Source organism: Macadamia integrifolia, chromosome 14 (genome assembly GCF_013358625.1).
Source record: "Macadamia integrifolia cultivar HAES 741 chromosome 14, SCU_Mint_v3, whole genome shotgun sequence".
Taxonomy (NCBI): domain Eukaryota; kingdom Viridiplantae; phylum Streptophyta; class Magnoliopsida; order Proteales; family Proteaceae; genus Macadamia; species Macadamia integrifolia.
In genome coordinates, this window is record NC_056570.1 from 20,644,464 (window position 1) to 20,716,552 (window position 72,089).

A 72,089-nucleotide genomic window follows, 5' to 3' on the forward strand; every position below is an offset into this window, starting at 1 on the left:
AAATATATTGAACTTCATCTTGTTATCTTCTTGCTTGTTCAAGACAAACAACAAGTGGATCCTATAACAATAATACAATGGTACTGATTTCCTGGATATGGAGTGTGGGACTTGAGGTATAAGAGATCCTAATACAAGTGTTTTTTGTTTTTTGTTTTTTTGTTTTTTTTGTTTTTTTATTTTAAATAAGGCTACATTTTATTTTGAAGAACACTGTAAATTATAATAAATTCTTCAACATAACGGGTTTTTTTTTGGGTAAAACATAACGGATTGAGAGCGATGTTGATATTTTGGCTCTTGGTTTTTAATTTCCCACTTGCCAATAGACTATGGTAGTATCAAAGATTAAAATGAAAATACCACAACTTCTCTTTGCAAACAATTTTTTATTTCTTTTTATAACTCTTTATTGTTTGATTTGTAGTCTATTAATTTGCGATTAAAGATGGGAGGTTTTGAGGATTAAACTCGAATCCAAACCCTCATGGTGACTAGGACACGAAGAATCTAAAGATGGGTCTAGAATATGCTTGTAGATCGCAGGGTGATTTCTTAATCTCGGAATAAGAGTCCCTTTTGTTGGTGGTGGAGTTCACTTTACGATGGAATCTTACCCTTAAGGTTTTTTGCAACCTTTCATCCTTGGAGTTTTTTCACGCACAGTTCTTGTTAGGGGAGTAAATGCATCCAAGTAAAAGTTATGGCTGTAGAGACCATTAGTTTCTATCTATATACAGTCCTTAACCCGAATCTATTCCCACAATGGATTGGACCAAAAATATCTCACTGGAATGGGTCAAATAGGAATGGATCCAATAGATCATTTTGAATCAGTTAAGCCCAAAACTCAACACAGAGACCATGCGGTCTTGCTACAAAGTGAAACAGTGATTTGTCTTACATCGCATATTCAATGCACTGCACATAAAATCATCTGTTTGTAAGGCTCATGTTAATTTAATGGAGGGGGTCTCCTAGAGATCCTATTTGGCCATTCACTCCATCCAACACTCTTAACAAACAATGGCCGATCATTTTATCCTAATGGGGAAAAAAAGGGAAAAGAAAATGAACTATCTTCAATGAAAACATTAAAGACACAGGACTGTTGGTTCTTATTCTTTAAGTTTTGAGTTTATGGTATCAAAATGTGTAAATGATCTCTTGAGGTTGAAGAGCGAAATTGATGTCTATAAAAATGGGTGATCTTGGAATTCCACTCTAGGATTATTAATGAAGATAAATATTCTTCACAAGTTGCATTGATCCGGGTTTGGCCCATTGTGCCAGTCAAAATCATAAAAGATTTTTCAGAAATATTAACTTAGTTTTCTTAGGGGCCATTTCTGATCAGCTACAATGACAAAATGTAACTCAAATGTAACTCACCATTATCTCTCATGTAATGATTGTTATTTTTTTCCTCAGAGAAAGTTTCACTCTTGAGAAAACATTTTCATTCAAATTTTGATTTTTTTTTCCAGCATTTTTGGTCCAAAAGTTTTTTTTTTTTCTAAACCCATATTGTTCTTGGCTTGAGAAACAAAAAACTGAAGAAGAAAAAAAAAGAAAAAAAAAAAGGGCAATTCTTGTACATTTGGAGAATCTTAGCTCCTTGAAATCTAACCTAAATTCTTTTAAAGAGTAACTATACTTTTAAGTTAGGGATAAAAAAGGGTTTTTAAGATAATATGAATGTCACTTGTTATTATGTCATCATCAAAAGCTGTCATTGTCTTATACGTTTTTTGAGTATACATGTCAAATAACAGGATTTACACTCTTTAAAAAAAAAAAATTCCAAATTATTTAACAGCTCAAGGGATATAGCATGTTTTTTTCTTGGTTGAGCAATAATACACTATTAAATAAGGTTTTATTGCAGTTTCATTAGGAAGATACACCTTCAATAGTTTTAAGTGTTGATGGTGCCTACTTTAGAGCCTATAAGGACATTGAAGAATTATACTAAGCACTACCAAACAAGTATTCAATTAAATTCCTTAGAGTACCAATCATTGTCCTATCGACGTGCAGTATTTGAGCGATTTTCTTGTAGTGCGTGTGTCATACCATAGAAAAAAAAATCATAATTGAGGTCCTTGCTACGTGGATTTATTAGTATCAGCAACATCACCAGTACTTCTTGTACTGCTACTAATACATACATGTACTGCTATTAATACCACATACCGCTACAGGCACTAGCATCACCTCACCAATAACAGAGCAGGATTTAGATTAGCCTACTTGTAACCCTAAAGATAAAATCACAATATTATAATTTACTACAAGGTATTGAATCATGGAGAGGATCTTAGCTTTTACACAAATCCAACCCATTTTGTGGGGTTAGCACTTTTCTTCCATCATACATGAAATGCATGTTTCCTAGTGATGCGTAACTATAATTTCTCTTAACTTTAATATTCTTTAAAAAAGAAAAAAAAAAATGGAGAGGAAGAAATAAATCTTTTTGCTCGAAACTAAATCTATAATCACTAAAACTCACTGTATTGATAACAATGGCTTTGATTAAGATTATAAGCTAAAACACAATCAAATGAGCTCATAAGCTACGATATTAACTACTGAGTAGTGAATATGTAACATCTCAAATATGGAAAAGCTTCCAATTAAGGATTCCCCTACTGATCTATTGAGGCTATGATCATGACTGAACATAAAATATCACGATTAGATGGTTGGAATCCATTAGGTCAACCAACTAATCACATTATTTGTATACTAAAACACGTAACTTGTACCCTGCAATGAATCCAGCCAACAATTTCTTTAGGTTGCCGATAATTTTCCTTCATGGTTGGAAGTCATCATACGTAATCATACCACTGGATTGGATGGCCGGAACATAATTTTTAATAGCTCAATCTCTAGATCATTTTTTTATAACCCTAACCTAGCTAGTATTTTATTCAAAATATTACTATTATGCTTTTGGAAGTTCTAAGCACCACAGTTTAATATTATTAACAGGAGGTCCCCAAAAGGGGGGGGGGAGGGGGGGGCACGTTCATAAGCGAACCCTAGAATGAATGATTATTGCACTTGAATATTTGTTTAAAAAAAAATAACTAAAATGAGACCTGTTGATTAATTACTAATCATATCAAGTTATCAACTAAAATTTTCAATTTTCAAACCCCCCCCCCCAAAAAAAAATTTATATTTTCTGCAAGTGTTAGAGCACTAATCAGAAGAGGGTACTCATGTAGTGAAGCTCAGAGTTGCTGTGATTACAGTAAAATGCTCAAGCACTGATTTTAAAACGTAGGGGACCAATCTTTGTGCTCCATCCATTAGTAATCTTTCAAATCTATAGAGTACATGAATTAACAGTAAATAATCTGATTATTAATACTATGATGTTTCTGATTGATTCTCTAGTGGTAGGTGTAGGAGTTTATTTGTTTAAATCAAAGGGAATAGAGAACAAAAGAAACACACATAAGCATTGGCTCTCATGGAAATGACAAAAATATTAGTGATTGGGAAACTATGAACAATTTCTTGTCATTATAACCTATTTTCCATTGACACTTTTGCATTGGACACTGTAATGTGATGCACTTTTTCATTTTCTATTGACAATTTCTTGTCATTATAACCTATTCGCTATTGACACTTTTGCATTGGACAGTGTAATGTGATGCACTTTTTAATTTTCTATTGACACTTTTTTGCATTGGACACTGTAAAGTGATGCACTTTTCGATTTTCTTAACATGAAAAAGGTACAAAAGACCACATCTTAATGATCCTTTCCCTCATTCCAGTTTGGATGAGGGGACCAATTAAGGGCACGGCCTATTTAGATGTTGGATGTCAGATCAGCGGGAGCATGAGGGATATTTATCAAATTGTGGTTTTTTTAAGTATGGATGTTAATATTAATTCAAACCTAAAGGTTCACAGCTAGTTTGCACAAAAGAAAAATTATTTCTCGTTTTTAATTTGGTTTCTTTTTAATAATTAACCTTTATCTGGATGGTAGTTTAAGTTGAAATCCTTTCCTATTTAAGCTGAGTGCTTACTATTTTTTTTTTCGTTAGAAATTCATAACTTGTATTAAAAAAGAAGAAAAATATATATCAAGATAAAACAGTACATCAAGATAAAAATTGAGCAAGAAGAAAAGACACCACCTTCGGCATTGCCATTAGCAGGGAACCTTCTCACTTGCAAAAAAGAAATCTGACCCTGATTCACTCCTCTTCACTTTCGGCATTGTCATCAGCAAAAAGGAGAGAATCCACTAACAGAATCTGTATCAAGTCTTGATGCAGCATCATGCTCAAATTCTTTTCCAATTGAGAGAGGAAAAGATATATTGCGTCTAGAGAAACTAGTTTTTGCAGCCTCCGTTGCAAGATAATTTGCAATTGGGTTCGCCTCTCTATAGCAATGAGAGATCTTCTAGGATGTTAAATTGAGAAAATGTTGTAGAGCAACCCAGTCCTCCATTGCATACCATGGAATGTTTATTGATTGAACCAAAATCACCACTGCTAGTGAATCAGTTTCAATCCATAGTGAGTTCATTCCAAAATCACTTCCCATTTTTGTATCTTCAATGAGAGCTTGAAATTCAGCGAAGTAGTTTGTCCAAGTTCCAATAAACAAACTGAACAATCTCGTAACACTTCTTGATTGATCCCTTACTATACCTCCCACACCAGCTCTTCTTGAGTTGCCCAACGAACAACCATCAATGTTTAACTTGGTCGAACCCCTTTGAGGCTTACACCAGAAGATTTCTAGAATTTTTCTCGGCCTTGAGGGAGAGCTCTTCAGCCCCAGGCGATGACTAACAATGAGGTCAGCTTGTGTTTGAATTGTCATGATATGGCTGCCACAGGAATCCTTCGACTCTGATTTTATTCTCTCAACTAGGAGGACCGAAGTCATTGCTTTCCCTTCTTAACTCCTACTGTTACGTTCTCTCCAGATATTATCAGCCACTATAACAAAAGACGACGACCAAACATCCTTCAGCCTCATTATTCACTTCTTTCTAATCCACCATTGCAACAAATGTCAAATTACTAGGTGTAGGCCAAGAAAGACCAAAGCAATTCAACATTTTCTCCCATATTCCCACCGAATAATTACACTACAAAGACATGCTGTAATGTCTACATGTTAGAGCCACATAAACAACATCTAGAAGCAAGGGAAACACCTTTCGCTGCTATTATCTCATCTGTCGGGAGCCTCCTGTGCATAAGCCGCCACCCAAAGGTCTAGGCTGCAAGTTCTGCATCCATATCATAGAGAACAATGGTACTTCCGGGTTTTTCTTTTGCAACTCATTCAAGGCAAAGGAAGTAGTGTAGACCCCAGAAGTGGTACCACCCCAGAAGCAACGATTGTCTACTTCATGTTGAGGAATGATAATCTTCTTTATCAACTCAAACCCACTTCTAAATGCATTAGAGTGAGTCTCAGGAATTTCCCATTGGTTATTCTTGATTAGATCAGCCACTAGCAGAGTTGAGTGATTTACGTCACTTTCTTGCATATTACACAACTCAGCTACAAAGATCCCTCCTACCCACTTGTCCCTCCGCAACTTAATGGATTTTCCATTCCCTACTACCCATATTTTCATGCTAGAGATAAAACTCCACACAATTTTCAGCCCTGGCGAAACAAAGGATGATTTAAAGGTCTTTCTGGGATTACCATTCTTGGTATATCGAGCTCTGAATAAAAGGCTCATCTTTGATTTCCCATGTTTGATGCCCCAAGATTGCTTGCAAAGAAGGGCCATGTTAACATCCCTAAGCGTACGGATGCCTAGACCCCCTTTCTCCTTCGGTCTACACATGATGTCCCATTTAACTGTCACAGCCTTCACAGTCTCCACATTGCCCGTCCAGATGAAATTGCACATCCATTGTTCTACTTTTTGTATCAGCTAGCTAGGCCACCAGTAAACCGAGAAACTGTGAACAAGCATTCCTGCTATTATTGATTTCACAAGTTGAACTCTCCCAGCCATTGAAAGGATTTTCCCTTTCCATCCAGACATCCGATCTTTAACCTTGTTCAGCACATACAACAATGACTGTTTCTTCACTCTACCCTTAAGAATTTCCACACCAATGTACCTTGCTAGAAAATTGCATATTGATATACCCAGAGTCTGAGATTCGCTGCTTACACCCAGCAAGAATACACCCCATAAAAATTTTACTCTTTTCTAAGTTGATACTCTGCCCTAAGAATTCCTGGTACTGAATCAAAAAGTCATTGAATTTTTTGACATAATTCATTGATGCATTCATAAAGAAGAAAATGTCATATGCAAATAGAAGATGAGCAGGCATTTGCACACCTCTGGGGCCTCTCAGTTTTAATTTTCCCTTCCATCACCAATCTGTTCATCCCCCAACAAAACACTTTCTTATCCAGAATAAAGAGAATAGGCGAAATTGGATCCCCTTGGCAAAGTCCCCTCTCTACTCCAAAGAACCCAATCGAACCTCCATTTAGAAGGATGGAAATTTTAGAAGAATAAAGTATTTGATATATCCAATTAACCAAAATCTCCGAGAAACTAAATTTTTGCAACACTTGGAGAATGAAATTCCAAGACAGACTGTCGAAGGCCTTTTTATGTCAATCTTCACCCCCATCCCTTCTCCTTGAGTAGAGTCATGCATAATGTTGGCCAACTCAGAAACTAAGCTGATATTAGTGTGGATGGCCTTACCTCTCTGGAAAGCTCCCTGCTCTTCAAAAATAAGTCTAGGAAAAAAAAAATGGGATAATCTAGTTGTGAGAATTTTCGACAAGATTTTGTAGAAAAAATTACCTATGCATAAAGGCCTATATTTATCAAGGGACTCTGCTCCTTCAATTTTTAGAATTAAAACTTGGAAATTGTTGTTCATACCTTTAGGCATATGTCCTGCTACAAAGAACTCTCTGACTGCTCGAATAAAATCATCAGCCACCACCTCCTAGCAATGCCAAAAAAAAAAAACACCAAGGAACCCGTCTGGACCTAGAGAGTTGTCAGGGTCTAAGTCCCAAACTGTCTTTTTTTTATTTCTACAGCCCTGGAATCAGATTTAAGGAGAGAAGATCCACTTCATCAATCAACTTTGGAATGCAATCCATTAACTCCTCGAGTTCCACCACAGGGGTGCTCTTGTGAAATTCTTCATAAAATTAAGATAGAATCTAGCTTTAATTATCATGTTAGATTTCAACCACTACAACAAATTATCAGGATTCATTAGAGTTGAAATTCTAGAAATTTGTCTGTAATTTCTAACTCATATTGTGATCAATGTAGTTGGTTCTAGGAGATACAAAGATAAAGGGTGCATGGTTCGTAATCTCGGATCAAAATCAGTGAATTCAACTTGATTGGATTAATATTGGTCGAGATCGATCCTAAGTCTTGACCAATTCGATACCAATCCACTAGTATGACCAACCAAGGGTAAAAATGTAATAAAAACCATTTTCTTAACTCCAAAACTTCAGGTGGAGATCTCAATCCCTGTCGTATATGACAATTGAAGTTGTAAGATGGAGGATGCAATTCTCCAAATGGACAAGTAATTCTCTGTTATCCAATGTGAAGTTCTCGTCAATTAAGCCTCATGTTCCAAAATAAAATTACTTCCCTTACAAAATGGAGCAAATTTATATCATTGAAGACTTCACTCTTTTCGCAACTCCACTTGTGTTCCGATCACAGGTTTCAAAAGAGACTTGATAAGGTTAATATAATCTTGGTTCCCTCACCTTGTGAACGGATTCATCCGGGGTTGAGTTCTTTCAAGTTCGTATCAACTTGGTTACCAACACCTTATGAACATTCTAATCCAAGTTAAGAAAACTAATCACCAGTGAAATCAATTTTCCCTCTTAAATCATTACTTAAAAAGCTTGTTTCTACCATATACAATGCAGATACTGCAAATTCTGACATAAGAATGCTGAAATTAATCATATATTAACCCTTGAACTCACTGGCAATCGAGGAAAAAATTGCATGCCAAACTGGCAATTTTGCCATCTTCTTATGTCAAGGTTATCGTGGTACTTGGCAACATTCCCTTCATGCTCTCCCTTAAACCTTCACCCTAGAATTAAACCAGTCGATGATGTACTTGGCAATATCCTCTCGTTCAGGCTCGAAAAGGAGATCATGTAAGAATCCTTCATACAATTTGATCGATTTGTCAGTTGATGAAGCTTCTTCAAACAATTTTAGTGAACCTTCAGGATCAGTAAGAGTATCAGCAGTGCCATGGAGAACTAGAAATGGTACACTTAGTTTTCTTAAGTTCTGCTGCAAATAGGTTGTGATTCGCAGAATCTCTGAGCCAGTCCTGATCCTCATTGAACCAGTGTAAACAAGTGGGTCTGAGTACTTGGCTACTAGTGCCTCGGGGTCACGAGAGACTGGCATTCCCTTCTTATTTGCACCCCTGAATTGATACCTTGGTAATAATAATGAGAAAATAGGAGCCAGCATCTACTACAAAGGAAAAAATTGAATTAGTGGTTGCCAGTCATGAACATGACTAAGAAAAATGTTTTGAGGCAAACCATAAATTGGACTTCTGGCCTAAAGAGGCAGCTGGAGAAAATTCTTACCCCAACGATTGGATGGGATGCCTGAACTCGTAGCGCTGGTGAAGTGAACACCACACCTTCTATGAGGGCTTTAATCTTTGGATCTAACAATGCCTTTCATTTTCCACAAAGAAAAAAAAAAAAAAAAAAAAAAAAAGACCAATAAATATGAGTAAATATATGGTCCTCCCTCCCTCAGTTCTTTTGTTTGTGATAAAGAAGGTTAATTGAAGGGCCATTCATCAGATCGGATCTTACCTTTAAGACAATGGCTGCACCTGTGGAATGTCCAAAGCAAAAACATGGAAGACCGGGATTTTCTGTGGTGACCTTCTTGACAAATGCTTTCTGAAAATATCTAAAAGTATTAAGTTCAGTCATATACACACAGTCCTCTTGTAAATAAATTTCGTGAGAGAGAATATACCATGTCGCTAACAGCATGATCAAGAGAATGTACGTAGCCATGCAGCCCATCACTTCCTCCATGTCCTGAGAAAGAAGAAAAGCAGAACTCTTTATCAAGCAAGGGCAAACAAGTCTTAAGGCATTCTCAAATGGCATGTACCAGGGTTATAAAGCTATAAAGTCTAATAAGTTGGTCTGTGTTATGAAAATACTTCTAGAAGATGGAATTTATTTACACACTAACAGAAGTTCAAAAATATGATCACACACACAAAGCTTAACCAGCTCAACTGAGCAGAATTGATTCAGTTTTGGCTAGCATAAGCTTTGTATTTGCTAACTTCTTTCTGTTCCAAACATATGAAAGTCTCAATGGTATTTCTAACTAATAGATTTGACTTCGGAATTCAACTCGGAACGAACTAGTGAAGTAACAATAATCAAAATAAATAAGCATAAAATTACATAACGAGATGCATGGTCAAGAACTCAAAAGATTTAAATATAACTAGGATAATGAGAATAACAGTTTGTGTCTGGACACAAGCGCGACAGAGAGAAACCAAAATTCATCAAGAAAGCAGAGATCCACAAATCCATTTAAGTTTGATGCAAACTTACCAATCCAATCCATTCCATAAACTTTAAAGCCATTGGCATTAAGCTGCTTTGCAAAGTCGCTGTATCTGCCACTGTTTCAGAAAGTACGTCAAGTTTAGTCATCCAATTCTAATAACAAATTTGGAGCTTGGAGAAGAGAACACCACGCATACCTATGCTCATTCAGGCCATGTAAAATAATAGCAATTCCCCTGCAGAATATAAACATGTACATTAGTAGCTAGAAATAATGGGTTGCAGCTATGAAACATTGAGTCCAATGAATAAGATGAACTTGAAAAATACAGTACATATGAGGAAATGAATATTTGGATTGCAAAGTACTTTTCCTGGGGGCATAGCAACGAGCATAACATTTTTTTTTTTTATTTATTAATTCCCCCCTTCAGGTTAAGCTTAAGCATATTTAAGGAACTCATGAACTGAAAGCTAAAAAGGAAATTAACATACTCTACAAATAAAGATGCATTAACAAATAAACCCCACAGTCGGAAATTTCACACAACTCAACAAAGACACGTGATACTAGGGACCACATACAATTGACCGAGTGTTAAAAGTTTTTGAATCTACTTTGGCGCTTTAACTCTAACTTGTAGAAAAACATCAACTCTGATTTAATCATAGCAGACCAAACATTAAGGTCCCACCTCTCACCTCTTTCTTTTCGCGGAAGAAAACCATTGAGGTTCTGATTAGGTCTCATCTCTGAATCTACTCCATTACTTCTGTTCACTAACTTCCATTATGAAGGAACACATTAACTAATTTCTTTCTCCATCAATAAGGCAAAGTTCTAATTACCAATGTCTTACTCAAATATCTGAATTGGACAAATCAAGAGCATGTAATTCCAGATGTACTCAGGAAAAACAACTATATGGACATAAGATACACTTAAACCTCCACACAACTCAATAACTCAGTAAGCCTTATATCAACCATATGAGGTTGGCTTTTCAAATTCTGTTCTTCCATCCACTCAATTTAAGGTGATATCTCAAGTCAAACTAAAAAGCCCTTGTCACTTTTTACCCACATCAACCTAGGTGATATTCAGCCTTCTTGGGTCATAACACTTCCAAGTTGCATTGTCTCATTCCTTCCCTCTAGCATTCATCAGTCGTCATTGCACATAGCTGAACCAGCTCCATTGACTTCCCTCATCATCCCACAAATAGGTCCACTGAGTTCCACTGAATCAATCCATTTCTAATTCTATCCTTGTTAGCCTTGCTACTCAATGACCTCAGCATCCTCATTGGAACTACACTAATTTCATGCGTATGTTCATTTAGTACACAGCATTCAGATCTATAAAGCTTTCATGCTCTTACACTATTACATATAGTTCCCAACAAGACCATTAGGTTTCATTTGGATATGACAGAAATGAAGCTAACCAGTGCAAAAGTGTCTTTGAGGAAGGAATAAAAATTTATACCACCCAGAAATACGATAATCTGATGAATGACATTGTTAGGTTATATAAGGCCCCTGCTATTCCTAGTGCAGACACCATAGTTCTCATGCAAAAGAAGAACATCTGTAATGTTCTACAACTAAAAAGAGTGATGTGTTATTTAAGAGTTGCAACACATTCTCTGTTGAATCTACCTAAGAAAGAAATCGTCCAAATTCTGAAGGGTCATAGTTAATGAATACCATGATGAGTGCAAAAAAAAGAAGTTATGAAGTTAAATAGCTCTGCAGAATTTCCAGAAATGCTTTAGATCTTGGTAACATAATGTAGTTTTTGGTAGAGGAATATGAAATCAGAGATTGCTTCAGCCTGAAAAAGGATACAGTTATTTGCCTTCAAGTAATATTATCAGAAGGCTTGCAGATGTTTCTGCAGCTTCTAAGCTGTAGCTTCAGATTATGAGATCATATGCCCTAGTTTTATGGCATAGTCAAATAGGTAATGAGGAACACATCTGATTTTTTTCTAGTGAACTGGTCAGACAGCACTGCGTTTACATATGTTGTCATTCGTCCATTGTGCCTTCATGCAGAAAACCTGGTCGTTGTAACAATCTAATTACCATTTCTAACACTAGATCTATATGTTAGCTAGTTAATGGTTTAAGATAAGACTATTTATGTTTTATTTTAGCATTTCTTGGTGGTGCTCTTCTACAGCTTCATCTACATAGGCTCCTCAACTTCTGGAATTGAGAGACACCCTTCCAAGCCCGTGGAAGAACCGATCGCTAAAAACTATAACCAAATAGTTATCTACTAGCCGAGACCCAGAAAACAGAGCAAACGAAGGCTTCCAAGCCGGAGTGCCCTTCCACTTCGCCGGAGTGCGCTCAAAAGCAAACTCCGGAGACTGCGGATTCAGATTTGCCGGATGGGGATTCGGATTCTCTAGTTGAAGCTGCTAACGTGGATTCCTTTGCTTCTACGGGGGATTCAGATGTGGATTCTGAGTCTAATAAGTATCAGTGACAATTTTGAAGATTTTGACGCTTATTCTGTCATTTGTCCCCCGCCCCCTCCCTTCCCTTCCCTTCCCTTCCCTTCCCTTCCCTTCCCTTCCCTTCCCTTCTCACAAAACCAAAAGTTACCTGTAGATTTCCACAAATATTTGGCATGTTCCTTGACGGATGAAAGGAACAGCTAACCTGGGTAAGTAGATTCCAAGGATTTCCTAATCTGTCAACAGATTTCATCCCATAATTCTCAGGACATGCTGGATTCTCTTCACAGATGGGAGAAAGCTCTCTACTTGGGAAATGAATCTGTGGAAAGAAGGCTCCTTCGAGACTATAAAAGTATTGGATGGGCCAACTTCAACATTCTCAAAGGTGGTCTTAGTTTACTTGTTACGAATGGCACAGGTGGATATTCTGCAATGAATGCCAATATTCTGAAGGTGTACCCTGAATGACCTAAACATGAAAATCAGCAATAACAAATGAAGAAAGACTTACCCACATCCCCCCAAAAAAAATTGTTCCATTTATTATTGCTGATTTCAACAGTCTGAAGGTGTACCAGAATGACCTAAACATGAGACAAGCAATAAAATGAAGAAATCCTTACCCACCAACAATAAACAAAGGAGCTGAATATCAGCAATAATTCATCTACAACAGAGAAAGAAATTATACAATGTTAGCTAACATTTTTTGGTTTCATAAATGAATGAAACAGATTTAGATAAACATGGAAATTAAAGATGCAAGAAGATACAGTTCAGGATACAAAACTAAGAGGAGTGAGACAATCATTGAGGGTAACAGAAAATGAGGTATGCAGAAAAATGCTGATGGAGAGAAGGAGAAAAAAAAGAAAAGGGGGATGGGTTGGGAAACAGTAATTTCACCTAGTTGTAGCCAATGCCACTTTGGATTGTAGTATTGTTGCACAAATTAAAAAAGTGGTTAAATCAAGCATGGGAGACCTGGAAATATGCAGTTTTCATTTTTACAATTTTTTTTAAAGACCTCCCCCCCCCCCCCCCCCCCCAAAAAAAAAAAAAAAAAAATTGTTTTGCACTCGAACATAATACCAACAGTTGAACAAGCTCAGTCCGAATATTATCTAAGTTAGGGGGGGTGTTATAATTTCAGCATTTTATCAATTATATAAAAGAAAATTGAGAAATCCTTACATTCATAGAAGATAAGCTGGCCTAAACTCGGCTTGCAAAATGGAAGAAATGATCCAAACCTCTCTAATCGAAGGAAAAAAAAAAGCAGAAGCCTAGAATGTTATTTTCATTTAAAAACTCCATTGTTAAAGCTCCATAAAACCACCAATAGAGTTCGTGGTGCATGGGGAAAGATGCATCTGAATATCAGAAGTTTCTTCGGACATACATAAACCAAAGAATAACACGGCCAACAGCTTTTCCTACTGTCGATGGGGAGTCCCCTAAAACGGCCACATGTCAAATTTAATAGCCTACCACAACTATGTGGCCCAACATGTAAGGACCCTCCCCCCCTTTATGGTCCCTGATCTTCACATATAGTTAAATTCTTGAAACAACTATTAAGAATTGTTCTGACACCTGGCCATGAGGATTGGACTGAAATGAAAATAAACGCCTTTTTCAGAGAATTCATAAAGGATTGTTCTGGCATGTGCAGAAATGTGGATCGGAATGAAAACTAGATTATTCAAATAACATGTCCTTGAAGTTGGAGTCACCCACAGACCTTGCCATCTAGCAGATAGGCTGAGACAGCAGGAAGGTCTTCCAACTATGGTGCAGCTAGGGGATGCTTACTCATTTGACAAAAATTAACAACATTACTAGCTGGTACAAAAACTCATATCCAACAACTTCAATGAAGAAAGATGCCAAAAGAGAGAGAGAGAGAGAGAGAGAGAGAGAGAGAGAGAGAGAGAGGCTATTGTCTCCAACATAGTTTTTAGTGATGACTACAATGAATAAATTGGATTTTTATGACAGTTTTTATTGAACACACTAAACAAGTACTGATTTTCCATGATGTCAATATTTCTTGATAATCCAATTTGTCTACAACTAGCAGATTAAGAGAAAATACCTCACCAGAGCTTTTCTCAGGGTAGGAATTTACCAAGTATATTTTAGTTATACAACTTGCTTCCTAATTTTGTTTATTCAAACAACTTGCTTCCTACCCTCAAATAAATCTGTATCTGGAAAGGGGCTTGAAAAGGGTCAAGAATAAAGTATCCAGTGAACAGTTTCATCATGTTAGACATCTCGACCTCAGGTAAAGAATAGGAGTTAAACAACTCTCAAGAATTTATTCATATTCTTGGATCTATTTGAGTAGCCAAAAATCAGTTATATTATTGTTGAATGGTTCCTGAAATTCAAAGGGGTCAAATTGGTGGCACTGAACCAGCAAAGCTTGGATACTAAGCACTGACATGAAAAAATAGTTACATGACCAAAATTTGGTATATGTAAAGTGCTAAGAAAAAAAATTAGCACTAGTAAAAGGTGGAAAATTTAAAGGAAAATGGAATTAGGTACAGTCCATATTACCCAATCATGGTCCTTGTCAAAACCAAATTAATTTGGTAAGTCAGAAAATTATTTATCAACATACAATTCCATGCTTATGATTTCAATTATTTTGTTATTGCATTACTTGAATAAACTCAGGACCACTGTAACCAAGCAGCTCAGCTTCAATACTTCTAATGGATAACAAAAGTACTGGTAGGTTTTATCATTAAACTTAAAAGCCTGCAAAAAGGAACAGATCAATAGCACTGATGCAGATAGCACAACAGTCATACATCAATATAAATGTACACACAGTAACCAGCCCCACCATGTCAGATTTCATTTGGAACAAAGATAAAACAAAAAACTATTGCCGACAGAAAAATTTCTCCACAATGAAAAATGATGCAATGGTGTTGCTACCTCATCACAATAGAATGATACCAGCAAAGTAGACTCTACAATTCATAGATATTCATCCAACTGCGATGCAAGGGTGCATGCTTCCTCTGACACTATACCGTGACCTTGCCACTATGATAGCAGCACCATCAAAATTCAGAAGAAAACATAGAGGTTTAAGAAAAGGAAAGAGGAAGAAGAAAACTAATAATTAAACATTTTTAATTACAGATTATAAGAGAATAAAGAGGAATTTCTAGCAAAAAAAAAAGAATAAAGAGGAATATTTTTCCATCAACATGTGTGTTCAGACACGTAGGTGAGGACAGGCCCATATGGATGGAAAAATTACCAAGACAAAAGCCAGGATTCATTTGGGTATTGCAATCATAGGGGCATGCAGTGGAAAGAACTGCTGACTGAAAGAGAGATGCACACTATCATTAAACACATTACATGAAGCGTTTCTTATAAATTATATACACTCTAATCCCATAAACAGGAATGTAGGTAGGAAAATATGCTTCAATGGATATTTTGGGATGCAGGCTTGTATCAAAGTTTTAACCGCTCTAGAAAAAGCAACCATAATTAGTTCCCTACAAAACCAGCGACTTTTTTAATTCATCTTCCTCTGAACTGCAATTTTAAAGTTTAAAAACTTTAGAGACAACTGAAGCTGGAGAGTAGAAACAGTTATGAGCCTATAACTGTTCTGTGCTTGCATTAAAATAAGGGAAATGGAATCTCCTAATCAATGTGCTACCAAACCCTTTGTTTTTTTGGTACAGCTACCAAACCCATAAATGAGGTTAGGAGATAAGGCAAACAATCCTAATTTTGCTACATTCCTTAAATCAACAGAGACAAAAGAAAATAACAGAAGTAATAAATACATTAGACGAGGCATAACAATAAAACAACAAAAATAAATCGACCAGACGAATTAAAAATGGCTTACTTGATATTAATCAAAACAGGCGTCCACATCTGCGTGAATAGCGTCTCACCTCTAGAGGTGACGAAGAGGAAAATTTCTTTATCCGAGGTACTGTCCTTGTCCTGGGTAGCGCGCCTGATTGCAAGCGCTCTCCTTGCGGCCACCTCCTGTTCCGCCAAAACCGCCGAATTGCTCCTTCGAGGAACCATCGTCGCAGGGAGACGCACCACCGTAGTCTTCCGGAGACTACTAATTTCCTGCTTCTCATCCTTTGGCCATTTCTCAGCCGATACCATCACGCAGCGTCTCCGCCCTCGGAATGGCACGAGAAGGAGCATCACAAACGCATTAATCAGCATTACTAGACTCTTCAACACCCGCAGCGATAGCAGAGCATTTGCCCGTCCACTCGCTCCAGATGTGAAAAGCAGCGACAAAGAAGCGCCGGTCATCTTCCCCGTCGGTTCCATCGCCATTGAATACCTTCCTCTCAACGAATGAGATAATCTAACCTCAAATTTCTTATCAACAGAGAGCTTTTTCGCTCTCCCCTTGCCATAAAACTGTTTCCACGAAACAATAGTAAGCTCTGATTCTTTCACCGACAACGTGGGCCTCAAGCACAGCATGTGATAAGAAGAATCGCCGCTTGCAGGGCGAATGAAATCAATCAAAAAGCAAAGGAAGCAAATCTTCGGATAAATCTCCGCTAAATATAGAGAATCCAAAAATGGAAAAAAGCAGCGAATAATTTTCGACGATTCAACAAACTTTGTTTAATTCAAACACCAACCGAAGCGTAAGATTAAAAATATGAGAGCTTAAAACTAAGTTTTGCAGAACATTAATGGTGGAATAAGCGAAAGATTACAGAGATTCCGCTAAATAAGGAAACTGAAAACAGATTAAATTAGGGTTCCTATTCAGGAATTTGAAGAACGAATCGCGTCTCTGAGTCAGAGTAGCCTTTATCTCGCTCTTTCTGTACAGAGAGTAGTAGTAGGTTTATATATGGTTGAGCTGCCCTCGCTTTTCTGTTTAGCTAGTTCTCAAACTGAAATTAACTCGATGATTAAGGGAATGACACGTGGTGTCTAAGCCGACATGGCCTATTTTTTATTTTTTTTGGTAAAATATATATAAAAAGTCATGGCTGTCAGGAGACGTCTCGTCTCTACTGGTTTTTTTGGGCTTTCTTTGAATGCTGAGGGCCTTGGGTTTACACGTGTCCTGAGTTAAAGGCTTGTTGGTATAAGAGGTTTAGAAGCAAGCACTAAGCACGTAGAGTGTCGTGGGATTATTGGCTTGGTTGGTGTAAGAGTTTTGGAAGCATTAACACGTAGATAGCGACTTGTAAACAAAAATAAAAAAGATAACTTATTAAGAAACGAAAAGAAAATAAAAGAAATGAAATGAAATGAAATGAAATGGTAAGAAAAAAAAAAAAGGTTTGTAATTTGGTTATCATTAGATGATAAGAAAATGAAGGAAAAGAAAAGCTTTTATATATTTTTTTATACTTTCTTGTGATTTTAGCAAAAAAAAATTTTAGAATAAAAGATTTTGAATTTCAATACTTGAATCTTCTTTTGGATAGGACATGTTTAGTACGAAAAAAAAAAAAAAATTCTTAAATCAAGAAAAAAAATACAAAAAGAAAACTGAATGTCCTTTTCCTTTTTTTCTCTTGGGTACCATACACAGCCTTAACATGAGAGTTTAAAATTTGCATCGCAGTCAAAGAAATAGAATCTTAAAAGTATTTTTTAAAATAATAAGGTATTTGTAAACCCTAATGGAAAGTGAAGTATATTTATTTTTTTTGCGAAGATTAAAGGTTGTAGCTACTTGATAACAGTTAAATTTTGTTCTTGAACCCATGTACCCCCCTCACCCATCAAGTGGCCGTAAGATCACACGGTGACCCATTCATCATGGCCTTTGGGATATTCGATCATTATTTAACAATGGCAAGAGCCTCATGCATGGAATACGTCCATTTTGTGTTTCATAACATTTCCTTTTCTACATTACCAGTGGCCTTCATGTAGAAAACAAAACTTGATCAAAACATTATGAAATTGCGAGTAGAAGACTTGTTCATATGGCCAAAGCTTCTGGAAAACTAGCTGATTGTGAAATTGCAAGAATCTGCATACCTGTGTGATCACTGACAATGTATCCTAGTCGTTTATGTGAGAAATTCTGTGAGAAAGTTGCATCATAATTTATAGCTTGCATACAATTTGGGGAAGGGAATTCCATATCCTATTGAGATTTCTGATGTCAATCTAAGGCAAGTGGAGGTGGATTTAGATCTTCTCCATTGAGCGCATCGCCCATAGAGGCCTAGGTTCGTGACATGTAGAGGAAAAAAATCTCACGATAGTAAAGAAAGGAGAATGATTTTTACCCACTTAACCCATTCACTCCCTATTTTGACCCATACTCGATATGTTACTGATGGCATTGGATTTGAAGTGCATTGTATACAATTCTTTATGATTGTTAGATTTGTTTCCTCCACGTATCACACATCTAGGCCTTTATAAGCACTCTATGGAGAGGATCTGGATCCAAATCCGAAAGAGGTGGGGGTTAAAGTGCTTGGCAGAATTCTTGATGGGTTGATTGTGACATTTGCATCACCTCAACTAGTGACCAGATCTTTCAACCAAAAATGAAATTGGTTTGAACTCTCCAAACAACAAAAGAAGGAATGGAGTCCTAAGATATCATGGTTATACTCCATCCTTGACTCTTTGGGTGAAATTTAAAATTCTCAAAATATGGTGCAATACATACGAGTGCTCGTCAAAGAAAAGACTTGATTTTTGGCAAGATCTAGCCACTCCAAATATGTTCCATACGTGTCAGGGATAAGTCTACATAAGCTATGGTAAGATGGGATCCTACTTTACTCAAAAAAAAAAGAAGGGGACCCTACTCCTCTCCATAGGGCCTAGAAAACAGAGAGTGATCCTAGGAGTGGGAGGACTAAGGCACTTGTCCTTAGGTCACCCCAGCTCTAGGATCACTCTCTGATCCCTGGGCTCTATGGAGAGGAATCCTATCTGATAAAAATGAGGATGGCCTAATAGATTCATCCACATTTGGTTGGAGAGAGGATGGTGTGCACTCTTACCTGGGAAAAGTCCATTAGTAGATCCCAACCCCACCTCCACCACCGCCCCACCCAAATTAAAAAACCCCCCCAAAAAAAAGAAAAAAAAAGGGTCCTCTCTTGGAGAGAGGTTGAGTTTAAGCGAGGGTTGCTTCTTTATCAGATGGATGGAAGAAAGTGTTCAAATAAAGTATGATTTCAAGTTATTATGTTTTCTTGGTTTATAAGCTGAGATACCCACTCTATATTGCAGGAATTCAACTTTCCCATGTGTTTACTTTTTACTTTTATTCTTATAAAAAAAAACTTTTTTTTTCTTTGCTATGTCAATTTCAAGCATTTATTGGTGAATAAAATTTAGTTCTTGCCCAGGTTATAGCCACCCCTAAAGTAGTCGAAAAAATGAAATCTTAAAAGATATTTTGGATAATACTAAAACTTAGGAGGGTATTTATGAACCTTTGGAAAAATGAATTATTTCATTTATTTGACTGTCAGTAGGGTTGCAGGCTGCAGCCAAGTAATTGTAACTTTAGTAACAACAAATTTTTTTTCCCTTTATTTATTCATACTTATTTCTTATCAAATTCTTGCTTAACTCTTTCATTGTCTTTCTTTTCAAACAATACAGGCGCACCAAACGGAACTTCTCTAGCTTAGACATTCTATAATAAGCCATCCATAATCATCCTAATAGTTCTGATTCTATGATTGGTAAATATCATTAGCTTGAGAGAAAAATTCTGATTCTATTATTGGTTAATATAATTAGCTTTAGATTCTCTCAGAATCATTCTTTATGCTTCCAAGATAACCAAGACATAACAATAAAAATATGATAAAATCAAGACTTGTGAAATAAAAATATTGTATGAATTGTTATAGCGCTTTTATTGTTTTGTCTTGCTTTTAATATGAATCATTGAAAAAGTCAATGCAGTATCCCTTGCTGCTTAAAAAAACTAAATTGCAAGCTTCTCATAAACAAACCATCAATTCTAGTAAGATTTGCAAATGAATTTTTTTATAGTTCGCTACATTAATTGATAATTCAAGATTCCATCGATTAAGGTAACAAAGTTTAGAAGTTAGAATAAAATCTTTCTAAAGATCGAGATGAGAATATATGGACATAGATTAAAATAATAAGGAGAAAGTACACTATTTGGTCACATGGCCACTACGTTAAAGCTTGGCCCAGTGCAATTGTGTGTACAAATATCCAACCAGAGGGGCGGAGACTCTTTTGCAACATCCTATGTTTAGGTGTAGTCAACACAATCGAAAAACGCTCGTTTTCCGAAAGAATAATGAATTGGCTCCAAAGAGTTGGACCAAGAGTTTACTAATTGAGGCCAAGTTTTTATTCAAAGATCAAAATCCATCAAATCAATTAATCATAGGTTTGGCCAAGCTTGTCGCTTCTAGGCCCAAATTTTTTTTTTTTCAGTAATTCTACCCCCTAATTGTTATGACCATCAAATGTTGAGGAAAAACTTAGGGTATATAGATATGTTACTTTGCTGATGCAGCTCGTGCTTGGCCAATGGGAGGATGTGTAGGAGCATCTTTAGTGTAAAGGCAGCACAGTCTTTTTGCACCCGTTGTGTCTAAGCGTGTACTGATGCTAACGGTAGCGTTCTTTCTTCCAAAAAATATTGACTATTTATGTGGTCATCCCAAGGGGCAAGCCGACAAGTTCTGTTCATTGTCCTACTCTAGGGAATTGTAATCATGGTTTAAAGAATAAATATCAGATTGGTCGTTGATTTGTATCAATATCGATGAAGGTTGATAGTGATATGTGCCTGCATATCGATGTAATGGTCTGATTCAAGGGTAAAGCTATAAAAAAATCATTAAGAATGAGGGTAAATGTATTTGATCCGTATTAGTATTAATGGAGATTGCAACCGTCACCAATATTGATTACTTAAATTATGCTCGTAATATCTCTTTGTCCCCCTAACAAGGATTTTTTTTGTTTTTTTTGGTAAACCTCCTAAAAAGGATTTATGAGAGGAAGCCGCTTTTTCTGTAGGGGGTGCTCAAAGTTAGGCCAAAATGTTGAGTGTTGTCGATGGAAATCACAGGGAATAGGTCCTCAAGGTGTGGCACAGGTGGATGATTGATTGAGGAATCAAGTGGACGAGCGCATTTGAACACCAGAAAGAAATGGCACAGAGATGGATCAACCCGAAAAGGGTACGACATTGGTTGTTCAAATGGGCTCTTCTTCCTTTGATATGATTAAACCAATCACAAATTCTTTGCATGGCTCTATTCACGTGAGTCCATATCCCCAAGGCCCTGTGGCTTTTAACAATATTTGGAAACCCATAAGGCGGCGTTTTGAGCCCGGTATGGGTGGCATTAGGGAAGAGATGCCAAAGTAGATAGAGGAAAAAGAAGAGGAGCACATTCACATTTCTAAAGAGGGAGAAACTTACACCTTTCCCCTCAACGTGGTGTGGATATATTTGGCATCGAGATTGACTAAGTACATGTTACATTCTAGATCTTGGCCATATGAGGACCTGGGGCCCTAGGTAATCCCAAGGATGATCTAAGAATGGTGGGTGGTCTGTATTGGATAACGGATTGTGGAAAGTTAGCTGGAGGTTTCAAAGCTTATAGTACATCCATTGGTAAACGTATTAAAGCAAGTAAATCTGAAGAACGACATTGGAAATTGTAGCTTAGATGATATAGTTCCCACAACTTCCACAGGTAGAGCAGAATAATGGTTCTCCGCTCATAGTGCATTATACAACGTCGAAATACTAGGTCCATGAGACCTCATAAATCTAACCCCTCTTGTTCTTAATGCATTTCCTATTCTGTAATGTGCCGGGTTTGGGGAATAAGCCTACTTGTAGGTGTCTGAAGGTTGTTACTTTGTCTTCTGGTATTGACTTGATGGCCATTTCAGAATCTAAAATTCCCTTTGCAAAAGCCAGTGTTATCATGAAGAGGATTGGTATGCATTCTTGTAGGGGTGTCAATCGATCGGTCCGGCTCGGTTTCGGTCTAGGTTGAGTCAGTTTCGGTGTGGGAAAGTTGAAACCGAAACCGAACCAATAAGAAAATTCCGGTTTCAGTTTGGTTTCGGTTTCAGTGCGGTTTGGTTTCGGTTTGTTTTCGGTTTCTTAAATCGATTTGTAACCGGGTTGATTTTGGTTTTTGGTCCAGTTTGGATTCGAATTTCCATACAAATGTATACAAAACTATGCAAATTTTGATTTTTTTTAATGAATTTTGGAGTGTTTCGGTTTCTTACCGGTTTGGTTTCAGTTTCGGTATGGGTTTTGAGCCGATTTTAGTTTGGTTTCGGGTTCATCCGGTTTCCGGTGCGGTTTGGTTTGGTTTTGGGGTTGCAATACTCCAAACTGAACCGAACCAATAAGGCTTCAGTTCGGTTCGGTCTGGTCCGTGTTGTTATCGGTTTGGTCCGGCCAGTTTTACCGGTTCGGTTTAGGAATTGACACCCCTACATTCTTGTATTTCAAATGGGGCCAATGGTGGCGACAGAGTTTGGATTTTTATGGAAGAATCATATTCATATCCAAGTCATGGATAGCCATATCTAGTACATAACTATTGCTTGCTTGCACTTGGCTTCAAATAACGAATCATTACTTACTTTTGTCCACGTTTTGCGTTCATCGGGGAAAGGCAATTGATGTGGGAGGAGTTGATCAATTTTGCTAGAATAGTTGACCAGGCATGGGGCAGTCTGTAAGGACTTTAATGCTATTTTGGCTCGATCTGAGAAGGTGAGAGCGTGGCCTCCTTGTTCTCAGTCGATGGAGGAGTTTAGTATGAATTTAGTATATTTTTTAATGAAGCTGCACTGGTCAATGTAGATTATGAGGGCAATGCATTCACATGGTCTAATCATTAGGAAGGGCGTTGTCTGGTGAAATCTCATTTGGATCGGTTCCTGTATAATTGTCTATAGTCGTCTCAATATCCTCTTTGTCGTATTCGCCACCTCAATAAAACCTGCTCTGATCATACTCCTATTTGGGTTGAGGTTGCGACAATATTGGCAGCCAGGATGTCATCATTTAAATTTTAAGAAATGTGGTTGAGGTTACGACAACATTGGCAGCTAGGATGTCATCATTTAAATTTTAAGAAATGTGGGTATCTCATCATGAGTTTTTGAATACTATGAAGGAAGTTTGGGATCAACTGGTCTATTGTTTGCCACTGCAAATTCTATTTTTTAAATTCAAGGAACTTCGGGTATGCCTTAAAACTTGGAATAAAGAATCGTTGATAATATTCAACAAAATGTTGGCAATGTAGAGGGTGAGTTTAGTCGGGATGAAGTGGATTATGATTTGAATCCAAGTGAAGCATCAAAGTGTGCTCTCCAAAATTCCCGTGCTATTCTTTAGAGAACTCTTCTCTAGAATCCAGAGTCTAATGACTTCAAGAAGGAGATAGGAACACGAGCTTCTTCTATGCAATGGTGAATGTCAGGCGAAAAAATAAAATAAAATAAAACTAAATAAATAAAAATAATATAAAACGAGTGAAGGGGTTTGGATCACTAGAGCAGAGGAAGTGAAAGTTGAGCAGTATATTATTTCTCGAAGCAGATGATACAATTATTTTTACTAGGGGATTGAAGGCCTCCCTGAAGCAAATAATGGGTTTAATTAGTAGATATTTCTTGGGGCAATTGGTGGATCATCATAAAAGTTGTTTCATTGTTGGTTCAAAAGTTTCGGAGGTCCGTGTGAAAATGGTGGGTGATGTCACTGGCTTTGTGCAGAAATTCTTGCCTATTACTTACTTAGGAGTTGTCTCTACTCTGGCAAATTAAAAATGAGATTTCTTGATGAATTGCTTGCAAAAGTTAGTAGTAAAGTGGCGGGTTGGAAATGGAAGCTTGATTAATCATGGTAAGCGACACCATTAGGTTGATTAGCAAAAAATTTGTAGGCCTTTGGAGGAGGGCGGCGTTGAAATCCGTTAGTGGAGTTTTTTGTTCAAGGCCGAGTTCTTAAAAGTGAGCATATTGCGTTAGCTAACTTCAAAGTAGTGGGATCGATGTCTTAAATAAAAGCTTTTGCCTTGAAAGAGCTTGTTTTATCGAAATCCAAATGGGTAGTTGGCTAGGGCGAGGTAAACTTTCGGCTGGATAATTGGTTAGGTGTGGGCTCAATTATTTATTTTGTAGATGGTGCCTTGCATGTGAACCTAAGTGCCCGAGTTAAGGAGGTAATAAATGCCGAAGTTGGTTGAGATCATAATATACTGAATGTAATTGATTCCCAAGATAATAGGGAAAATATTTTCATTTGCAATGTTATATTATCTCCCAGAGAATACCAATTGGTGTGGACGCCATCTCCAGATGGTAACTCATTGGTTTCCAAGTGCCTATGTTGCAAGAGCCATTGGAGAGAATTGGCCACTCATTGTTTGATGGTGGATTGGACAGCAGCAAAGGTTTGAGATGATTTTGAAAGACTGTTGGATGTAGAATTTATTCCAACCCATGACATTAGGAGCAAAATTTTTTTGGCAATCTAAGGCAAGGCCTAAGTGTGCTTGTGATTTCATAAAAAAATTATTACTATCACTAGTAGTTTGGAAGTTGTGGCGAGAGAGGCACAACTGAAGGCAGAAGGAGGGTGGTTGCACGGATGGGTGCATGAGATCCCTCTTCCACCTAAATTTAGTAAGTGCTCATTTATGAGAGAGAATATTATTTTGCATGTATTTAATATTCTATGGCTGAGCTGTGTGCTTTCAGGGATGGGTTAGGTTATGTACAGATATATGTCTCCAGATTTTTCTATTAGCTCTGGTTTTACCCAGATTGTGAATTCAATGTCCACGTATCTAGGTGATGATCCAACTCTTTAAAGAAGCACGAAGAACAAGGTAATAGAAACACAAAAAACAAGGTACCAAAAGCCATTAAATCATTGCCTAAACATATGCCGATCATATGGGCAGAACTTGAGCGATCACCGCTAAGGTGAAAAGCCGTATTTACACGCAAACAAAATAGGTAATTTTTTGGAAAAATTACATGATTACCCACTTTTGGGTTTTCCGTTACAAAATTATCCACAAAAAGTTTTGATCAACAAAAATACCCAAAATTAGGTTTGAATTTACAAAACTACCCACCCAAAGTTTCAGTTAACAAAACTACAAAAAATCGGGTTTGGGTTTACAAAACTACCCAAAATAGTAATTCTTCATGTTTCACATATAATTATGTATTTTTTTATTATTAAAACTTTGAGTGCATAGTTTTATAAACCCAAACTCAATTTTAGATATTTTTGTTAACTTAAACTTAAAATAGATAATTTTATAAAAAGAAACTAAAAGTAGGTAATTATGTAATTTTTCCTAATTTTTTTCTTTTGTAAATTTTGATAAGAGAATAGAATTGACCAACTCAATGGATTATGAGGCGTGTGGGACACTTATCTTTAATGCCACGTACATTGATCTGTACGGCCTTAACACGGGTAAAATACTTATCCACAGGGACCTGCGGGCCCAACGCGGAGAGAGAAAGAGCGAGAGAGAGAGAGGACCAAGAAAAGAAAACCATAAAAGGGGACCTTTACGAATATATAAATGGAGAAGTTGTTGACCTAACATCTTCAGAGTCGAATTGGGCCAAGCATCTTTTCAATCACAGCGTTTACCATTTTTGAATTCAAATTTTAAAAGAAACCAGGCAGGCAGGTAGATTACTTCTCACATTTTTTCAATTCCGAAATTTTGGTGGTTGTTGCAATTTGCAGTTGGCGTTTATATTGAGATTTGATTTTTAGAGGGGGTTTCTTCGTTGTTCTGTGTAAGAGAGATTGCTCCAATAAAGTTTTTGGACAAATTAGAAGTAGATGTCGACTCTAAATGTTCCTCCTATGCCTCCTCATCCCCGCGATGATGCCATTAAACTCAAGGCTGCTTTCAAGGGTACTCTTTCTCTCTTTCTCTGTCTTAATTATGTATATTTGTCTTTAAGCTGCTTGATAGTAGGTGTATCTCTGGGTTAAGAATCGTTGTTTGATTATGTGGGAAACGGGTGATCTGCTCCCTCTGATCATATATATTTGCTTTGTTTAATAGCTTCTGACACACGTTTCCTGCCAAGTAGGGCTGTTGGGTTTTTTTTTTCCTTCTAATTTCCTTTTCTAATTTGTAAAGTTGGATTTCTACCTTCATTGTTTCTCTTTGCTACCAGTAGTATCACTTTTATTATGCATGTATAAATGGATCCCGCCGTAAATATCATTGGGGTTTAGGAATTTGGGTTGCTTGGAGTTGTCCTCCATCTTGCCTTTCACTTGTACCCATAAGATTATTTTAAGATTCTTAATTTGTCCTCGACAATGCATTCTCCCACTCCGGTGCCTTGTCTTTACTAGAGACTCACAAGATCTTTATTTTGCTTTCTTCATTTAATCTGATGTTTACATAATCCCCCTTCCTAGCCGAGAGTCGAACTAATTAAATTATTTCTTTTAAATTTGAAAAAGAAATAAAAACATTAGTAGAAATTGAAGACATCAATGGAAAAGGAAAAAAATCTCTTGAATTGGAGAATCGGAATGAAAAAGAAAAAGAAAAATTGTACAAGGAGATCTTGAATTAGTTTCTACAAAGCAACAAAAAGATTTTGAAGAAGATTATGCTGGATTAGACATTCAAAAAGATAGAAAGGGGGGAGGCAATTCAAGAGCAATACAGAAGTGCGGTTAGAATCATTCTTGGAAAAAATATATATATATATATATATATATATTTCCCCCCTCCAAAAAAAAAAAAAAAAAAAAAAAAAAAAAAGGAAAAATATTTTGGCATCCAGAAGAAGGAATATAAAAAAGATACCATTGAAATGCACCATCTCAAGGTTTGTGAAAGGCAACAACGTTAGATGGGGTACACTTTAGGCTGGGGCTTACAACATTCACCCCGGGTGCTGCTAAGAAAGGGTGATGTGTTCTAGGGTAGGGAAGATAGAAATATTAGAACGCAAACCCACAAGACAGAATTACAATGATCCAGTCAAACACAATATGCAGAATAATAAAAGTCAAATAAAATAATATCCACTGGTCAGATGGAGCTGAACTTTGAATCAGATATTCCTTTTATACGAGGGTGAACTACCCGATAAATAAAACAGGTTTAACTCTCAACTCACTGGTTTGATGAACATCAAATTTAAGGCACAGAAAATGTCGACTTTGAGGAACAATATACTAAAGTAGGGCTTAATCCAAGGGCTGGAATGCTGAGAATAGACAGTTATATCCTGCAGCTAAATAATAAGTAAAAGTAGCTGTATCCAAAACCCTGCGATAACAATGGAGGTCAATGAACACTTGATGGTCATAGCACTAGGGAGCAGTTGACAGCCAAACGGACTATTTTGAATTCACCTCTATCAGGACACTATGAAAGTGGCATCTGCACTGGGTTATAGCCCTACGACCCTTTTTCTTCCAATTAGACTTGGTCTAGCGTGAGACAGAGGCTGAATCAAATAGATCATCTGAGAATCCTGATATTAGGTGTTGGATATGTCTGTTCTTTAAGAAGAAAAAGGGGGCACTAGGTCATCTGAGAATGCTGATATTAGGTGTAGAAATTTCTACTTTGTGTGACCGATAAAGTCATGTTCACTATTCTCTTGTATGAAGGTTGAATTGACATCTTATACATTTATAAATTGTAAAATGATCTACAGGAGTCTCATTGAGTAATAAAAAATTGTGGATTTAATTTCGTTCCAAAAAAGTATATATGACCTGCCTGCTTTTTGATAATGTTTTTCAGGATTTGGCTGTGACACTGCAGCAGTTATCAATATTGTCTCCCATCGTGATGCAATGCAGCGATCTTACATTCAACAAGAGTATAGAACCATGTATTCTGAGGACTTGATGAAACGGCTATCTTCAGAGCTTAGTGGTGATTGCAAGGTATCTATTGATGTCATCTTGCCATGTGGGGAAGAACTGATGATGAATAATGTTTTCTGTTGATTACTAATATGAAGAAGTTTAAGAAAAGAGTAAATGATTATGTAGCTTTGTATTCAAGTATCTGTCCAAGAGTCAGATCCCTCAGATCATTAAATCAAAGGATACAGGGAAATCAAAGGCCCACCAACAGGGTACAGATCATTAATACACAATACAGAATAATTATATATAATGAATCAGTGGGAAAGAAAATTGATATTCTAGATGCATTCATTACTTGTATTTAAAAATGAGAAATTTAGCTACAAATGCAGCAACTATGAGCTTGCGATTTGTTATCCAGGACTCCGAATGTGATTGTGTGCTCAAAACCTAAATGATGTACGAGAGTGACATCATAATAATGCCATTCCATAGTTTATTTTAGGTGGTGCATGTCCCATTGTCTAAACAATGGATGTGTAATGCATCCTTTGGTGTGTATTCCACACCCATTTTCAGGTGTTGTCTCCAAGATGGGTAGTATTTTGCTGAAATGTAAGTAGGGGTCCATGTTTGGAGTTTGTAATGTCTGAATATAAGAATCTAAAATATTGGATTTTGAATTTTGGATATATGTTCATTGAATTGATCTTTTTCGTATCTCAGAAAGCAGTTTCGCTTTGGATGCATAATCCAGTGGGACGTGATGCAGCTTTACTGAGGCAGTCGTTTACGGGAACCATTGATCTGGATGCCGTGACAGAGATAATATGCTCTCGTACCCCTTCTATGATACAGCAATTTAAACAGGCTTACTATGCAATGTTTGGTGGGTACCTAGAGCATGATATTGAAAATCATGCCTCAGGTGATCACAAAAAGGTCATTCTCTCTCTCTCTCTCTACAAAAGAACACATGCACAATTAATTTTTTTAGTTCATAAAGTTGTAGATGCTTTATTGATGACCAGCCTCTTTCATGAATTAGTAGATCAAATTGTATTATATACCTCTTCCTATACTAAATATGCTGCATGAGCATTTATTTTTGGTAAATTGATTCTTTTACATGGTTTGGCATTTTTTTTGGTTATTTTTAAGTACATTTGGGATGTGTTGACGAAGTGAAGTATCTCAAGTAGGTATATTGATGCATTTTTGTTGAGGTGTCGCCTAGGCAACAAGGTGATTTTTGGGAGGCAAGGTGTGCTCACCCCTTATTATGATCCTCCCCAGACACACAGTAGTGGTGGAAGCCTCGTGCATTGTGTACGCATTTTCTTTAATTTATAGTAATTCTTTTCTAACTAGAGGGTGGACCTCGACACAATGACAAGATTGCTCCATTGGGACCTAGTGGTTGTGGATTCGATTCGGGAAACAGCCTCTCCGCGAGGCGGGGTAAATCTACGTACATTATGATCTTCCCTAGACCTCACAATGGGGGGAGCCTCGTGCACTGAGTACACCCTTTTTTATAGTTGAAAAACAAAAAAAAGCAACCCAGTGCATGAGGCTCCCGCTACTGCGAGGTCTGGGAGGGGAAAGTTGTACGCAACCTTACCTCTTGCTTCACAGAAGAGGCTGTTTCCAGGTTTTGAATTTGTGACCAACATGTTGCAATAATGCAGCTTAACCGTTGTGCCACAGGCTCGCCCACTACCCTTTTTTATAGTAATGCTGTACTAATTGTTTGATAGGTGTATGTATACTGTTATGGTATATTGGAAACATTCTAATTAGGAAAAAAAAAAAGAGGGGAAGAGGTAGTTCAAAATTTGACCGAATTTCGCTAGTTTCGACATGCTTGAGACGAAATAGGCAAACCAAACGTAGCATAATTTCAGTCACAAAAATGCACTGTTTGGTCGAAAATTTGGTCATTTCAGTCATATCATCTATTTACCCCCTTGAATGGCCACGTGAAACACGGAAAAACACGCACTGATTCGATTGAGATTTAAATTTGATCTGACCAAAACAAGACCAAAATACAAGTTTTTGAACATTAGGGAAAAGAGAGGATCTGGAAGAAGAAGCTTTAAGCTCATGTCTATGTTTGAATGATGGAGGAGCTATTAAAACCGCCTCATCTGCTCCAAAAGCCTCAAAGTCATTTAAATCCAAGTCTAATCTGTCAATACTTAATTGTACAGTATTTACTAATGTAGGATTAGATTAGAAGAAACTAACTCTGCAGTTTATAACCCCAAACAATACAAATAAGAGTAAGAAACAAAGAAATAATACCATCAAATAAATCTCCAAGGATACAATACCCATAGAGGAGCAAAACCAGCCCAAAACCTAACCCGATAGGAGAGAGAAAGACCTGTTATAGAGCTGGAGAGAGAGGTGCGGCTAGGGCTGTAGGAGTCCGATTGAGTTGCACTCTTGGGCGTAGATAGTCCCTAGGGAGGGTACAAAAACCTCCAAAGTTGAGAAGATTTTGATGGTTGGTTGTGAAGTTACAAGCTTTCTTGATTTTTTGACCTAGGAGAAATAATCGTAGGCTTCAGGAGAGAGAATCAAATCTGGTTTGTAACTTGGACAGATCTGAACTTCTGAATACTCACAACAGTCGTATATTTCAACACCAGTAACTTTAGGATAAAATAGAAAGCTTTAAACAAGAAGAAACAAAGGGAAAAGTGGGGGAGGAGCGGCTGTCTCGATCTGGGCTTCTCACTCACAGCTATCCCGGCTGTTCTAAGCAATTGACTGTAATTATTCTTTATTCAAATATGCAATTATGAGTACATAGACTCCTCTATTTATTGAGGTTATAATAGCAATCAAACTACTATTAGGAGCTAGTTTCCCAATAGGACTAGACACTCCTACTTCAACTAGGAGCTAGTTTCCCAATAGGACTAGACACTCCTACTACAATTAGGAATTCAAAATTGGACTAGGAATAAGAAACCCATGTGGAAAACAAATAGAGTCCTAAGACAATTTGGACTTGACATACCACGTACTCAACTCGATGGGCCCAATGGCCCACTGATTAACAACTACTAATTATTCCCCTAGCCGATGGGCCCAATTGGGCCTTATTTGTACTTAGCCACTCAGGTGGACCAAGTAGGGGTTCGGCTGGCTTCTTGGTTGGACCCTAGCCACTCAGGTGGACTAAGGCTGGACCCTTCTTCCTCTCATATTTCCTTCCATAATGTGGATCTACATCAGCTCTCTCTTTCTTAGAATCATTCAACTCCGATGAATGGGTAAGGGACATGTAGTGCTCATAGAGGTCCGTGTCAAGGCGTTGAAAGTCATCGGCATGGATCTAAGTACAATCTTCTCATGGTCGACCTTTCCATTTGATGAGGAAGAAGTAGTACCCTTTGCCCCACGAACTGTGGTGAACTTGTTGTCGAGAATATCTTCGATGACATCATCTTTAGGGTTTTCAAATTGAGGAAGTTTCAGGGTGTGTTCAGTGTCACCGTCATCAGAATGGTGTCCCAAATATATCGTCAGATCAGCTACATTGAAGACATTGTTGATCTTTAGAGTAGGAGGTAGCTCTAGCATGTAAGCATTAGTGCCAATGCGCTTCAAGACCTTGTAGGGACCCATGTTCCAAGGATGGAGCTTGTGCACTGTACCAGGAGGAAACCTCAGGTGGAATTTGAACCATTACCAAATCACTAGGCTGAAATTCCACGTAGCGACGATGTCGATTGGCAGTTGCTTGGTATCCGTCATTGCTAACAGCGTTGCGATGACAAACATCAGCATGTACCTCCGTGATGTGTCTAAGAAACTCATCGGCTTCCACACTAATATGGGTCTGAGGTGGCAAAGGTACCAAGTCAACCGGTCATTAAGGTTGCAGTCCAAGGACAATCTCAAATGGTGTACGACCTGTGGTGCGGTTGACAGAACTATTATAGGCGAATTCAGTAATGTCCAGTATAGATGGCCAAGTCTTTTCATAGTCTCGGACTAAATATCGGAGTAAGTTGCCAAGACTTCTGTTCACCACTTCGGTCTGTCCGTCTATCTGAGGATGGAATGCAGTGGAGAACTTGAGTTTAATATTTTTTTTCAGCCATAGAGTCTTCCAGAAGTAGCTCATGAACTTGACATTCCTATCTGAAACAATTGTTTGTGGTAGACCATGTATGCGCACTATCTCTTTGAAAAAGAGTTTGACCAAGTGACTTGTATCAAGAGTCTTCTTGCACGGGATGAAGTGTGCCATCTTGGAGAGACGATCTACTACCACAAATATGGAATCATACCTTTCCTGTGTAGGTGGTAAGCCTAGGACAAAGTCCATGCTTATGTCTTGCCAAGGTGCGTGTGAAACGGGCAGTGGTGTGTACAATCCTGTATTCTTCTTTTCTCCTTTGGCAAGTTGACAAGTGCGGCATCTATGAATCACATGTTGCACATCCTTTAAGAGTTGAGGCCAAAAGTATAAGTCTTTCATTATGGAGTATGTTTTGTCCTTGCCAAAGTATCCACCCATTCCTCCTCCATGTAGCTCTCGAATCAAGTGATGTCTCAAAGAGGTGTTTGGGATGTAGAGGCCTTTGAAAAGATACCCATCATGTATAGCAAATTTGTCATCTCGTCCTTCTCCTTATAGGTTGTTGAATACTTCTGAAAAATCAGCATCACTAATGTACTCCTCTTTGATGTGTTCCACTCTCGCACTTTGTAGTGTGAAGGTGTTTATCATCATCACCTTTCGACTAAGTGTATCAGTCACTTGATTCTCCTTCCCAGCTTTGTACTTGAGAGCAAATACGTATCCTCGCAAGTATGAGATCCATTTAGCGTGTTGATCACTAATGGTCTTTTGTGACTGCAAGTATTTGAGTGCTTCATGATCCGAATAGAGCACAAACTCTTTGCCAATTAAGTAATGCCTCCAATGCTTAAGGATTTGAACAATGGCATAGAGTTCTAAATCATAGGTAGAATATCTTCTTTTTGCATCATTCAACTTTTCATTGTAGAAGGCAATCAGATGGCCCTCTTGCATAAGCACTCCTCCTATCCCAACATGTGATGCATCAGTAGCCACTTCAAACATAAGATCAAAATTGGGTAGTCTAAGCACTAGTGCTTCTGTCATCTTTTGTTTGATCAAGTTGAAAGCTTTAGTGGCTGCCGGAGTCCATTGAAATGGGACTTTTCCCCCTTTTGTGCATTCTGTAGTTGGGGCTACAACGACGCTGAAATTCCAGATGAATCATCAGTAAAATGAAGCAAGACCGTGAAAGCTACGAACCTCGGTCAAGGTCTTTGGAATAGGCCAATGAACGACACTTTTTACCTTCTCCGGATCAGCTTCTGTGCCTTGTGAAGACACAATAAAACCAAGGAAGATGACCTTGGGCAGCATAAAGGAACATTTCTTCAAGTTGATGTATAATTTTTCTGCCCGTAGTACTCTCATGATACGTCTTAGATGCTCCAAGTGTTCATTTTGTGCTTTGTTGTATATTAGTATGTCATCAAAGTACACTACGAGAAATTTGCCGATGAAGGGTCGTAGTACATGTGTCATCACCCTCATGAAAGTGCTAGGTGCATTGGTGAGGCCAAAAGGCATAACCTTCCACTCATACAGGCTTTCTTTTGTTTTGAAGGCTGTTTTCCATTCATCCCCTGGACAGATTTGAATTTGATGGTAGCCACTCCGTAGATCAATCTTTGAAAAGATGGAGGCTTCTGTCAACATGTCAAGCATATCATCCAAACGTGGAATAGGAAATCTGTACTTTACCGTGATTTTGTTAATGGTCTGGCTGTCAATGCACATATGCCATGATCCGTCTTTCTTTGGTGTCAATAGGGCTGGTACTGCACATGGACTCATGCTCTCAACCAAGAACCCTTTCTTTAATAAATCATCCACTTGTCTCTTGAGCTCGGCATGCTCTGTAGGACTGAGACGGTAAGTGGGCAGATTAGGGAGTACTGACCCAGGCACAAGGTCAATGACATGCTGAATATCCCTCATCGGTGGTAGTTTATCAGGCAATTCCTCTGGCACCAAATCTGAAAAATCAACAAGTAATTGTTTGAAATCAACAAGTAATTGTTTGATTTGTGGGGGATGTTTGGCCTCTATCACTGTTTCAGCAGCCTTGGTAACAAGAGCTATGATTAGGCCGGTTCTTCACCAAGGGTCAGGAATTCTCTATGGGGTAGTACGCATAGCTTGTTGTCCATACTGTTCTTCTTGCTGAAATTTTCTTTGTATGGTTGCTTCTTTTGCTCAGTGGTTGTTTTGGAAGAGGTCTTAGCAACATTCTTTAAGAGATGTTGTCTCCTTAGTTGGGAAGCCCTTAACTTGTCTTTTACCTGAGGTATATTGAGTGGGTTTAGAATAAATGGTTTGCCTTTGTGATCGAATATGCATTGGTTCTTAGTACCTCCCACTAGCACATTGTTGTCATACAACCAAGGCCTTCCAAGTAGTATATTAGTGAGGACCATGGGGATGACATCAAACCATACACTTTCTTCATAATCTGAGACCTTCAATGGGACTGGACACCATTGAGTTACAGCCATGGTGTTGCTGTCTAGAAGAGATACTTTGTATGGCTGTGGATGGGATTCAGTCTTAAGCTTTCCGTCAATGAAAAAGGCTTGAGATACCACATTCACACAACTTCCACTGTCTACAATCACTTGAGCTTTGTGATGTCCACTAGAAATTAAGGTGTAGAAGATATTGTGCCTCCTCTAGTCTTCACCCTTAGTTTCAGACACTAGGATTCTTGCAACCACATTGACATAAGCATGAGGATCATCATACTCTGGTGTAAGCTCATTTTCCAGTTCATCCTCCTCTCCTTCAACTGCAATATTAACAGTCCAATTGTTATCTTGAGGTTCGTGGATTTGTAAATCCGGATTGGATTCGATTGCACTGATGATAGAGTTGGATCGTCCTCGCTTAGGGCAGAATTTTGCCGTGTGTCCAGTCTTTCCACAACTGTAGCATGTTATAAATCCACTCTCCCTTCCCATTGGAGCCTTCCCCTTATCCTGTGTATCTTGTGGAGCTCGGGTAGGAAATCCAGCGAGTTTGGTTGGTACATAAGGCTTTTTGTTGTCAGTTGGCTGGATGTACCTTCTGGAGGTTGTTTTGATCAGATCCTCTGCTTCTAGTGATTTGTCAAAACGAGTACTTAAGGAAGGTATCTCGATCACACCAAGCTTCTCACGAATATCATACCTTAACCCCAGTTTGAAACGGGATATGAGCAGTTCTTCATCTTCTTTATGGGCACCTGTTCGTGAAAACAATTAATTAAAACGATCAATATAATCTCCTACAGTCATAGTACCTGGCCTGAGAGTATTCAGCATGTCGTAGAGTTGACGTCGGTAGGTGGGTGGTAAGAATCTATCGTTAAGGATAAATTTCAAGTCTTCCCAATTGTGAGGCATCTGACGCCTGCGGATCAGCCTATTCTTCATTCCTCCATCAGTCCTTAGCTCCACCACCTAACTTAGTGACAACTAATTGGACTTTTCTTTCTTTAGGCATACAGTACCACCGGAAGTAGTCATCAAAGGAAGTTACCCAGTCTTGATAGTAGAGGGGATCGTGCCTCCCATTGTACTCTTTCAATTCTAACTTGACCTTGTACGTATCGTCAGGCTGATAAAGCTGATTGTCATACTCATCATACTCATCATTCTGAGCTGGGACATTCCTTCTGGGTTGCATAGTGACTCTTTTGGGAATATTTCTAATGCAATTAACAGCAGGTTGAACATTAGTTTGGGTAACAGTTGGTTGGGTGTTAGAGTGGACAGTAGTACTCTCTTTTAGGTCAGCCAACTGTTGGTCATGTCCATCCAACCTCGTAGACAAGGCTTGGATTGCTTTCATCACATCTTGAAGGGTGGGTTGGGGTTCTTCTGTCTAAGCCATAACTCTGATACCACTTAATGCAGGAGTAGATTACAAGAAACTAACTCTGTAGTTTATAACCCCAAACAATACAAATAGGAGTAAAAAACAAATAAATAATACCATCAAATAAATCCCCAAGGATACAATACCCATCTAGGAGCAAAACCAGCCCAAAACCTAACCCGATAGGAGAGAGAAAGACTTGTTATAAAGCTGGAGAGAGAGAGGTGCGGCCAGGGCCGTGGGAGTCCGATTGAGTTGCACTCTTGGGCGTAGATAGTCCCTAGGGAGGGTATAAAAAACCCCTAAAGTGGAGAGGATTTTGACGGCTGATTGTGAAGTTACAAGCTTTCTTGATTTTCTGACCTAGGAGACATAATCGCAGGCTTCAGGAGAGAGAATCAAATCTGGTTTGTAGCTTGGACAGATCTGAACTTCTGAATACTCACAACAGTTGTATACTTCAACACTAGTAACTTTATGATAAAATAGAAAGCTTTAAACAAGAAGAAACAAAGGGAAAAGTGGGGGAGGAGCGTCTGTCTCGGCCCGGGCTTCTCACCCACAGCTATCCCGGCTGTTCTAAGCAATTGACTGCAATTATTCTTTATTCAAATATGCAATTATGAGTACATAGGCTCCTCTATTTATAGAGGGCAGAATAGCAATCAAACTACTATTAGGGGTTAGTTTCCCAATAGGACTAGATACTCCTACTACAACTAGGAATTCAAAATTGGACTAGGAATAATAAACCTATGTGGAAAACAAATAGAGTCCTAAGACAATTTGGACTCGACATACCAGTTACTCAACTCGATGGGCCCAATGGCCCACTAATTAACAACTACTAATTATTCCCGGAGCCGATGGGCCCAATTGGGCCTTATTTGTACTTAGCCACTCAGGTGGACCAAGTAGGGGTTCGGCTGGCTTCTTGGTTGGACCCTAGCTACTCAGGTGGATTAAGGCTGGACCCTTCTTCCTCTCATATTTCCTTCCATAATGTGGATCTCCATCATTTACCCTCTCAGAGTCTCTTATACTTGGTCATTGGCTGCTATGTCTATACTAAAGCCACTTAAATATATATGGTGGCTTTGTCATGATAATGCAGCAATTTTTAAGATTATAGTTAGATTTAAATGACTTTGAGGCTTTTGGAGCAGATGAGGGGGTTTCTACTTGAAAATCAAATTCAGGAAAATTTTTCTTCGGTCTGCAAAACCAGGTTTATAGCGGGAAGCTTTTTGCTTGCTAGCCATTTGTAGATTTCTCTAGATTAATCATCATATTATTTACATTATCCTTTCTTCAAATGTGTGATAACTGATGATTAATGATTAATTATCCCAGGTACTTTGTTACTGTTTTCCATGATATGGTGGACATTTTGTCAAGGATTTGCCTATTGCTCATGTGGTTACTGGGTATATTAGTGGTGGCTTCTTGGTGACAGTTTGTCACTTTCATGTTATTTTACTAATTTCTAGCTATTTTTGTATTTTTATCCCTTAGAAGATGCCAAGGCACATTTAACAAATTATTGTTCCCAGCTATGAATCAGAGGCTTGGAATTTTTTGATTGCAAGCTCAAGATACCATTCCTCTTAATTTCTTTATGTTCTATTCTTTTTAATATTTGGCATCTTTTATGTGGATGGCAATGGCATCCTTACCCAGGGTTATAGTTACTGAAGGAAGAAGTTCAAATATTTAGTGAGTCCACCTTGGGGATTTCCTAGGCATGTAATCTATGATTCCATCCTGTCTGATATGCATCCATGGGGCTGCCTGTCATTTTATCAGTGCCAAGAAGAAGTTGAAATCTGCAGATGGTTATTTTCCCATTTAGTAAATTAAGAACACCAAATGGTTCTTTGGAGCCCCAGCTTCTCCTTTACCTTCATCACCACCCCGGACCCCAAATAACTTAGTTGATGTGTTTGTGTGATTATAAAATATTCTAAAGCTGTAATCAATTGTAATCAATTGTTAAGAAGTCAAATTGCACTTTGGCTGCACTTGTCAGTTTGGGTTATTTTTCGTTCTGAAGCATGGTTAGAAAGATTAAATGGATTTGGTAATTTCCTAAAATTTCTGCACATTGATATAAATTTCGATTCTGCAGATGCTGCTTGCATACTTAACTAAGCCACGTTATGAAGGTCCAGAGGTTGATCGGACCTTTACAGAGAAGGATGCCCAGGCTTTATGTAAAGCTGGAGAGAGGAAATTGGGAACTGATGAGAAAGTATTCATCCAAATTTTCAGTGAACGGAGCAGAGCGCAGTTGGCAGCTATTAATTCTGCTTACCATACTATGTATGGGAAGTCTCTGAAAAAGGTAAACATCATTAATGGTGCCCAATTTGATATACTTGCTGTGAGTTCTAAACAGGTTTGATCTCTTACAGGCAATAAAGAAGGAAACATCAGGAAAGTTTGAGTATGCTCTTTTGACAATCCTACAATGTTCTGATAATCCGGCAAAGTATTTTTCAAAGGTATCCATCCTCCTGCAATTTTCCTTTGTGTGGGGTTTGTTATCTAATTTTCACCTCATAATGTTTTCATGCCTTCATAGAATTTTATTTTCCACTCTCTTTATGCCACCAAAATCACAATTTACTAAGGCCTTCTATCTTTCTGAAAACTTTTGCAGGTGCTACATAAATCAATGAAAGGTATGGGAACTGATGAAAGGACACTAACAAGGATAGTTGTGACAAGGACTGAGATTGATATGCAGTATATAAAGGCGGAGTACCAGAAGAAATACAAGAAGACATTGGCTGATGCAATTCACTCAGAGATTTCGGGAAACTATAGGCCTTTATTCTCTCTCTTTTGGGTCCCAATGCTTAGTCAAACATGGTAGTGTAGAGATTATAAAGCATCCTGGGAATCTGTGCACATCTTTGTGGAATTATCATGTTGCATATTGGGAGTGTCATGTATTAGTCTTTGGTCATGTTGAATTATCATTCTGTTTGTATGTATAGTGTTTGTAATCTTCTCTTCTATGTATGGAGATGAAGCTTAACCACATTACATTGTTGTAAATTTTTCAGTGTCTACCTGTATGATGGTTTTTATTTGAATTCTGATGAAGCATTAGTGGTTTAGCAGATCAACTGCAGCTCCATGCCCAAAAATATAGGATGTTGCAATTGAGGTATTGAGTTTTGACCTGTTCTTGTAAGATAGATATGAAAATCACTTTACATGTGCTAGCTTTGGGAAAAAGTCCTTTAAACCTATCCAAAATTAACCAACTGGCCTGAAATCCTTCACTTTGGTTGGTGATAATCAGCCATTCTCTTTTGTTACATACTGGTGGGATTCCAAACAAAGGACCATTGCAAGTATATTTTTAGTCTGCTCTGTGGAGTGTGGGGAGGAGAAACCTCTTGGGGTAATACCAAATTACCACCTCTGCAACATGATCCCATCTGGGGTGTTTGGCTGCAGGGTGCCAGATGAAGAGAAGTGATTCAGTTCAAACGTGATTTTCTTTGGGGATTTTGACATGAAAGCTGAGAGTTGACCACTGACTCTCCCTTGGGCTATGTTTGGTTGTAAGGGAAATTAAAGGGGAGGGAAGTGAAATTTTCATACTAAGAAAAGAAATATATGTAATCATTACCCATGTGATTGATTATAAAATTTCACATTACTTCGCATCCATAACTCTTTGCTCTAATATCTAAAATAAAAATAAAAATAAAAATTACATGTAAAATATATCATTATTAAATATACTTAAAAAAATTAAGTAGTTTATAAAATCATATTGGATAATGATTATAAACATTTCTTTTTAAAATATGAAAATTTCACTTCCCTTCGCTTTAAATTCTCATTGCAACCAAACGAAGCCTTAGGTTAAGAAAAATTAAAGAGAAGTGAAGTGAAATGTTTTAAATTTAAAACGGAATTTTTGTGATCGTTACCCCATGTGATTATACATACTATTTTCTTTTTTACCATATTTAGTAATGATATAGTTTACATGTAATTTTTATTTTTACTTTTTAAACCAAAAGATTTGGATGCAAAGTGAAGTGAAATTTATTAACCAAATAAGAAATGATTTGGAATTAGTGATATGATCACATGGTGTAATGATTACAAAAAAAAAAAAAAAAATTATTCTCAAGTTTGAAAATGTCACTTCTCTTCCCTTTAATTCTCCTTGCAACAAACGAAGCTTTAGTATATATTATAAAGCACTATTCCGATATAGTTTCGAAGCATCTCCCATTGGGTCATATATAAGGGACCTTAAAAGAAGTCTACAATGGAAATGGGCTCCTAAACTGCTGTCCCTACTTAAGTTACTGTTCAATTAATATTCTTTAGATAATATTTTGTTTTTATTTATTTAACATTGTTACTTTTATTTATTTTTTACCTGCATTATTAATTTACAAGTATTGTAAATATGTACAGTATAGTGGGAGCTTCAGGCTCACTCTTTGAGCATTTATTCATGGTTTCCTTGTCCCTTGGTTTGACAGCTCGGTATGTAATTATCTGTTTTAGTTAAAAGGATGAGAATAAAACAGTATATTGTTTTGATTAAACTTCCTAATCTTAAGGTATTGGTGATGAACTTTTCTTTTTTTTGAGTGGTAAGGCTATGGCAATTTCTAGTCTCCATGGAAGCTGGGACATTCCTTTGAACCTCTTAGAGTTGCTTCAGAGTTGATTGATACTCATAATACTGGAGGTGAAAGGCCTTTATTCTCCTCGGTTTGGTGTCATTATACTTTCTCTCCTGGGAATGTTTGAGCTAATAATGATATTTGTAGGGAGTGACTTTAGTGTATACAATGCAGCAGTAGATAAATCCAAGGACCAAAGGTCATAAAACTTTTCTAAATCAAGAACATTTAGTTCACAATTTACATCATTCATGAATTGAGAACCAAATAATATCAAGGCAGATTTCATTTGTAAACACAATAGGCCTTAACCATCATCATCAACCACTGCCATAGATCTCCCAGATCCAGTGGAATTTCTAAGCAAAACACTGATCTCCACAAAATAGATTTGTTTGGAGTTGGACCAAAAATTAGTCCAAGGAATTTCAACACCGAATCTGCTCCGAAATTGATGAGCATACCGTCCATTTTACGGACTTCAATTCAACTGCTGCACCAACCAGAGTTGAAACCAAACAGAATACTTTCTGTTTATATTTTGTCAATGATCTTCCCCAAAGTTCAACAGATTTCTTTGGCCAATATGATGTCAAAAATGAACTGCACTGCAAAAAAAGGATTTCATATAATCAGTTTGCTGGGAACTGAATATCACCAGAAAGGGGGAAAAATGTGACAAAATGACAAGGAGAGTTGACATTTTAGTTCACTTTATATTCTTAAAAAATATTTGCCAAGAGTACACATATTTTTTAGTTTGACCTACAATGTAAGTGGTCCCACTAACCAGTCATCAAACCCATTTCCCAACAATAATGAATATGATCCCAAGATCCTCTTCCTCCATAACTCTCACTAAAGAGAATGAATATATTGGATGTGAACATTTGATAGTTAATTACACAATGAGGAGGTTTATTAGGTTGCTCCATTGAATAGTTTTTTATAATTCAATTATTTTCAATCATAAATGTTATTTCTTACCTTCCTTTTTGGGAATATTAGGTTGATCAACCAACAGTTGATGGAGCGCTCCTAGATCACTGGCTCTTCAATATCAGTCATTGTCAGCTTTGAAAACCAAGAAAGAATTCCAACTATACAAGAATATTAACCAACCACTTAAAAGAAAAAAAAAAATTAACAGAGGACAAGGAATACAACAATCTAACCCTAAAAAGTCACTTTTTTCTGGTCAGAGGACCAGAAAGCTCAACTTTCATACTAAAGAAACATTGGACACTGGAGGGAATGAGAGAAGATGAAGCTTTCAAAAGCAAATGGAAAAAAACACAACTTGTTAAATATTCAAAGTAAGTGTTGAGACTGTTGATAATTTGAGTTCATACCTGGAAATATAAATTTCGGTCAGCGATCATTTTCCAAAATTATATTGAGCTTTTAAACATCGAGTAATTCAATAAATGGTCAAAATTTAGATTGCTGGGTCAGAGGAAACTTCAGACTAAAGCAGGCAAATTTCCTCCAACTTGGCCTAACAAAAGATACTGCTCCAGATAGAGTTGTGGTGTAACAGGATTTATTCTGTAGACTACAAGTAGTTGGGAAAAAACTTAGTGGAGTAGAATTGAAAGTTGAAACAGTAATAATCTTATACATTTTCCAATTAGGGTGGTGATATGCATTGTTTTTGTTTGCAGGCCCCTACAAGAAAGTGACCAGAGATAAAGAAGAAAAACAACTTATAAAGCTCTTTAAAACAAAGAAAAGAAAGGAAAGAAGTAAAGATTTGTAGGAGAAAATTGAAAAGCAGAAAGAGATAAATGTCACTTTCTTGGAGAAAAAACAGAAGACTATACAATAGGATTCCCATTCTTAGCAACTTCTTTAAATGTTTTAATACATCTTTCTTTATGATAGTTGCTTTTCAGTAGGAACAACCATAGAGCCTGATGCAGGCAGCTGATGTCATGAACTTGGTTAGGCTGGGTTATGCTATTTTCTCTACACTAGAGAATACCTCAATTAAGGGATTTTTACGAAAATTTTCAATGTTTTCTGAGGTTTCCAAAAATAAAGAATGAATGTAAGTGAAGATATCTGATGAAGGTTGGAAGATTTCCTTACTCTGAGTGGTACATGTCATGAATGAGTCTAAGCCCCTCCAAGCAATCTGCTAGACTTGGCCATATCCCAATTCGCAGTTGCATTTGGTTTGTGCAAGGTGACATTAAACCCCCTTTCACCAGTTGACTACCATCGCGAAGAATCTTCTCAAGATACACAACAACACCATGAAATTCTTCACTGATTTTGTTTTTGCCAAATGAAAGAAGATTAGAAGCCCAAACCTTAGAAAGATAGTATCAGACCAAAACAAATATTTAGAGATTTCTAATATTAAGACAGAATACAAGTTTCTCTGTTTCTTCCATTTAGTTCAACAAGGATTCTCCCTCTCCCCCCCACCACCCCAACTCCAAAAAAAAAAAAAAAAAATTAGAAATTGAAACAACTTTGACTGGTTTTGTCCAATGTGTCTCCTCTTTCATAGAATTGTATTTCGATATAATTCTAGGTAATCAAGAAAGAAAGAAAGGGGAAAACAATATCTAGGTTTGAAAAGACTAGCCAAAGCCATACATGGTTTCTAAAATAGCAAGGAATGAGAAGTCATAACAACATAACAAATTTATGAATATGAATAAGAGTAAATTCCATAATGAAATGTGGAAGAAGGCTCAGTGTTTTCTTCATAGAAACCAAAAGGGTTTGAAGAGATTCCACCCTCCATGATGCCATCGATACATGCCAACCCACCATAATTTTTAGGCTTTTGTAGCACCTGAACAGGGAAAATAGTTGAGAAGAAGAAAGAGAATGCTGTATCAAACAATCCAAAAAAAAATATCTATCTCCCCTGTCATGTACCTGCAGTCTCTTGATGATAGCAGAGGCGTTTCTAAACTGAGAAAGCAATCTGGATTGAAGCTCGTCCCATCGATTCATTTCAACCCTAACTTTTCTGAACTTCTGCTGGTATTTCTTCAACACCGAGTCCATGACTGATAGAATAAAAATAACCCTAAGGGGTTAGCGCAGTTGGCTTAGAGGTAACACAGTACTCTGCCTCAGAAAGTGAGATTCTGTGATCAAACCTTCACTGCTACACCAAACTTCTTGAGGCCACCGCACAAGTTTCTGTCTCAGGCTGACCTTGGCTTGTATAAATGGTATAAGTTTCAATTGGTTTATTAATTCATGAACCGACCACGGTTCTCATTGGACCGATTCTCTCTTAACCAACTACGACTTCGGGGTTGGTTCACTGATTGGGGATTCAATCTTTCATATATTTGAATCCAGTGTTCTGAATAGGGGTGTCAATTGGATGGTTCGGTTTGGTTTCTGTCTAAGAATGAGAGAGACCAAAACCAATCCTTTAAGGAACTTTGGTTTTCGCGGTCCGATTTGGTTTCGGTTTATTTTGATTTTTCAATATCAGGTTAATACCGATTGAGATCGGTTTATTATTTGGCTTCAACCATAATGAATCTTACATTCATAACTTATGGTGACAAGATTCGATGAAAAAACACTGTAAATTTATGATTAAATCATGGTTTATCGTTGTAAGGGAAAGATAACTAATATTGAAACCAATGGATAACAAATTACTAAGAAGATAACTAATATTGAAATCACAAAATGAACCCTATTATCTAATCATTCATTTAACTATCCAACTAGTTAATCAATGGAAACATTATTACAATTTACTAATCAATCTCTCTATTCATAACCTAATATTCAATGATTTGTAGCAATTCTTCTTACAATAAAAATTTTTTTCATTAATATTGTTAAAAATGGATGGTCAATTCACCAATTTATAATCTCATAATCATTTATTTTTATTGGTTTCATTTAGTTTGGTTATTAATCGGTTCAGTTTAGACCGGTTGAAACATACATTAGTTCAAAACCAATCCAATAAGGATCGATTTGGTTCGGTTCGAATTTTATTGGTAAAAAATCATTCCAAACATATCTCAACTCAAAACCAATCCAATAAGGATCAATTTGATTCGATTCGGATTTTATCGGTTGATTTTGGTCGATTTTATCAATTCGGTCTGGGTTTTGACACCCCTAATTATGAAGACCTCGCGCTACTCCTCCTTTCTGCCTCCATTACCGAGTTCCACTTACAGTGACTCAAAACCCACCTACCGCCCCATGACTCAGTATCGCCTCCTGACTCCTGAGTCCTGATCGACCTACCTATTCTCCACCACCCCTTTCCCATCCTTGACGAACCTCTTCATCAACCCCGACCCACCACCTCTTATTCCCTGTCCACCTTCTTGTCTTTGACCACCCACACGAACCCACATCCACTCCTCACCAATCCTTCACCAACCTCCCGGATTTGCTCCCTCGACATTGCCGTCTGACTCCCGAAGCTCACATAAACGACCGAACCCTTCTCCTGCCCATCCAACAATTCCATTAGCGATGATCCACCTCGCTCCATTTCGCATTCGCACAGTACCAGTGGCCCAACCAGTATCACTGGCGGTAGCCTATTCATTACTTTTCCCTCATTCAGCGCCGCTACCGTCTCCGGCTCCAGAGACTCGAACGTGTTGATCAGAATCCCATCTGATCTCACGAGTGCTTCACCGTTTTCAGTGAACTGGGTAGTGGAAACTGATCTAGAAGAGGCGGCGGGAGCCAAGTTTTGGGTAGAGGCGGTATACCGGCGATGTTGGTTTCATCACTATGAATAACACCACCAAGGGCGGGAAAATAGGCACAGAGAACATTATAGCGGAGGTTCAGAGAGAACCGGTTTAGATGAGAACCGTGGTCGGTTCACGAGTTAATAAACCAGATGAAGCTCATACTTTCTCACTCACAATCTCCACCGTCCAACTCAACACTGGCACAAGTCATTCTCTCCAGGTAGAATAACACAAGAATTGCAAGATCAAGAATAACAAGAATAACAGAGGATTTTGATTCCTCCGAGTCTGGGTCCCGGGAGGAGGGTTTCAGAATTTGGAATTGGTTGGAATCAGCTAGAAACTGTTAGATATCGGTGAGAATTGATGCTTAATGATTGGACACGTCAGTGATGATTTCAATACGAATAAGGGGATTCGGACGATCCCATTCCAATTTTTGAAGGAAAATTCTTATTGTTCGGTTTGCAGGAAAATTTTATTTGTCCTGGTAATGCATTTTTGTATACTATTTGTGCTCAACACTGAGGTTGCGTTTGGTATCGATTTTGTTCTAGAAACGATGTTTCGTGTAAAAAACGGAAATTTCAGTTTTTATATCAAAATGTCATTTTTTTGTGAACGAAACTGGAACGATGGAACTACCTTTTGTCATTCCGTCAATTCTCGTATTTTTCCTTTTTTTTTTTTTCCATAAAAAATGAGAGACACCATAAATGCACCAAACGCTTTACTTAGTTTTTTCGTTCCCATAGAACGAAAAAACCCTAGAAATGTTTTTTAAGAACGTTACCAAATGCAGCTATTTTATGTTTTTTTTGCTTCATAATTCGTTCTAAACTTAAAATTTATTCCCGGAATGCATATCAAACACAACCTAAGATAATGCATTTTTGATGACGTTGAGTGTTAATTTTACTAGTAATCACATATGATTTAACTAGTGACATGTCTTTTAACCAAATGGAATGGATAACCAAAACAAGTAGAGAGGAATTTTTTGATATATATATATATATATATATATTTTAAGAAAAAAGTTTTTTATTTTTTTATTTTTGGGAGGGGGGATGATCAGCCTTCTCCCCTTTGAAAGGAAAAACGACATCTCTAAGGAGGATCCGACTCTTCTCCAATGACTTGGCCATCTAAATCCCCTCCAACGACCATCTAAGGGTTGTGAGGAGTTGGATATGCATATCCCAACACCTGGGGATGCATGTCCAACTCCTCCCAATATTTGGAGAGCACTTCCTCATTCACTCTCATTAACCCTCATGTATGCACATGAATCACACTCTCCCACAGGAAACATTTTCTCTTTTTCTACTTTTGGAAGATCATTGTTTTACACTTCTATGGCTCCAATTACTAATAACCAAACATCCCCTTAAGTGGATCAAGCAACAAAGATGAGGACTAGAGGAGCCCACTAAAAATTTCATATACAAGGTATCCAAAATCAAAGCTCCAAGTTTTGGCATTTTTAGATATTACCAATGTTCAAAAGGAAAACTGTCTGAGATCATTTAATTTTAAGAAACAATGTGTCCCTTTCTTTCAACAGCTTTAATAGACTGAGACAAAAGAAGAATCAGTAACTTTTCTGGTAAGCAAACAACATCATCAATGGAACAGAGTACCTAAAAGAAAAACTGTTTGGTACAAAAATGTTATAATTAAAGAGGACCATCATGGAAAAACGAATCTGTTTGGTTAATGTCAGAAATGAATCCTTTATCTCTGCTTATTAGCAGGATTGACTAATGAGCCCAATGATCGTCGGCCACAGTGCTACAATGCCCACAACCTAATGTCAATATGGAAGTGCTCTCAAGCATTCACAGTTGCACTCACCTTAGTCAAGTCAATGGCCGGTGAGGGGTCCTCCTCTCTGCATTATTATTGAGTGGTACTGTCTTCTTCATCTTCCCCATGGTGTGATTATGGCTGAAGAAGCATGAATTCTACAACTTTTCCAAAAATCCCTCTCTAACTTTTTGTTGGTGTTGAGTTTCTATGGGCTTAACTGATTTAGATTGATCTGTTAGGTCTAGGTTAATCTGGTCTACTCCAGGTGAGATATCCCTAATCCAATCCATTGTGGGAATAAATTAAGATTTTAGGGATTCTATTATAAGTATAAACTAATGATCCTTGCAGCCGTCATTCTAACACCTTCATGGTTTTGGAAGCGTAGACTCCCCAAAAGTAGTACCTATGTGATAGAATTCCAAGGGTGAAAGGCTGCAGAAGATATGTAATTGAGATATCCCATTATCCCATTTATAGTTCATGTAATGGGGATATATATAATGAGAACTATTATTGATCTTGGTTAGGAACTACACCCATGGTTAATCTCTTTTATGATTCTTGTACTCTAAACACTATGAGATTGTTCATATGATTCTATCCCTAACAGTTAGAACTTTGGATACAACTCATTCTTAAAATTAATCATTAATATTTGTTTTATCATGAAATCCAACAATCTCCTCAGAGGACACATGTAGGATTTTTTTTTATGCCATTTGAGATCTTCCTGAGGGATTTTTCTCCATCCTCGGAAACATACCGGCGTTGCCAGTTTTCCAACATATCTCTCTATCTCTCTCTACCCGCAACAAAAACACACACACACACACCCTTTCCAAACAAATTAAAACAGTAGGCTTACCAATAGTACTTAAACTTAAGTAAAAGTTATGCTTAGCATTGATTGATGTTCAATTAGCCCCTTTACATTGTTATGGCACTGATTAATGACTACTTACTGTTGGTGGCTAGTAGCAGAGCTGTGTGAAGCTAGTAACAAGACAACTATGAAACATGTGAAGTATTAGCTTTGTGGGTGAGGAGATTTTGAGGGTTGAGAAGCATTGGGGGGAGTAGAAGAAGAAGGAGAAGAAGAAGAAGGAGAAGAAGAAGAGGAAGATAAGACCTTCTTGAGGAGATGGATGATGGAGCTAGTGATGCAAATGGCAGGATCAGCTGCATGGGCTGTCTCCAAGAACATGGCATGGACCCTCAGCGCAACCTCAACTCCCACACCAAGCCTTGCTTGTTCCTCCTTGATGGCTTCCTCGCAGAGACCACAAACCCATATCCCACCAAACTTCTCCTTCACCCATCCTATGTAGCCCACAGTGCACTCTTCCCAGATCCCACAGCATCCACACTCTGCTCTCTTCACCACTTCTGTAGCCATCTCCCCTTCTTCTCTTTCTCCTTCTCTCTTATCCCTTTCTTCTTTTTCTGATGAAGACTTATCCCTCTCTTCACCACCTCCTCTGCCTCTCTCTTCATTGTCTTTGGGCTCCAGTGTTCTGATTTCAGAGCTTCAAACTAGTTGAGACTTTTAATAAGTGCCCATCTCCTTCTCTCACCTTTTTAACATAATTATATATAATTTGACAAGTACCCAGCAGCAGTCGAGAGAGAGAGAGAGAGAGAAAGAGAGAGAGAGTATATTTTGATGGGAATTTTTGGTTTCTTGTTATTTAAACACTACTTGTAATCTATTCTTTTTGTTATTTTCATGTTTAGAGAAGTGTAAAGAGGCTCCCAAAAAGTTGAGTCAACATTGGCAATAGCTATCCATTGCTGGAAAACTTTTCCCCCTAAATCAACAGACCAAATTGACACTTGCTCAGTCAATTAAATAAATGGACCTAAATAAATTAAAATTCATGACTTATAGGTTAACTAAATTTGTTTAAGAAAAAGGTTTTTAGAGACTAAGCAGATGAGAGAGGTTAAGGTTAATTTAGTCCACTTAAAGAGGATCATTAACAGATTTTAGACCCAAAGGGTAAGCTTATATATAACTTTTAGATGCCCATAAGTCCAGCACACCAGAGAAATGAATATTACTCTTTTTGTCATACATGTGACTGAACAGAATGTGGTTCAAATTGTTGTTGAGTCCTCATGGAGGAACATACGCCAATTGCCAACCGGGGAACCGGTCGGACCACAAAAGTGTGAAACTGTCAGTTATGGTTCTGGTTCAGGTTTGTTGGGGGTAAGATGTCTTGTATTCAGTTGCTTGCATTTCTAAGATGGTAGGGTTCAGAGGTGGTAGTCATGTGAAAGTTTTTTTAGGACTATGGGTATTTTCAGTAAATTACTGGTATATGATTTCACTATAAATTTGTAGAGATGTTTTTTTTTTTGTATAATCAATATGAAAGAGGTGTGAGGATGAATAGTTATAACCCTTTTCTCCATTGATAGTGAAGTACATCTCATCTCACCATGGACATAAGCATTATCGTCGAAACATAAAAATTCTTTGCGTTGTGTGATTGTTTGTTTGCAATTTCTAACAAGTCGCTAGCCACTCAAGTAAATGAAGGGTGGTTACGATCAGCTAGCTCAGCCATTGCTTGATTAACATTATCTTCATCCTGTTTTTACCACTTTTTTTTTTTTTCTTTTTTTTGCATCTTTTTAGGTTTTCATTTTGACAAGTTTGGCTTGATTATATAGAAAGCCACCGATCAAACCAAATTAAACCAATCTAGCCTTTTTAACTCTTCCATGTTTGGATCAAAATCTCATAATTTTCATAAGTTAAATGGAGAATGATTGGTGGTCTGATGACGTGTCAGGAAACCACGGTTTGATAGAACAAATCTATGTGCTATTACAATGTCTTTAAATAGAGGTGCAATGAATTCTTTGAGAGGTATCAGTCGGTGGGGAAGTTATTGCCTTTTATAGTAATATATTTTAAATGTCTATTTACTGCAGAAATTATTAGAAGAAAACAAAAATAAATTTCAAAGTGTTTGGTGGATATAGGACCAGTTCTCTGACTCTAACCACTCTTAATATCAAAGTGATCATGAAAATGCAAGGTCAAAGTGTGATTCCAATCCAAGGGTTTAAAAAGAGTTACACTCACATTGGATGCTTTCTCATCAGTGATCACCCCCACCCAACCGCCGAACAAATTAAAAGAAGATAGAAAGAGATCTTCTATGTCTTGTGACAGGTGGACTAAAGAAACTAGTTAATAAATCAATTTTCAATTCTTAATCCTTATAAATGATAAGATCTAGAAAAATATGTGATAACTACCCAAGAACCAGAAGAAACCAAACCCATTGTCTTGTAAGTTTCAAAGTGTTGTTTCCCATATCTTATGACAATGGATACCATGAAACATACCATCATTCCCCAACTCTCTCTCTCTCTCTCTAACAGACAAAACTATAGAGCATCAAAAAATTGCAGAGTTTGAACAGAGTCAGTTGCAGATAGTGGTCCAGGTTTCCAAAGTATAAGAATTCTCATAGGAAACAAAATAAGCAAGATTTCCTTTAAAAAAGCTATCTTTACGAAGAAGATTAAGCCCTGATTTGATGGAACTAGCAATTTAATAAACAAACGAATAGGAACAAGGCAGAAAGACAAAACTAGTTAACAAAGTCTAATTTGGATTGAGTAAAAAATCCTGCATTAACTGAATATAGTAATTTTTCCTTGTCAACATGTTCAATTCCCATCAGTTGTTTGTACGAAAAAAAAAATAAAATTCTATCAGTTGCACATAGTGGTTCAGTTTTCTTTGCCAAAAAACATTTTGCTGAGCCAAGATGAGGAGTTTTAGAGGCCCCTACAATGATTATGATTTATTTAAGATAAGCTGTCTCTAGCAAGAAAAAGCCAACGATTTTGATGGATTTTAGCTAAGAAGCAATGTAACAAACAAATAGGGACAAGGCAGAAAGACAACACTACTTAATAGACTTTAAATTGCATAGAGCAATAAACTATATGCATTATAGTATATAATCTTGAGTTTCCAATATATTCTCATTTGTAGTAAAGTGTGTCAGCCAATGCAAGAAAACGAATAAAACAAAATAAGCAAACTTTGAGAAGAATCAATTTAAGATTAATGTTGAGCAAAGCAATCATAGAGAGATAAAAAATGAGAAAAAACAATTACGTGGTTCGGCAAAGGTTTATTTCCATAGGGAGAACATAGAAGAGCTTAGGTTATATTCGACATTAATTCGGCAAAGGTTTATTTCCATAGGGAGAACATAGAAGAGCTTAGGTGATATTCGACATGTCCTTTCAACTTTATAACAGCAATAACAAAAATTCAGCCTCATTTCAATTAAATGGGTTCGGCTATATAGATTCGATCAAAGGCAACAAAAGAAAAGAAAAGTATAAGGAAAGGAACACAACACAACAAAACAAAAAGATCACCTTATATATATATTCTTGGCATCCAATTAGATCTATTCGAGATCATACTTATTAGGACAAGACCTAGACTATGCATGTTTTCCACATTACTTCTCTTATAGTTATTTTAGGCCCACCCCTAGCTCTTTTAGTTCCTAAAATCTGAATTAGATCACTCCTCTTTACTTGTGCATCCCTAGGCTTCCGTTGAACATGATCATACGACCACCTCAAATGATTTTCTCAGAGCTTATCATGAATTAGGGCATTTCCTAGGTTGGAGCCTATCATGTTCTTCCAACTTTACATACAACTCTATGTATAGGATACCTTACCCATGGATCTCTCTTCCCGGGTATAGGTTATGACCTGCCCTAATACAACAGAATACTCTGCCTCGAGTTGGCACATAAATGTCATGGACGTCCAACTTACTAAGAAGAAAATAATATTGCTCATGATTAGGAGCTTTAGTAAAAATATCTCACACCTGTTGGATGAAACACATATTGTTTGAATTTGTTGAGCTCGAAGGTTTTTTAAATCACATGACAATCGTTTGTTGCTCATGAAGCAGTTGACTATTTTTTGCTCCTTCAAGAGATAGGACTTGATCCAATAAATACAGTATCTTATAATAGAACGACAAGAGGTGGCACAACTACCTCAATTCGAATTGCAATAGGCATTGATATGAAGATTGCGATCAAACGACAATAAAATCTTTCCCAAACTTGATTTCAAGTAAATGCATTTTTTTCCTTCCTAAATTGATTGAGAACTTGCACAACATAAGTAATGCCAGGCCTTGGCCTTGTTACCTTCTCCCCTAAGCACGGGTTATGACTTGACTCTATACAACTCAAATATGAATGATTAGGATGACACTTTAGAAAGTTTTGACATTTTGGATTTCGTTAATGGGTGTTCGTTACCGTTTCACCTAAAAGCTCCAATTATTAGGAAAAGATAAAGAAAAATTTTCCGACCCACTTCTCAGGGGTTGAACACTTGATTTTCCTGCCTTAATACTATCTTCACTACTATTTCATCTAAAAACTCGTATTGCTAAAAAAAAGTAGCGGTTCAATAGATGCATTAACAATGGGGAATTAGGCTTGACTTAAGATTTAAGACAATTCATAAAAGCCCGTCCGACCTACTGCTATGAAAAGATCTTTGTGGGGCTGTTTGGGATTGGAATAAAAATGAGGAAGAGATTGGAGAGGAGATCACATGGGAAGAGGGTGAAATGATTGGGAGAGGCATGTGAAAAAGATAGTAAATCACATGAGTCCTCAGGAGAACAAATAAGATGGGGGAAAGGGAAGAGGAGGGGGGGGGGGGCTCCAGACCCTTTTGGATCTTTTATAAAGAACCTTTATCTTTCTGTTATTTTTTCATGTATATTCAGTTCAGGAGGAATATATTTGTGGTTGTGGACCCTATGGAGGAATGTAGACAGCCTTCATGATTCTCTGCACCTAAATGGGTCCATATGAATTGCTCCCCATTCCCCAACAAATCTCTCTCTCTCTCTCTCTCTCTCTCTCTCTATAGACGTAGTAATAGAACTAACAAGCAAGGTTTTGAAGAGAGAAATGGATCAGAACCAGTTGAAATCCATCCTAACATTAGATTTTGGAAATGGACAGGGTCGAAATGGATTGATCAGAATCAGGATTTTAGAATATTTTGAAAAATGTAGATGGATTGAGATGCCCATATTCTCCACTTCATTTCCATCCATTGGTCTTTGGACTTGAAGAATGAAGGTTCTCAAATCCAAGTGGGACATATTGGGAGAATAGTCACACATGGTTATCCTTAAGATCTTCTGTCCCCTCAATTACCTGCGAATCTCTTCACTTAATAGTTTGAGCTTTTAAATTAAATATTTACATGATATCAGAACGAATTTTCTCGATTGAGGTGTTTCCAAACCTGCATTTTCCAACAGTGTAAAACCTAACACTTCTTGTTTGGTAATTTCATTTTTATTGAAAGTGTTATACGACTAAAGTAAATTGCTTTATGTTCACTGAAATTTTTTTTGCAAAAGATTTTATGTTTACTGAAAAATCAAGAAAAAATATATATATATATATATATATATAATCTCTTTCTATCTTAACGTAAAGAGATTGAACAAAAGAAGTTATAGAAAAAAGATCAGTTAGTTGTTCATGCATCACCCCCTCGGCCTCTTTTCATAAAGATTTTCTTTTGCTTTCAAAACCCAGAAATGACTGCAATGTGCTTTACACATAGCTCTGCACATGGCTTGAAACCTTGAACAAGACAAACCATACAAGAAAGACCTATACTAAACCCTATGAAGGTTTAAAGTTTGAGTACTTTAATCATTTTCTGAAGGAAAATGGCAAAGCTAACAAAGAAGCTTCTGTTTTAGTAGCAAAGGTCAGCCATGCCCACTAGCCTAATCGGCCCAGCCGATCTTACAATGGGTGTGGGTCTGGGATTTAATATACCTAACAAGGTAGTTCCTTTCCCAAGTCCAGAACTGACCTTTATATTTACCAAAAAAAAAAAAAAAAGAACTGAACTTTATATATATGGTAACCATATGCATGCCATTTTCCTCGAACGTGTATTAAATATGGAAGGGGTTTTCTATACTGCCAACATGGGGAGGAATCTGCACACAACATCATTGGATGTCTTGAAAAAGGCATATATCGGCACACCTTTTTAGAACAAGTAAAAAAAAAAAATGTGAGATGGAAATTGTACACTCGCAACATGATAATCTTTATATACCGTTTCATTAGCATGTCAATTTACGTTAGATACTTACTAATTATACACAATTCATAAACTTAACATATATAATTTCAGTGATATTACATATTTTTCCACGTGGCAGAATTGATGTTTTGTGACGATTGAAAATATAGTATACCCTTGTGACCTAAATATTAACTATATGAATTATAGACTAAAAAATATATCCCGGACAGTCCACCTTCATTAGCTTCTCGAGATGGCTCAAAATATCTGTCACATAGCAAGATCAAATGGATCTTTTTTTTTTTAGGCGTAAAGGTCCTTTTGTTGGAGTTATGATGCTTTATATTCTGTAGCTTGCAAAAGTGGCTAGATTCCAAACCCAAGGATGCCAATGCATACACAATCTTACACATAGTTAGTCCTCACCAAAAACCATAATGATATGCATTTACCCAATATGGTAGCCTTGCAGGCGCCTCAAGCTTGTGCTATGTTAGCCATGGTGTTTGATTTTATTGAAGATAGAAAATGGGTGCTGCCAGTGGTGGAGTCCATCAATTTGCAAAACATTTTTCAGCGCATTCTTGCTTTTCAGCTTCCCTCAGTTAATGGGCCGGACAGATTGCTCTGGCCTCTCACTGAGTCAGAAAATTCTTAGTTTCCTCAGCATGGGAAGGTTTGAGGTCGAAGAGTTCTTGTAAAAGCTGGTTGAGACTTGTTTGGCTGAGAGGTCTTCTTTCTCGACAGTCAATGTTTGGGTTGAGGTTAATTCATGATTGCCTTCCAACTGATGATAAAATTACCATCCAAATGGAATTTATGCTTTAAGCATGTAGAAATGCTGGATCATATCATTTTAGATTGCCTGTTTTCTTGTGTTGTGTGCTCACAAGTGCTTGCTTTGTTCGATTAGAGATTGATTGGCTTCCCATCTGTTCAAGATCTATTCTCTTGGTAGAAAAGGAAGGCTGCAGGTGTATGTTGTTCTAAGTTGTGGATGCCTCTTTGAGTTCTAGTGCCTCTTCATCTTTGGGAGGAGAGAAACAATAGGATCTTTGAAGATCAGAAATAGACTGCAGAATGGGTGGTTAAGTTGATTCTGAGAGATCTCAAGGTGTTTCCCACCCTAGAGGCGATTTAGGTTACCTCTATGTCAGACCTTCTTTTGTCTAAAAATTTAATGATGTCTACGGTTACGATCCATCCTAAGAGAATATTGGAGTTTTTTTTTGGAGCTTCCCCCCATCAATGATCTTCAAATTAAATATAGACGGGTGCTCTCTGGGAAATCCAAAGAGCTTTGGAGAAGATGGGATTTTTTGCAATGATGCAGGATTTCCTATAAGATGTTTTGTGCAATATGAAGGGATTGGGACAAAATTTTTGGTGGAGTTCGTAACTTTCTTTTATGGGATTCAGAATGCAAGAGCTATGGGGATGAATAACTTATGGGTAGAATGTGATTCCATGGCGGTGGTGCCATGTATCATAAGTCAAAAAATTCCATGGTGTTTTGAGAAAAAGTGGTTATTCCTAAGTGTTGACAGAATTGATTTGAATATTGTTTTCCACTTTTTTTTTTTCCGATAGGTACGAAAAGTTATATTAGAAAGAAAAAAGAAAAAACAAGATAAGGCGTCCATTCCCCAATTAGACAGGCCTAAGGAAGGGAGAGCAGCCCCTAAAAACAACAAGCAGAATAGACCAGGCATCACAAAGGAAAATTGGAAAGGAACATTTCTACACTCGGAAAGAAATACTATGGAAGAGTTAAGTAGCTCAATCACGGGAGCGAAGATAGTACAGGGCACTTTTGATGCGACGTCTCTGCCGTATAGAGCTTCTCAAAACTAGATGGGTAAGATTTTTGAAGACAGCATGACCAGAGTCATCGTCATCATTGGTCAACTCTGACTCTTCCTCAGGCAAATCCATATATGAATCATCTATATTATCAACTTGATAGGTCACCTTATGGTTCATCTTTGTCTCTTCCCTTAGAGATATAACAGTTCTCGTTACATCCCAATTTGAAATATGAATGAATGATTCTCCATTATAGGGATCATTTTCTAGATTCAAATTTTCCATAGACTTTGAACTCTCTTTTGAATCCATCTCAGTGTTGGGATTCAAAAATGACATAGGCTCTGAAAGCTCCTCTGAGGAAGCAATTGAAGAACTATCAGTGTCAGGATCAGGATTCAAGTTACACTCAAGGGTCCTAGAGACTGACTTCTTCTTCTTTTCTTCTTTTTCTTCTTCCTTGTCGAAGAGGATCGGATATAGGAGGTAGAATATTTTCCTTCCTCAAAATCTGCCCCTCATAGATTTTCCACCATATCATCTACGTTTTCAATATCTTCTTCTAATTGATTAGCTAACTCATTGACCTATCCCTTTCCTCTTCATCTTCTTCAATTAAGCCCACCAAATTGGGAGAAAAATATTCATTCACATTGTCCACATCAGCAGATTGATTATCGGCCAGCACCACCTCCTCATTTTTATTAGCCAAAAAGGGAGCACTAATAGATTCCTCAAAAACAGCCCCCTCTAAAATGGTAGTTGAATTATACCCCAATTCGTCAATCCCTATAATTGCACCATCCTCTATGGCATTGCCAACTACAAAGTAGATATTAGAATCAAAGTCCACATCCACCTCATCCGCCTCATCCCCATCATCTACAACCATCAGGTCATTAGAAATCCAAGATAAAGAGCATTACTTAGTGATGTATGGAGTGAAATAAGGTAGGAAACAAGTAGGAAAGCCTTTGTTTTCCACTATTGTCTTAACAAGATTTGTTGGGTTACAAATATATACATGAATGTAGTATTGCCTTACCAATTACAATTGCGAAGAATAGGGAAACCTTCTATATGAGCAAAGATAGAATCCTTGTGGGAAAGATAGTGTGAGTCATAGGATAAGACTTGCTGTATGAGGAAGGATAAAATCCTTGTGATAGAAGGAAGGTGAGTCATAGGATGAGTCATCATATTCTGTCCATATCTAGACACATATGATACATATATGATTTGGTTGATACACCCCCTCAAGGTGATGATTCAGTACTATGAATCTTTAGCTTGTCCCGTAGGAATTGAAATCATGCCGTAGGCAGGCCTTTAGTCATAAAATCTGCAATTTGATCCTTAGTCGAGATGAACTGTACTTGAAGCTCCTACTTAGTCACCTTGTCATGTACAAAATGAAAATCTATTTCAATGCGCTTTGTGCGAGCATGAAAGATAGGATTGGTTGACAGATATGCTGCCTCAATGTTATCACACCATAAAATGGGGGCATGAGGCAAACGATCACCAAGCTCACCAAACAAAGATTGTAGCCCAGTAAGCTCAGCAGAGGCAACAGCAAGGGCTTTGTACTCCGATTCTGTGGATGAGCGAACCACAGTCTTTTGCTTTCGAGAGGACCAAGAAATGAGATTATCTCCAAGAAAAATAGAATAGGCACCTGTGGATTTGCGGTCATTAGAGTTCCCGCCCAATAAGCATCTAAGTAGGCCTGTAACTACAATGTAGTGGATCGATTGAGAAGAAGCCCATGTGTACTTGGGTGTTTGAGGTAACGTAGGATATGTTTCACAAAGGACCAATGCTCTCCAGTGGGAGCGTGCATGAACTGATAGGCATGATTGACAGCATATGCAACGTCAGGGTGGGTAAGGGTGATGTATTGAAGGGCCTCAACAATGGATCTATAATAACTAGCATCAGAAAATTGTACATGTCTTGTAGCAGACAACCTTTCAGTTGTAGAAATTGGTATATTCACTGGTTTTCATTTAGTCATAGCTTCTCTTTTCAAATGTCAAGTATGTATCTATGTTGGGAAAGAAGCAAGCCCTTGGAGTATTGAAGGGCCTCAATCCCTAAGAAAAAATGCAATGGTCCAAAATCCTTAATTGAGAATTCCGAGGAGAGAGCCTAAAAAAGGTGTATAACATGCGTTTTATCACTGCTAGTAACCAATATGTCATCAACATAAACTAGAATATATGTAGTCATTGCACCATGATGATAAATGAACAATGAGGGGTCCATTTAAGATGCCAAATACCCAGACTTGATTAAAAATTGAGAGAGATGATGGAACCAGGCATGAGGGGCCTGCTTCAGACCATAGAGAGAGTGCTAGAGTCGGAAAACATGATTAGGTTTAATAGGATCCTCAAATCCAGGGGCTGCACCATATAGATCTCTTCATGCAACATGCCATGAAGGCAGGCATTACTAACATCCAATTGCCGAATGTTCCGACCCTGGGAAACAACCAATGATAAAACAATCTGAATGGTGATTGGCTTGACAACAGGGTTGAACATCTCAGTATAATCTATCCCTTGCTATTGATGGAAGCCTTTAGCGACCAGGCGAGCCTTGTAACTCTCTAAGGATCCATGAGCCTTTCTTTTGATTCGATATACCCACTTACAACCAACTAAATTCATGTGTGGTCTGTTAGGGACCAATGACCACGTGCCATTGTGCAATAGAGCATTAAATTCATCTTTCATAGCTGCACGCTACTCAGGAATGTGGTTAGCTTATATAAAACCTATAGGTTTAGTAGTTGGGGTAGGGGTGGTCACATTAATAATGGGGTTGGCTCGTGGGCAGAGTGTCATGGGATGGGTATGTTGGAAAGGTGAGGGAGTAGGGGGCGGTTGCATACAGATCCTAAAGAGATTGAGTTTTAGTACGCATGATGGAAGGGGAAGGGGTTGAACCAAGCATGGACTAAGGGGAAGGAAAAGGAGGAGAGGGGGTCGGGGAGAGGGGTGGGGGAAGAGACGGGGTGAATCTTGTCGTCGTGGGGGTGGGTGGGATGTTGGTGTTGATGGGGGCAGTGGCCTAAGGGGGGGAGATTGGGATTGGGATTGGGCGGAAGTCCAAGATAGATGGTTTTCCAAAAGAAAAGAAGTTTCATCAAACCGTACACGACGAGCAATATAGATTCAATGGAAGCCAAATCCATGCAATGATACCTTATGAGGGAAGAACTGTATCCAAGAAATACACAGGGAGAAGAGCGGTATTGCATCTTGTGCTTGTTGTAGGGTCGAAGAAATGGAAAACATAAACACCCAAAAGCCCGAAGAAACTTATAGTAAGGTATTTCATTGTACACAAGTTGATATGGAGAAATGTTTTAAGTGATGCGAGAAGGCATGCGGTTAATTAAATAAACCATGGCCTCAAACGCATAATGCCAGTAGGACTGGGGAAACGAGCTATGCCTAGGAAGTGTAAGGCCAGTCTCTACATAATGCCCCACATTCCATAAAGGACATGTGGAGGTTAATGGTCCAAGGATCATGTCTCTTAGGGTTGAACCATGAATCAATAGAGTGATAAATTATAAGAAAAGTTTAAAATCTATATTAAACATAAACCTTAGAATTATAACAACGGAAGTCTTCAAAATAATAATTAAAAATCATAAAAGTCTCCAGTATCATCCACAATCAATTAAATCCTTTAAAAGAATTATTATATCAATAATTTAAATCTCTAAGACAAATAATAAAATCCAGCATCAACTAAAATAGTAAATGTTCTGCACGTCCCAATCAATCTCTTGGTTCTTGCCACAGCATGTCAGAGTGCTCTCCATCTGGGGAATGATTTGGATAAACTTTTGGAAAGAAACTTAGCAAGTAAAATCGCATATAATATCCACAAGTTTGAAAGTATCGGCATAATGCAATAACATGTGAAATAATATATTAAAATATAATATGCAGCATTTATGGCAGTTTACAAGGTTCAGTTATTCTCAGTCATGTCCATTTAATTAATTCATTTACTTTGTTCCCCAGGTGGCCCATAGTGGCTTGTACATATGTCATCTCACACACTCTGTGGCCAATGTATATCTTGACACTCAAGTAGTAATTAAAAGCCAAGGTCCCTTAGATGCCCCACATGCTCTGTGGCTTGTTCATACGTCATCCTACACGTTCTATGGCCAATGCATATCTTAACATCCAAGTACCCGAATATTACACATTTAATTAATTCATTTTACTTTGTTCTCCAGGTGCCCCACATGCTCTGTGGCTTGTACGTACGTCATCCCACACATTCTGTGGCCAATGCATATCTTGACACCCAAGTGAAAATTAAAAGCTAAGGTCCCTTAGATACCCCACACGCTTTGTGGCTTATTCATATGTCATCCCACACGTTCTGTGGCCAATGCATATCTTAACATCCAAGTACCTGAACATTACACATAATCCCCTTAGATGTCCCACACGCTCTATGGTTTGTACATATATTATCCCACATGCTTTGTGGACAATGTGTTTCTTGACATCTAAGAAAGCCATTAAACAAAAAAGGGGTGACTCCAAGGGTAGGAAATGTAACTTGCACCACAATATTTGTGGGCTGAATCCATGAAATGTCCCACACGTTCTGTGGCCAACACTTGAACCCATGGTCCATACAACCTACATCCCTCCTTGGCCCCAAAATTTCAGGTGTCAAAATTATTTCCATTATTTAAATGCACATGTGATGAAGCAAATAACGAAGTGCACATTTTACCACATGCAATAGCACATAATTTTAAGAACTGAACAATTCATTTCTTATTCATAATTTAAAGCATACACTTCAAACCATGCATACACATCATATATTAAAGTATTTAAAGAGCATCATACTAACACATAAAATAATAAGAAAATTATGTAATCAACCTTTAAGCATCAAATACTACACATGATTATGTAAGCAATCTCTAATTCATATACTCATAATGGAATGAATCAAGACAATAAGAAATACTAAATTATCCTCTAAATTTTTAGTTTATGATAGAATAGATTTAATCAAAAACCTAATTTAAATCATGGAATCAAAATAATGTCTAATTAAATAGACAAGGAACAACAAATCAGCCCTTATCATCATAAAGTTGAAATGAGATCGATTTAATCAAGTGAATGTACCAAAATAGCCCCTACAAATCATAGATTATCGTAGGGCAAAATTTGCTAAGTGGAACACTAAACAATCCCTAGTCATCAAAATCAAGGTGATATATATTTGATTCAAATAGGAATGTTAACAACCCTTAAATTATTAACCGAAACAGTACATAGCATTGAACATTTGGAAAGAAATAGATTCAATTAACTCATAGTGCTAACAACTCCTAAAATCATCACCAAAACAGTCCTATCATTTATCATTTTGAATGGAATGAAAATGATTGATTAGTAGTACTAACACCCCCTAAAATCATCATTAAAATATTACATAACATAGATTAATTTGAATGAATAAAAGTGATTGATTAATAGTACTAACAACCCCCAAAATGATCACTAAAATAATACCAAACATGGATCACATAGAATGGAATAGAAGTGATTGATTAATAGTACTAATAGCCCCTAAAATCATCACTAAAACAATACTTAACATGGATCACATATAATGGAATAGAAGTGATTGATTAATAGTACTAACAACCCCTAGAATCATCATTAAAACAGTACCTAGTCTGGAATATATATTATAGAATCCATCAAAAAAAGTACTCAACAACCCCTTATAATCAAATTCAAAATAGCATAGTATAGATCAAAGGTGAGTACCAATCAGCCCCCTAAAATATTAAAATATATATATATATATATATTTATATATCAACAAAGTCTTAAAAGAAAAGAAAGATCAACATACTAGATGATGGGGCGGACTCTATGGCTGGATCGGATAACGGGTTTGTTGGTGGAAATGGGGCCCTTATGGATCACCGTACCTATTCTCAACCCACAGGAAATAACACCTCTTCTCCTCGAGAGGCTGAAAATGACACGAATACGGCAGTGCACGAGAAGGACTCTTCAAGCCCGATTTACACTGGACATGGCAGTGGTGATCGAGTGATGGCTCCAAGTAGTCGTGGCGAGCATCATGGGACTGGTAGGTGCCAACCAATGCAATGGTACAATAATGTCATCTCGTCATTCAATCCCCTCGAGATTAATGGCGGCACAGTGGTGGTTAATCATAAGGAGGGAGAACAGATAGACAAAACTCTCTGCGAGTGGGAGGCTTTGAATCTGGTTCCTGGAAGACAGGGAAAGGAGAAACACTTGGCCAATACAGAGCAGACTTTGCGAAAGTCTGGCCGTATTGCTTCATCAAAAAATAGTAAATGAAAGCCCTCTATTGGAATATTAGAGGGATAAAGAAGGCTGCCGCAAGGTTAGCTTTGAGAAATATTTTAAGGGAAAAAAAGCCTGATTTCCTTTGCATCGTCGAACCTATGATTCACTCCGACGCCTTTCCTATGTTGTTCTTCAACAAATTGGGTTTCGACCCTAAATTCATCCATAACGAGCGAGTAGGCGGCGTCTCAAATCTATGGCTGATTTGGCGAAGAGGTGTAGCAAAGCCTGTTGTGCTATCGTCTTCTGAGCAGCAAATCTCTATCTTTGTGCAATGGGCTCAGGAAATTTTCATCTTATCTATAGTGCACGCCAAATGCCTAAGAGCTGCTAGAAGAGATTTGTGGACTGACTTGGTGGCAACCCATCCTGGGTCGAATACCCCTTGGATGATTTTTGGAGACTTTATTGCCACCCTTCTCTCCACTGAAAAAAGGGGGTAGGGAATTTTCAACTTAGGGTCAGCGGGAGATTTTGGCGCAATGGTGGATACATGTTCGCTAATCCAAGTTCCTTCGCGGGGAAGGAAATTGACATGGACTAATAACAGGAGAAGGGGCCATGTGTCTGTAGTGCTCAATCAAAGCTTTTGCAATGATGCTTGGATTTCTTTTTTTCAAGAATGTCACCAATTCGTCTTGCAAAGAGTGGCATCAGACCATGCTCCCATTCTGGTGGTGTCTGAAGGTTCTGAAAGACCAAAAAACTGTCCTTTTCGATTCCAGAGGTTCTGGACAGAACACGAGGGTTTTCTAAATGCAGTAAAGACCTCCTGGGAGAACGACATTTCTGGATGCCAATGCTGGTTATGGCTCAAAAATTAAAAAGATTGAAGGTCTTCCTGCGCTCCTGGGCGAAAGAAAATTTTCCAAATTTTAATTTGGAGATGATGGAGGCAAAAAAATGCATGGAGGAGATCCAGGCTGAAATTGACAGAGATGGGATAAGCGACTCAATTTATGCCAAAGAAGCTGATGCAAAGACCAGATACCTGAAGGCCATGCAAAATTATGAGAAATTATGGGCTGAAAAATCTCGTTCTAGATGGAGGGATCAAGGAGATAGATGCTCAAAACTTTTTCACATCTCAGTGAAGATGCGACGAATGAGGAACTCCATTAAATCTCTGAAGATGGATGATGGGACCCTGATCTCTGATAAAGCACAGATCAAGGAATACATCACGGGATATTATGAGCTTTTTCACAAAGGTATTCCCCTGACCAATCACATGGATTTATTGCAATGCATTCCAATTGTTTTGGAAGAATGGGATAGAGGCCGATTAGATGGTATTCCATCTGACACTGAGATCAAGGGTGCGGTGTGGGATCTTGATCCAGATAGTGCTCCTAGTCCAGATGGATTCCCTGGTGTTTTTTATAAATCATGTTGGGACATCATATCTTCAGATGTGTGTAAGGCTATCAGATGGTTTTTCAGAACAAGTTTCATGCCTTACGGAATTAATAATAATTTCCTGGTCTTGATTCCTAAAATTGAAGGAGCACTATCCCTGGACAAATTCAGGCCGTTATGCATGGGAAATTTTTTTTGCAAAATAATATCAAAGGTTCTGGCTATGCGATTATCGTGTGTTCTTCCAAAAATTATTTCTGAGGAGCAGGGGACCTTCCAGAAAGGGAAGATCATTCATTCTAACATATCTCTGGCCTCGGAGCTGGCCAACATGATGTTTGCATCCACAAGAGGAGGAGGTATGGGTTTAAAAATTGATATTCATAAGGTGTTCGACACCATCTCTTGGAATTTTATTTTTCATGTTCTGAGGAGATTTGGCTTCTCTAAAAAATGGATCTCTTGGATCCATCAGATCCTTACTTCTGCTAGAATGTCAGTTCTGCTAAATGGTGGCCCTGCTGGATACTTTGGTGTGGAGAAGGGTCTGAGACAAGGAGATCCGATCTCGCCGATGCTGTTTATAATTGCTGAAGAGGTTCTTTGTAGAGGCTTATCTGAACTCCTAGCCAATAACAACATTAAAGCTCTATCGGGTCCCCGTGGTGCTATTATCCCTACACATATTCTATTTGCCAATGACGCATTTATCTTCTCAAATGCATCCATCAGGTATGTTAAAAATCTCCACATTTTTCTCTCTAAACACCAGAGCTTCTCTGGCCAGAAAATAAATTTAGACAAAAGCAAGCTTTTCTTGGGATTTGTTCCTGCCCCTAGAAAGCAAGCCATTGCGGAAGAGCTTGGTATCTCCATTTGTCACTTCCCCACCCGCTATTTGGGGGTCGAGATCTTTAAGGGAAGGGTGAAAAAGGAGTCGCTAATCCCCATTCTGGATAAAGTTAAAGGGCGACTAGCAGGATGGAAAGGGAAGATTTTGTCCATGGCTGGACGAGTGGAATTGGTCCACTCTATGATCTTGGGAATGATGAACCATAGTTCAGCCGTATATTGGTGGCCTTCATCCCTTATTGCAACAACGGAGAGGTGGATGAAGAACTTCATCTGGCCAGGTGAGATTGATACTGCAAAAAAAAATCAGTCATATGGGATCTGTGTTGTAGGCCTAAGGATGAAGGTGGGTTGGGGCTGTGAAGGCTCAGAGACATAAACAAAGCCATGCTCTGTAATATGGTTTGGAGGGTCAAGCATGAGAAATCCATAGCATGCAATTTTTTAAGGGCTAGATTCCTGAGGGGTGATGGTTCCTTCAAAAAGTCCTATAAGCCTTCTTCGATTTGGCCTAGCTTTAGGAAGATGTGGGATTTCATGTCCTCCAAAGAAGCATGGACGATTGGAAATGGGAAAAGCATTAATTTCTGGTTGGATAAATGGTTGGGCAGAAAATCCATCCTAGAGCTAGTTGGCCTGGAGGGAGAGTCGAGTCTTCATTGCAAGGGAAATGTCAGTGACTTCATTGACAATTTCAAATGGAAATTGCCAAATGTTATTTCCCCTTTGCTGCATGGTATTTTTGAGAAAATTCAAACTATTAAAATTCCCTCTTATACCTGTGAAGATATGTGCCTGTGGAGTCTATCTTCTGATGGGATTTTCAACTCTAATTCTGCCTGGGAAGATATTAGGATCCGTAACCCGAAAGTGCCATGGTTCTCTCTGATTTGGGGCAAAAAGGTGCAGCCCAGGGTGTCTATCTTTGGTTGGAGAATGGTGCACGACAAACTCCCTACAGATGACGCTGTCCAGAAGAGGGGCATAGCCCTTGTCTCTAAATGCAGCTTATGTGGAATGGAGGTTGAGATATCGACTCATATTTTCCTTCAATGATCCTACTTAGAGGATATATCGCTCTTTTTTTGTGGGTGCTTCAATGTGCCATAGAAGAAAGCTGGAACCATGGCCGATTTCCTCAAATGGTGGAGAAGAAAACAGAAATCTGTTTGCTGCAAAGAGGCGTGGATCATGGGGTTACTAACAGTGGCTGATCATATTTGGCGCGAAAGAAATAGTAGAAGGCATGATGGCAAGGCAAGACCGGCAAGATACCTGAAGCAGATGATTCTAGAGGATATACAGTCCGCTAAACCTCGCACCAAAGGTGAAGTTAAGACAACGACTGATCTCATTTGCTGCAGGAAGCTTGGTATTCCGATTCAGCGTTCTCCCCCTCAATCGATCTTAGAAGTTTTCTGGTGTAGGCCCGAGGTAAATTGGCTTAAATTGAATTTTGACGAAAGCTCAAGGGAGAACCCAGGTCGCGCAGGTGCAAGCAGGATTTTTCGTGATCACAGGGGAGGCGTTCTTCAATCCTGTAAAATTTTTATGGGAGTCTCGGAAGTCTTCGAAGCTGAAGTCGAAGGCCTTATGGTGGGGCTGATGCGAGCTCGGGAGCTGGGCATTACATGTCTGTGGGTAGAGACGGATTCTAGTGCTGTTGCAATCTCTATCCAGCAAAAGAAAATTCCATGGTTTGTATTGCAGAGATGGATCTTTCTGCAACCATATTTGGAGAGTATCACATGGAAGCGAACTCAATTGCCGACTACCTGGCTAGAGATGCGACGAAGATAGGGATATCAGCCACAAATATCGATTTCCCTGCCCACATTAAGGATCTTATCAGAAGAGATGCCGAGGGCAATGCCCAAACTACAGATTTGATTAGTGCGCTTCTCTTTCCTCTGCTGATGGCAATGCCGAAGGTGGGGGCCAGGGAACCGATTTTATTTTTGCTTCAATCAATTTTTTCAGTTGGATGTAGCTCTGTTAATTTTTCCCATTTTTCTTCGTTTTAATATAATGATTTTCTAGTGAAAAAAAAAGAAAGATCAATATACATAGTTATACCAAAAAGATATTATTATGCAAATATACAAGAGAGATAAAGAGTAGGAAAAATTCATGTGATACGACAACTACAAGGCTGCAAAGTCCTAAGCATTTCTTTGAGATTTAAAAGGGTAAAAAAAAAAAAAAAAAAACAAAAAAAAAACACATGTAGAGAGAGTATGATAGTTCTACTCACCGGTTGACAATGTAGCTAGCTTCACCCCTTAGATAAGGGTCTTTGAGCTCTTCCTAGGAGGGTAAATCAGTGGTGGAAGTAGCCTAAGTTATAAGGCCGTCTTCTCCTTCTACTCTTCCTCTTCTTTTCCAATAGATACAGGTTGTAAGAAAGCTGTAGCTAGTCCCTTTTCTCTTTCTTTTTTCTTCTCTCTTTTCTCTCTTTCTCTATGTTCTTCAAAATAGTAAAAATATTGATTGATTATGGCTAGCTAAGTTTTGGAGAAAGAATACTAATCAACCTAAAAGCTTCCCTAATTAGAGGTATAAATTAAGGGATAGGATTGATGAGAGTTTGGATGATCAAATCACCACCCTTAAAAAATATCATAAATCCATTCTATGAGTCATGACCTTATCTTCTTCCCAATCACTCACCTACTTACCTAAACAACTCACCAATTTGTCTCCAATCAAATCAACCATTTCCCAATCATTCATATATTTACCTAAACAATCATAAATTTGTCTCTAATCAAATTATCCCCTTCCCAATAACTCACATACTTACTTAAACAAGTCATCAATTTGTCTCCAATCAAATAAGATAGTTAATCTTATTACTAGGATGAGGATAATATCTAGGGATAATTATCGCATGATTGATTGGCTAATAATCAAATCAATCATAAAAATAAAATATATATATATATATATATACATATAATTTGGTACCTTTAGCGAAAGAAAAAAACTACAATCATACATACATTCATATATATATATATATAGTAAAGATAATATATTTGTGAATACTATAGGATATAAATGTAGGATAAGGTAATATTCAAGAGATAAAAGAAATAAATTTAAATGAAATGCCAGGGGCATTACACTACAACATGACGATGTCGTCTCTCAATGGAGGCCTATTGTTCATGATTATGGGGATAAGCCAACTGATGATGGATGCCAACCCGGCTAAAATATTGAGGTAGAGAATGAAATTCCCCACCCCAATTAGTTTGGATCGATTTGATCTTTCGAACAAAGGGACATTCAACAAGTGATTGAAAAGTATGGAATGTAGCAAACACATCAGATTTCAACTTAAGAGGGTAAAACCTTATAAACTTAGCACAATCATCAACAAAAATAATGAAGTACCAATGGCCATCCACAGAAGGGAAAAAAGAGGGTCCCCATACATCACTAAAATGACGGCTAAAGGAAATAAACTGAGACTAGATGTTTCAGATAAAGATAAACGGCTAGCCTTGCCTAGCTAATAGGTTGGACAAAGAGAACAAAGCTTATACAAGCTACACCATAAATTAATTTTGTTAATGATCTGATGGAGAAAGTGTTCATGGGATGACCCAAACGTTGATGCCATCCATCACTGGTTGTGTGCCAAATAATATTGGTAGATGGAGAAGACAATGAAGGGAACATCAAGTTGTAGAGACCATCCTTACTCGGGCCGGAAAGGAGGATACACTTGGACTGCTGATCCTTAACAAAAAACAGTTGGGATGAAATTCAAAGAAAACAAAGTTGCCACTAGCAAACTTTTGAACAGATAAAGATTTGGTTAGAAAAGGAACAAGTAAAATTTGAGATAAATTAAATGAGCAAGATGGAGAAGAAAAAGTAGAAGAGCCGATGCAGGAAATGGGTAACCCCTTACCATTACCTACTTGAACTTGATTTGAACCTACATATGTTTCTGAAGAGGAAAATTGATGGAGATCCAGAGTGACATGGTGGTGGCCCCTGTATTAAGGAACCATGTGTTGGGTGGAGATGGGTATGGGAAGGGGGAGGTGTAGTGAGCGGCTGGTTGAGGGGAGGGATGTGGATATTGACAGGGGGGAGATGGGGATGGGAAGGAGGGATAGGTGGCAAGTGGTGGGTAGGTAGATGGAGTAGAGTGCTGGGGATGGTAAAAGTAGGATGCAGCATTATGATTAGTTCTATTGCAAATCTGACACCATAGTCGGCCTTGGTGAGTTTGGCCACCATGTCCACAACCACGACCACGACCACGACCACGACCACGACCACTTCCACGACCACGACCATGACCAGAGGAGCCATTGTTTGATGTGGTTTGAGAAGAGTCAGCGGATTGCTTTTGAGTGTTATGGGCAAATGTGGTGTCATTGCTCTGCTCAGAGTTTGTGATGACCAATTTTTTAAGAAAGTGCTGTGTAGAAACTCATGGCTAAGCAGCAATGAGTGAAGATCTGTATAAGAAATCGGATCAAGTTGAGGGAGGAGGGTGGAAATGATATCCCTCAACTCTTTCTTCAGGGCACGAAAATATGAATATTAAAATCATCTGGTTGAAGAAGTTTTCCGGCAGCAATTGGTTCATCATCAATAGATTTTGCTTATTGTAAGAGCTGTGTGACTGACTCATATGGTTTCTGAGTCAAGTCTTGAAGAGCAACATGAAGAGATAATATTCGTGTTGTGGATGCAGAGGCAAAGGCATAAGACAAAGTGTCCCATATTTCTCAACTTGTGTTTGGGTGGAGATTAATTCATGACTGCCTTGCAATTGATGATAAAATTATAAAGCGCTCTACTACTTTACCAGCCAGATGGAGTTATGCTTTAAACATGTAGAAACTCTGAAGCATGTCATTTTAGATTGCCTGTTTGCTTGTGTTGTGTGGTCAGAAGTGCTTGCTTTGTTCAATTAGAGATTGATTGGCTTCCCATCTGTTCAGGATCTATTCTCTTGGTGGAAAAGGAAGGCTGCAGGTGTATGTTGTTCTAAGCCACCGTTTGATAACGTTTCATTTCTGTTGTTTCTGCGTTTTCTTGTTCCTAGAAATGGAGAAACAGTCTAAAAAGCGTTTGATAAAATTGTTCCGTTTCACTCATTTCCAAAAACATTAATCAAAATTTATGCCTATTTACAATTCTAGAAACGACTTTGACGAAATAAGTAGGATTTGTTTCGTCGTTTCTAGAAACAAATTTGAGAGAGAAAAAAGGCTGTTGTGCCCGATAAACCTCTCAACTATTTAAACCTAAAAAGAGGCAACCGAATCCTCTCTCTTTTTTGGGCATCCGATGATATTATTGGGTTTTTTTTGTGGCATTATGTCTGCAAAAAACATTTCGAAAAATAGGTTTATCAAACACCAAAAAATCAGTTTTTTTTTTTTTCAGAAATTTGAAAAGCAGTTTTTGCTCTTTCAGTGTTCTGTTTCTAGACACAAAAACAGCAGAAACATTATCAAATGGTGCCTAAGTTGTGGATTCCTCTTTGCATTCTAGTGCCACTTCATCTTTGGGAGGATAGAAATAGGAGGCTCTTTGAAGATCAGAAACAAACTACAAAATGGGTGGTGAAGTTGATTCTGCGAGATCTCAAGGTGTTTCCCACCCTAGAGGCGATTCAGGTAACCTCTATGTCAAACCTTCTTTTTTCTAAAAAGTTAATAGTGCCTACGGTTATGGTCCAACCTAAAGGAATATTGGAGTTTTTTTTGGAGCTTACCCCCATCAATGGTCTTCAAATTAAATATAGATGGGTAATCTCTGGAAAATCCTGAGTGCTCTAGAGCAGGTGGATTTTTCCGTCATGATGCAGGATTTCCTATAAGATGTGTTGCGCAACATGAAGGGATTGGGAAAAAATTTATGGCGGAGTTCGCAGCTTTCTTTTCTGGGATTCAGAATGCAAGAGCTATGGGGATGAATAAGTTATGGGTAGAATGTGATTCCATGGCGGTGATGCCATGTATCATAAGTCAATTCCATGGTGTTTTGAGCAGAAGTGGTTATTCATAAGTATTGACACAATTGATTTGAAAATTGTTTTTCCACTATTGTCTTGACAAAAATCGTTGGTTATATATCTATATATATATAGATATATATTATATATATATATATATATAATGCAATATTGCCTTACCAATTACAATTGTGAAGAATAGGGAAACCTTCTATATGAGCAAGGATAGAATCCTTGTGGGAAAGGCAAGGTGAGTCATTGGATACGACTTGCTGTATGAGGAAGGATATAATCCTTGTGACAAAAGTAAGGTGAGTCATAGGATGAGTGGTCATATTCTGTACATATCTGGAAAGATATGATATATGATTTGGTTGATAATAAGCAGTACTTGGATAATATTTCATGGATCATTTCACATTGTTATAAAGAGGTCAACGTGGTAGCTGAAAAATTGGCTAAGCATGGGGCAGTTTCAAGAATGTCTGAAGTTTGGGAAGAAGCTCCATCTTTTGTGCTTTCTGATGTAAGCTGGGATTTTAAAAAACGTCCCAGATACAGATTTATGTAAATAGTCTTTTTGGTTGAGCTTTTGTTCTGCTGATGGCCATGCTGAAGGTGGATCAATAGCTCAATAGTAATTTTGCATATATTCTCTCATTTATTTTATTTAATGAAATTCATTCGCCGATCCTTAGAAAAAAGAAAACAAAGGAAAGCAGCTACTATTAGAGAAAGTTTGAATATGAGAAGCTCCTATACAGAAAAGTACAAGAAACAAGAAAAGGGGGTGGTGAGCACCACCAGACCCAAGACAAACCTATTCTAGCAGCCCAATAAGCAAAGAAATCTCTCTCCTTATTTGAGATCCTAGGAACCGAAAAAAAAAGATAATAGATCTAGAATATCTTTCATGAGAAGCAGCCCAATGAAGGGAAGAAAGAAACTAGCTCATTAAGAACATCGACCACTGATTTGCACTCACAAAAGATAGCTACAGCCAAAAGACCCAAACTCCAAACCAGCCAGAAGAACTCCATCACAAATGGCCTCTACCTCCATGCATGCTGCGGAAGGATTATACTGAAGTTGATAGATTTGACCTCTGTATCACAAAAGGACACCAACAGAGTAAACATACTGTAAAATCTCAATAATTCAGAAGCATACACATTTAACTGTGGAGAATTGAAGAAATAATTTTTATCAATGTTTTGACATCTGATATCTAAGGAAGAAATTGGGGTGAGTGTGGAAGAACTGGCTTACCAGCAGAGAGAAGCAGAGGAGTTCAATTCTTCATCAGTTACAATGATGCAGATGCAATCACAAATTGAAAAACTTACCCAACTCTCCATGAGGTCATAGGATTCGTCTGATTTAG

The 72,089-nt window shown here is 37.8% G+C and overlaps 3 protein-coding genes and 1 pseudogene across 3 annotated transcripts in view; 1 reads left to right on the plus strand and 3 right to left on the minus strand.

Moving 5' to 3' along the window:
- Nucleotides 1-7,893: 7,893 nt before the first annotated feature.
- On the minus strand, nucleotides 7,894-16,948 carry LOC122062059 (monoacylglycerol lipase-like). Its single transcript, XM_042625699.1, has 7 exons — nucleotides 15,978-16,948; nucleotides 9,807-9,845; nucleotides 9,655-9,725; nucleotides 9,053-9,117; nucleotides 8,884-8,973; nucleotides 8,647-8,739; nucleotides 7,894-8,524 (listed from the first exon to the last, which is right to left on the minus strand). Exons 1-7 carry the CDS (start codon nucleotides 16,583-16,585, stop codon nucleotides 8,117-8,119), a joined length of 1,374 nt encoding a protein of 457 aa, XP_042481633.1. The 5' UTR covers nucleotides 16,586-16,948; the 3' UTR covers nucleotides 7,894-8,116.
- An 8,696-nt stretch (nucleotides 16,949-25,644) lies between these two features.
- LOC122061803 (annexin D5-like) lies at nucleotides 25,645-39,077 on the plus strand. Its single transcript, XM_042625277.1, is given in 7 exon segments — nucleotides 25,645-26,043; nucleotides 27,910-28,055; nucleotides 28,707-28,922; nucleotides 38,072-38,287; nucleotides 38,358-38,447; nucleotides 38,606-38,768; nucleotides 38,771-39,077. Coding segments are annotated over 7 exon segments (945 nt in total). The 5' UTR covers nucleotides 25,645-25,967; the 3' UTR covers nucleotides 38,809-39,077.
- A 1,714-nt stretch (nucleotides 39,078-40,791) lies between these two features.
- Nucleotides 40,792-43,980, minus strand: LOC122061242 (annotated as a pseudogene).
- A 27,453-nt stretch (nucleotides 43,981-71,433) lies between these two features.
- The window catches only part of LOC122062102, a 15,644-nt gene continuing 14,988 nt past the window's right edge, over nucleotides 71,434-72,089 (minus strand). Inside the window, exon 5 of the mRNA XM_042625756.1 lies at nucleotides 71,434-71,810. The gene's annotated coding sequence lies outside the window, so the exon portion shown is untranslated. The remainder of the gene's footprint in view (nucleotides 71,811-72,089) is intronic.

Bases quoted from the DNA above. Each gene is read 5' to 3' on its own strand.
- LOC122062059 (XM_042625699.1), bottom strand. From the start codon at position 16,585: ATGCTGTGCTTGAGGCCCACGTTGTCGGTGAAAGAATCAGAGCTTACT. The intron at 9,118-9,654 runs GTAAGTTTGCAT...CTTCTTTCTCAG, and splicing joins TTATGGAATGGATTGGATTG to GACATGGAGGAAGTGATGGG. The intron at 8,740-8,883 runs GTAAGATCCGAT...GGAAAATGAAAG, and splicing joins GTGCAGCCATTGTCTTAAAG to GCATTGTTAGATCCAAAGAT.